The sequence below is a fragment of the Passer montanus genome, unplaced genomic scaffold (genome assembly GCF_014805655.1).
Source record: "Passer montanus isolate IOZ18808 unplaced genomic scaffold, ASM1480565v1 scaffold4, whole genome shotgun sequence".
NCBI lineage: Eukaryota > Metazoa > Chordata > Aves > Passeriformes > Passeridae > Passer > Passer montanus.
The window spans coordinates 13465546-13537634 of record NW_024368818.1 but is presented as its reverse complement, the minus strand read 5'-3'; positions in this window follow the sequence as shown (position 1 = coordinate 13537634).

Here is a 72089-nt window from a genome sequence, read left to right as displayed (position 1 = left end):
TCTTTTTTTAAGACTGATTTAAGAATCTGAAAAAAGATGTTTCAGGTCACCACTCTGTGACACCTATTTTTTTTTGTTCTTATATGTGCTTCTCTAAGTCACACTGGAGACAAATGCATAAAGAAAGTCAAAGATGGTTGTGATCATATTCAACAATGTATACATAATTTTAAAGAAAAAGCTAAAATAAATTTTAAGAGAAAGTGGTCGTAAGCCATGCATTCAGCTTTCATCATGTGCTTACAGCTCTTTCTTTTTGATTTCTCAAAAGAGTGAGTGGAGGATTGTCCCACTTCACAGATTGGTCTTGGCAATAAATGCATTAACGTGTAAGATGTGGATGAAGTAGCACAAGAGAAAACACTTCATACTTGCATACCTGAATTCTTGCATACTTCAGTTTGTAGACAAACAAAATAACAATTCCAAAATGCTTACTCTTTAATGTGACTAATTTGTTTTTTTTTGTTTTTTAATACCAATTTCATAGTTTTCTGAATCCTAGTTCATGAGATTTAAAAGTGATTGCTCTGCGGTTTGAAGGAATCTTCAGATATCCCCCACCAGTTCTTTACACCAGACAAGCCTCTAATGGAATCTTACCTCTGAACTTTCAAAGGATATTAAAATCTGCTTTTGTGTTCTTTCTCTTTTTTTTTTAAATAATTTTTTCTACCATTTGCCATTTACACATTTATGATTCCAAAAAGGCCTATTTGGTACATTCCCCTTAGAAGCTGTGGTTTTTTTGCCCTTCATAGATACTACTTGCAAAGCTTCTATTTGTCACTCTAACAAAGCAGAGCTGAAGGAGCTATTTAGTCTTATAATAAATGAATGAAGCAAGAGGACCAATTGAATTGGTGCTATTATTTCAACAAAATCCTTTCAGCAATTGTCTTTCTCTTCATAGACACCTTTGTGGCATTATTTCACTAAATGACACCATGAATGTAATTACTTTGATTCAGAGTGTTGGAATCACACAGGTAACAAATTACACTGCCCCCTGATGAGTAATAATTCAATTATTCAGTGGCCTTATAACAGCTTGAAATAGCCTATTCTCATTTCACAAACATCATATTTACTGCTGGAAATAAATGATTTCTCCAAAATGAAATATTAGATCTATATATCTTAGCACATGTAAGCTCCCAAATGGATCACTGAATAACTGCATATCTTCGGTGTTTTTAAAATTAAAGGGTCTGCAGAGAAGCTGAGCCTCTTGGGCTCCTGTGCCTCAGTAGATGTGTACATATATTTTTTCTATTTACTACCTGGTGAATCAAGAGTTGATTATATAAATATCGAGCAGAAATTGTGTACAGAGTGAGGTCTGGGAGATCTCAGTGACACCAGCACTGCTGGCATTCATCCCAAACTGAAAGCAGAAGCTAAATGTTCATGCAAAGAGACATTCCTTGGACATGACTCTTCCCTTCTGTGCTCCAGCTCAAATGAAGCATACAACACTGCTAACAACAGTATAAAACAGCAGTGAAGAGGGGATGAAACAACCCTGCTTGCTGAAAGGTCAGTTAAAAGTGGGACTTTTGGGATAAAATGTGTAAAGCCCAGTGAGATTTTCAGATACACTAAGTGCAAAACTCCTAGTTATGCAATCTCCAAATTGTATTTAGATATACAGGGACCTGTGAAGATCCCACAGACATGTCTATCTCCACCTTTATGTGCCTAGATACTTCTAAAAACTGTAGGTGTTTTCATCTACTGTGATGCGATTTATACAACTTGTATTCAGCTCAGCAGTGCAGCATTCCCTCAGGCTGTCTGCAGGAGGCATCAGTAAGGAATTTACAAACCGTAATTTCTGGGTTTGGTCCTAAAAAAAACCAGCAGCAGATGTGCAGCCCCTTTTTTATCTGATACTTGGCAGCTTGGGTTTTTTCTACAGGATATGGCAGATATATATTCCATTTCTGAATTTTCTTGGAGATGTCCAAACTTTTGGTTCCTTGGGGACTGCCTTGACATCCAGCTTATCAGCAAATTGGTGGGATAGTTTTCAGTCTTTCCCATGGAAGCTGTGCCATTATAGATGAAATATTTAGAGATGTGTTAATATTTAAGAGCAAGATGTGCTCTACAAATTCTCAGCTGAGAGACAGCGTACACCATTGAGAGTGGAGGGGGCAGAGGGCTGTCTGCCAGTCACTTCTATTAAATTACTTTTACAAGAAGGAGGTGATTTTCCTCTCAGGTGAGGACTTAGTCCCTAGACAATGGAATCATTCTGTCTCTGTCAAACAATTTTCTCAACCAGAACTAAAGTCTGGTATTGTAGTGTATTTTTTTCCAGCTTGGTTTCAAAGCAATGGCCATTTAGATGGCTTTGTAAAAGTCAGTGTCACAATGTGGGTGTAAAAACATCAGTTTACAACTTGCAGTAACTGAATTCTACTAAGGAAATCTACCAAAACTTTGAAATAAATTGCCACAAAGTTACAATAAGATGAGGGATGAATCCCTCAAGCGAAACTGGGAAAATGAAAACAGATGAAGAAGAAAATTAAGCTGATTTTCTACCAAGACTCAGTGCTGCTCACCAGTGCTCAAACACACATCTCTGTAAGTCTTAAAAAAATTCTTCAAGATTGTGAACATGCATAAGCAATATATCTGACTGTCTACATATAGAAATGCAAATCCATGTGCAAGGAAGGGTAATCAAAGACCCAAACTTTTTAATGTATTTTTCAGATGAAGAGAATTTCTGGTGGCCTCATGTTTCCAGTGCTAATGCCAATCATCTCTAAAAGTCTGGTCATGTACTTTAATATTTAAAAATCTGAAAACCCTTTCTTATGTGATGATTTTCAAGCCAAGATCTAAGTACAAGTTTATCCTGAAATGAAATTTATTACCCTGATAACACAGCTATGAAGTTCTTAAATTCAGTTCCCACTTTAAAAAGAGCAAACTGAATAATGGAGGTTTCAAGGCACCAGATTATTGCAATTAGCAGCATGGAAGAGAGTGGAAAACTCAGTCTAAAGTGAGCAGCACCTCTGTAATGCTTCACATTCTTATATTTAAGCATATTATATGTCTTTGTAGGATTAGAAACTAAACTTCAACTATGATCTACCATGCTTATGATCTATGTTTAGCACAAAGATTTTTAAGTAGTACCCCTTTTATTAGAGAGGTAGAAACTAAGTCACTTCTCTAAAAGTAAGCCCAAGGTTTAATCACTATTTTAAAGCCAATGACAAAACTGAGTTAGTGAAGCTGTGAATTCATAGAATCACAGAATATTCTGAGTTGGAAGGGCACCTACGATGTGCATCAAAATTCAACTCCTGGCCCTGCACGAGGCCATCCCCAAGGGTCACACATTTGAATAATGCCTGAGGGCATTATTCAAACGGAAGGGCACCTACGATGTGCATCAAAATTCAACTCCTGGCCCTGCACGAGGCCATCCCCAAAGGTCACACTACATGCCTGAGGGCATTATTCAAATACTTCTTGAGCTCTGTTAGGCTTGGTGCAGAGAGTCCTTCCCTTGGGAACCTGCCCCAGTGCCCAGCCACCCTTTGGGTGAAGAAAATTTTCCTAATATCCAACCTAAAACTGCAGTGACACAGCTCCAGGCCCGTTCCCTTGGGTCCTGCCACTGGTCACCAGAAGGAGAAGATCAGTACCTGCCCCTCCTCTTCCTCTCATGAGGAAGCTGCAGACTGCAGTGAGGTCTCCCCTCAGTCTTCTCCAGGATGAGCAGACGAAGTGCCCTCAGCCATTCCTCATGTGTCTTCCCCTCAAGGCCCCTCACCATCCTCATTGTCCTCCTTTGGATGCTCTGTAATGTTTAATGTCTTTCTTCTGTTGTGGCACCCAGAACTGCCCCAGCACTGTAGGTGAGGCTGCCCCAGCTCAGAGCAGAGCAGGACAATCCCCTCCCTTGCCCTGCTGGCCATGCTGTGCCTGATCCCCCCCGGGCACGCTTGGCCCTCCTGACTGCCAGGGCACTGCTGACTCGTGTCCAACTTGCCATTGACCAGGACCCCCAGGTCCGTTTCTGCAGCACTGCTTTCTAACCTCCTGCTCCCCAGTTTGTACATCCACCTATGGCTGCCCTGTCCCAGGTGCAGATTTGGGCATTTCCTCTTGCTAAACTTAGCACGGTTGGTGATTGCCCAGTCATCTAATATATCAAGGTCCCTTTGCAGGGCCTCCCTGCCTTCAAAGGAGTCAACAGCTTATCCTTTTGTGTCATCTGCAGACTTGATTAGTGTCCTGCATCCAAGTAATTAATGATGATGTTGAAGAGAACTGGTCCCATCTATGCCCTAAAAACAGTATAGACTTTTCCCAAACATGTAACATCTAGAACAATTATTTCAGCTCTCAAAAGCATAAACTGACTCATGTAAGAGAAACATTTCAATTGATCAGAAGCCAGAAAAGTCAAGATTGTGTGTCTGCTGTTATCTGTCCTGTCATGATTACGGGTTAAGGATGTGTCCATTCCTGAAGTAGGTTTGAAATAGAATTCAACCCCAAAAACTACTGCTATGTTGCCACCCATTTCTTAATGTGAGTAACCCCAGCATCTGTCTCAATTTTTTAACTTTGATGTACCTCAGAGAGTAGCAGGGCAGCTTGACCTCTCTGTCATGCTTAAGCTTGACTGTGATCCTCACACCAGATACTCCCTCACATGAGGGATTTTCTCAGGGACAGCAAGTCTAGCACACTTCTGTAAGGATAGTCCTCATTCATCGAGGAATGATGTTTGCTGTTGTCCTCTAAAAGTCAATTGAGAAAGAGTGTTTGATTGCTTTTAAACAAGAGCAATTTGAAGCATTATCTTCTTACTTGCCATTACTCGCCTATGCGAGTGTGCATAGGAGTTGGAGAGAAATCAGGAAGAGAATTAAATTGTTCTTCTCATTGCTATGCTGAAAAATTCAAGACTCGTTGCCTTGTGAAGCAAACAGTACTGAATATGTCTGTGTAGTTTATTAAGTAGGGCAGTTTTTCAGGGTAGGAGAAATGTGGAAACTCACCAATAATTATTCTAACATTTTCCCAAGTTTTTGTGCAGTGTTAAATTCCACTCTAGAGCCGAGCACATAAAATTGAAATGTCTGTACAGTCATTGACAAAATTTATTTTGAGAGCTAGCACTAAATACAATGTGTTTGAAACCTTGTTTTACCTAATTGAATATATTTATGCACAATAATGCATTTGAAAACACAGAGTTTTGTGGGAGGGAATTGTCCCACTGAACATCTTTTCCTGCTAGGTGAGACAGCCTGCCACCAATACTACTAGGCTTGCCAGGATGCGTTTGACAGTCTTCCTTATCAGCTTTTCTCCTGATCAAATAAAATCACCCCCTGACTGGAATGGCACTGGTGACCTAAATCCCAGTTCTAGTGAGAGCTGCTGAAACTGAGGGAAATGGATGAAGGAATGAGATTTAGGTGTTTGCAAAGAGACATGGCCTAGCAGCTCAATGTGCATTTTAAATAGTTCCCATATTTCTTTATGGGGAATCATTTGAAGGTTGCTCATCCATATTCCAAGTGTAAAATAAAATGACAATAAACAGGACTGTTATATAACAAAATAAAAAACAGTCTTGCTAGACTTTTTCAGAAACAGAAATCTCAGCTTTTTCTCATGCATTATGCACTTTTAGTATCTTTTAGATCAATATTTTATATGTAGCATAATAGCCCTCCTTTTTCTTTAAACAGAGTTGATTGGAGAAAGGAAGGCAGAAAGGTTTCACTGCTGTCTAACTGGTATTGATTTTGTAACTGCTGAATTTAGAGCAAAAGAGGCTCCAGTAAAGAAATGCATTTTTATTTCATGTGACATATATTCCCTAAGGAGAACACAGCAAAAAGAGGGCAAAGAAGGATTTGGGAAGCTAATTAACACAGATCATAAAAATCAAAGAAATCAAAGGGAAACAATTTAGGAAGGCTGGCATGGCCACTCCAGAGGAAGGATCAGCCATATCTTTCTTTCCTGACAGATGATTCTCTGAGCTGTTTTTGAAAATCTCCAGTGATAGAGAGACTAGAATCTCCCAAGGTGATCTGTCCTCATGTTCACATAACTTTATAGTAAAAAAGATTTCAGATTCATAGAATATTCTGAGTTGTGCCTGAGAGCATTGTCCAAACGCTTCTTGAACTCTGTCAGACTTGGTGTTGTGACCATTTCCCTGAGGAAATGGTCATAGTTTCAGTTCCCAAGCACCTTTTGGATGAAGAACCTTTTCCTGATATCCAGCCTAAACCTCCCCTGACACAGCTTCAGGCAGAGATGAGATCAGTGCCTGCCCCTCCTCTTCCCCTCACAAGAAAGTTGTAGAATATGATGAGAATTTACATCACTCTCCTTCCTCCAAGCTGAACAGATCAAATTACCTCAGCCACTCCTCATATGGCTTCTCCTTGAGTCCCCTCACCATCCGTGTTTCCTCCTGTAGCTATTCTCTAATGTCTTCTGTTGTGGCACTCAGAACTGCCCCAGCACTTGAGGTGAGCCCACTCCAGAGCAGAGCAGAGCAGAGCAGAGCAGAGCAGAGCAGGACAGTCCCCTCCCTTGCCTGGCTGGTGATGCTGGGCCTGATGCACCTCAGGCCACCATCAGCGCTCAATGACACCTAACCTAAATATCTGTGCCTTCAGTTCTTCTGCTGTAGACTCTGACTTATTTTCCGCAGTTATGAACAGGGTTTGCTATTTTTTCGAGGTCTATTGTCTGTATTCCTCTTCCTTTATTTCCTGAGACAAGAATGCCATCTTTCCCTTCCTCCAACTTTCACATGACCAATTTCCTGGTTTTGTAGTACACTGTAGAAGACTATTCCCTCAACTTCCTGTCTCTAGATTATTTTAAGAACTAGATAGTATTTGCTGTGCTGTATTAGTTGACATCTCCATTACTCCCAGCTTCTGATAATTGTTCTGTTTGCTCTAAGTAGACCTTTTTTCTTGATCTTTCTGTCTTGGTAGTCTGAAGTATATTGAAAGACTAAGACACTGTGGGATACATTCATACAATTAAATTTCTCTTATCATTATTCAGACCTTTTCAGTCAGTTTGTTCTCTTTATCTGCTGAATACAGAACAAGTACAAATATCTTTTATAAAGAAAAACTTTTCAGTTTTTTGTGGTTTATTCCTCTTGAGAGGTAATGTTCCATATTGATATTTTAGCTACATCAGTAATTCCACTATTTATAGCAGTTAAGTTGTAATTTTTATTATGATTTATGCTTTTATTCCATGTGGCTTATTCTCAATACATTTTCCATAGCAACATAGGCATAAAAAATATGGTCGTCAGATATGTAATTTTGAGCCCTTATTTTGCTGTTGACAATGGACTTGGACCTCAGTTCTTGGGTCAAATGTGCACATGTACCATGTAGGTACTTGGCAGGATAGTGAAATGTAGAGAGATGCATATCACCTGCTTCAGTTTCTGTGAAAAATCACCTTTTTAAAATGCAAATAGTGCTGTTAGACCATACTCAAACATCATAATAGCAATAGCAGCTATAATAATTTTAAATTTAATAAAGTTCATCATTTGTGGTTTAAAACAACCGATTAGCATATACTTCCACTTACTTACAGCTTAGGCTTGCTTAGAGATTTTTCATTTGAAAGTGTGGGTATTCAGCTCTAACTCAATTTCCCATAAAAAAGCAAACACTTACAATGAATCTTAAACACTTATATCAATGAATCTTAAACACCTGAGTTAGGAGGCCTACTGATCCACTGGCTGCAATGAATACAAGAGATATATTTACTTCTCAGAAAGGGAGAGCTCAGATGGACTGAATACCTCCCTGTAGTGCAGGGAAGTACTTGATAATACATACTCGGAATCTGTAGGCCCTTTGGATTTCAATGTGATTTAGGCAAGTAATTTACCCTTGAAAATCCCATTCTTAGTACATAAACAGCACCATTGACAATTTTCAGTACAAGATACCTTCTAAAAAGATGATATTGTGGTCGTGATGCATGAAAGATCCAGAATGATCTTTGTCTCAGTACACAGTACCAGAAATAGTTTTTCATGTTAGAAGACCAACCTTTTTATTTAAAAACTTTTGATAAATATTGTTTTATTTAAAAATAGATAAGGAAACCTAGAGAAACATTCCTGTTCCATATATTCCTCTGACAGGTTAGAAGTTCACTATGAACCAAGCCAAGATAATGAACAGATCTAATGGGGAATTTCATGTCATATCTAAACCAAAATGTTTCACATCCCTTCCATTCAGAGAGTTTCTTGTTGGTTTTAGTCAGTCTCTGAAATCACTGCCAATATATCTTTTCAAATTAATATGGGTTGAGAAAAATTGAAATGTCTTTGGAGGTTGCAGTTAATAGCTGCAGGAGTTTCATCTCCATGAAAGAATAATTATTTTTCCAAGGCAATTAGGTATCTGGGGAGAGTGGTATACTTTGAGACCAATACTAATAATATTATGAGAACATTTGGATTTACTTTACCTATTCTAACTGTTCAAGATTCAAACATTATTTGACAAACTAATAGAATGCTTAGTATGAGTTGAAAATAAAAATTCTGTCCCACAGTAATTTATGTGTCTTTTATGATTTTATTTCATCTCAAATTAAGGGCTGTTGGGTTTTTTTGTGCTTTTTTTTTCTTACAGATCATTTCAGAAGATATTTCATTGATACTCATCTACATTGTTTTAACTATTATCATATGCTCTGTAATAAATCTTCAATGTCAGAATAATACCACTCAAAACTTTTTAATTATACCAAAGTGTGAAAATTAGGAAAATTACTGTTTGATCTTTAAATGTTTTTATTGCATGGAGTCAGCATTTTCAGATGGAAAATCATGCCTTTGCAAGATGTTTTGATCATATTTTATTATTTTGACATGTTATGGGGAAATCTTTTCTCTTATGGTGTTATAAAAACATTTCTATGGTCAGAATGATAACTAATTAGAGACCCTAGTATACACACCAATATTCTGAAACTGCCTATTCTACTTATGAAGAGATATATAGTTTATATTCTTTAAACAATATTCACAGGGGATAGGAATCTGCAAATAAAAAAAAATATTGCCTCTTTCTGAGTTTTTTTTGGTCGCTTACTTGGCTTCTTCTGGTGTATTGCCTATTCTACTTATGAAGAGATATATAGTTTATATTCTTTAAACAATTTTCACAGGGAATAGGAATCTGCAAATAAAAAAAATATTGCCTCTTTCTGGGTTTTTCTGGGTTTTTTTTTGGTTGCTTACTTGGCTTCTTCTGGTGTGTGTGGTTTATTGTTTTCTTTTTTTTTTTTTTTTTTTGAGAGGTAGCTTTTACAGATCACCTTTGGTCCTAACAGTTGAGGTTCTTCTAGTGAGGAGTCAATCACAAAGAAAAAATATATCCATGATCATGTTAAGAAATTTTATATTGCTTTTTATCAGTTAATTTCAGAGCATGCTGCAGCAATTCTCCAGGAAGGTGGAATTAAGTCAAGGAGTATAATGCCGCTGAGCTTTGTGGAGCTGTGTGTCCTCATGCAGACCAGTACTCCTTTTATTATACACCCCATCATCATCACACAATGAAATTTTGGATTGTCACAGGAGGATATTTTGATGTTCTTGCCTTATCTATTGAAATGCCATTCAATCTTTATGGAAAAACACCCAAAAATGCAGGTGTTACCTCGTTATTCCATAGCAAAGATATCTTGATCAAGACAGATTTAGCCCAGACAGACCAGACAGATGCAGTGTGTTATTTCTCAAAATGCATCTCATTATAGCATAATCTGTGTAGACAATACAAGTGGGAATGGATGGTGTTTTAGGACTGTATGTCAAACCTGTGTATAATTATGCATGACTAATTGTGATATGTAAAACTATTAGAGCTGAAATGTCAGAAGCCTCCATTACTAGCACCTTGGGCAAGATAAAGGTAGATAATGATATCTTGCCCAAGTATGAAGTCCAAAGAGGACCTTCTTCAGCTCTGAATCTGATGTGCTTTCACCTTAGGAGCACAGTCATCCCCTCCCAGGTGTGCCTGTGTGGCTCTGTATTGCACCATTGCTACTTGGAGACGCAGCGTTCCTACAGAGTTTTCAAGTTCTCAGAGGGAGGTTTGTCAGGCTTCCTCTATGTGAACTCTCTTTGACCTGCCTGCATCTTTGTTTGACTTTATTTAGCCTTGACAATTCCTTTTAATGACCAGTTGTAAATGGCTAAGTTGCATCATTTCCTTATCTTTCTATGATATCCCCTGACTTTTAGGTAGATAGCAGAAATCAAATGTAAATGTTTCATGTAAAGTGAAATACATATGGCCTTAACACAAGGATGTTTTGTAGAGAAACACAAGTCCAGAGAAGTGGACACAATGTGTGTGGTGCAGAGAAGTACAGGCATGGGATTATTAGAGATGGGAACAGGCTGACCCTATAAACAACTCAGTAATGGTACTTAATGAAACTCAGACCTACATCTAAAAAAAGTAGACTTTAGGGATAAGAAAAAGTATAAAGAAATAGTATCTAACATGTAAAAGTGCAAAATTAAGTAAATTAAAGAATCACACAAGACCAGAATCATTTAGATTGGAAAAGACCCCTGAGATCATCAAGTACAACCTTTGACTGATCACCACATTATCAAAGATAACCTGGCACTGAGTGCCACATCCAGTCATTTCTTGAAGACCTCCATGGATGGTGACTCTACCACCTCCCTGGGCAGTCCATTCCAGTGCTTGACAACCCTTTCATGAATAAATTTTTCCTGATGTCCAACCTGAACCTTCCCTGGTGCAACTTCAGGCGGTGTCCTCTTGTCCTGTTACTAGCTTCTTAGGAGAAGAGGCAGGGAGAAAAAAATTTTTCTTCAGGGGAGAAAAAATTTAAGAGTGTTAATTACAGTTTAAATAGTAATATTGCCATTACTGAGGTTTCTAACTCAATTACTATGTGTTCTTTGTTTTTCTGTGTAAATTATATCTAAAGTAATAATGACACTTGAATTAGACTGTTAAGGCTTCATTTATATTAAGAATAAAATTTTGCCTTTAGGTGTGTTTCTCTTTGCCCATGAATAAGGTTTTGAGCATAGCAGGAGTTGTCTTTGGGGTCAGCATGTGTGTTAGATAATTATTTTTGCCATAGATTTCCAGGCTGTTTGCTTCTGATGGTTGGTGCATAAATCTGAGTTCACTGACACCCTGCAGCTCTGACTTGGTTTTTAGCTGTGATTTATCCCACTAATATACTGGTAGAAATACTCCTTTATTTTAGTTTATTTTTATAGACATTTTTATAACCAATTCCTTTAATAATTCAGATCAGTTGCTTATCCTATTTCTAGGATGTTGCCCAAATAAGAAAAAAAAATACTGTAAACATGATTGAAGACAGGAACAGATTGCTGGCAGATATTATAGAGTCACCCACCCCAGCAATATTCAAAAGCCAAATGGACATGGCCCTGCACAACTTGCTCTACTTGAACTTATTCTAGACAGGACGTGTTGGAGAAGGTGACCTTCAGAGGTGTGTTCTTACCTCAGTTCTCTATGATTTTTTTAAAATTTTGGCAGATGCTGCAAGGAATTCCACAGTAATCTGTCAGGATTCTGCTTCCTTGCTGGCTATTTACAGGCAATGTAAACACAGTCCTTGGCTGAGCCATGCCAAATGGTTTTATTTTATTTCCCTGGGAAACAAGTTTTGCAAAGTATAAGACTCCTAAGAGCCTCTGGCTTTGGTCAGAGTACAGATTACTCAGAACCTTGATGGTTACTCACAACTCAAATTGGCAGATGTCTGCATTTTTATTTTATTTGACATATGACCCTGGTCATATAAGACGTCTTTGTTCCTTTATATAGAATTATTCAGACTTATGCCATGAATTTTGTAGGAAAGAACTAGTAAAAGAGGCACAGGGAATATATTATTAGGGAATTTGAGGGGTTTTTATCAAGAGAAGTTACTAGGAATGGGTAACACAGGTGTATATAGTTCCGATGGAACTTGGGGCTTGACTAGGGAACCTGTACAGACCATTTCCTGCCTTTTTTGTAATTTGTCCACACAGGGAAGCTGAAGTGTAGCCTGAGGGCAAAATATCTCAATTCTGTACAAGCAGAGTTTTATTTTCCTGCAGGACTAGTCTCAGCTAGAATCGCTGTCATAAGTAACAGTCATTTGAATAAGTCTTCTCAGTTCTGCCATCAGGCATTACCGACCTAGTCCTAGCCTCGCTGACAGGGATATAAAAATGTAGCAAATCCAGTGTGCAAGCAGGATCATATTTTGAATTTTCTTATGTAGGAAAATGCTTAATTTTTTTCTTTTTGGAGGAATTTTGCACCTGTATAGCTGCTAGTGATTTAAGTAGGTGTTTGATTTCTGAAGATGGTTTTGTTCCTACATACTTACAAGAAGAAATAGAAAAAAATCTGAATTATAACGAGGCAGGTTTAGGCTTTTCAGTAGTAGAAAAGTGTTCTTATCTCTAGAAGACTGAGTAGTGTCAGTCTGATAGGCCATTAGTGGAAGGAGACTTGGATGGTCTCTTCCACACTATCAATAGTTATGAGCAGAAAAAGTAGCAAAGAACTTCTGATAGGTACCTTGGATTTAAACAGTGGAAACAAAACTTAGCAGCCCTTCATTTCTGTTTTATTCTATATAACAGAAATAAGGAATCATGGCAGCATTGATGATAGGGTACTGTTAGAACTGGTGATCAGGGACTTGGGTTGCCTGGAACTTCATTTCTTGTAACTGATGGCCATGTCTTTTTGATGGATATCATGAAGACATGCTAACATGGGACTTGTCAAAATGTTAGAGAGTTGTTTGGACTTCAGTAAATATATGAATTGCCAACTGTTTGAAGAAAAGTAGTGAAAGCACTTAGTTTGGCTGTGGAATACTCTATGCCAGGAGCTCAGTGAGCCAAAACTTGGAACTGGCTGTGGGAAACAGAGGAGTGGATTTATGGATGGTTGTAATATTTGCGTCCATGCTGAATACCCGGCAGCAAGCACATAAAAAGGCAGAGTATTAAAAAATCAACTTGCCTGAGTCCTAAAACTTACTAAGGGAGGCCATGCAAGGGTAAGTTATGGAGGCTGTTCTTTCACATCATCTTCAGGAGCTATGCCAGCTTCTCCAAGGCAAAGCTCACACTATTTTTAAATGCCATCTAACTTTCATGTAGTCTGTGAAGAGGAAGAAATCCATTTGAAGTGTTAGTTCGTAGAGGGGTTTCTATTAGTATTCTCTCTGGAGAGGGCAACAATGATCTTTAACAATGGGGGAATATAAAACTCAGCAAGACTGAACTGTTAAGTTAGAAACCCTGAAGGCAGACAGTGTGAAAGCCCCACATTCCTGCTCCTAGGAAATACATCATTACCTTTTGATTGCCGTTTCTATTGACTGCTAGTGTGATATATATATCTTCTGTAATGTTAACAATAAGAGAGCAGTAGCAGAAACAAACTATATATTTCACAGAGATACATCTCTGGCTCCTGGAATCTATCATCCCCTGCTGTGTTAGGGCTTTGTCTCAAAACCTTTGGAGCCAATGGACACACTCACGCTGTCTCCAGCAGGTTTCAGTCAGTCTTCTGAAATCCAGCACACCTTAGTATCTGTAAAAATAAGTACCTATTAAAAAGAGAAGTAATAAAGAAGCAGTTCTGTAGGAATCAGAGCTAATGAAGCTTGATTGCCCTTGAATTTGCTGTTTGTGAGTTGTGTCTGAAGCAACTCATAATTGTGGTATTTGGTTGTGTTTTCCCTTGTGTGTATCTTTTTATGTTTTGCAAAGATGTGAAACTTCCTTTCATCTGAGCACTTAAAAGTCAAAAAAGTACACTAATTTAGTTATTTTAAACACTCTTTGCCATATTTAAATAACGTATTGGAGTGTGACAAGAGAAGGACATGGCAATGAAAGAAAATTGTACTGTGATCATGAGACCCTCTTTTCTTAAAGAAACTGAGGTAAAGTTTTTTGTCTCCCTTCCTTGCAATGACACATGTAATGCACTGGGTAATGGCTGGGACAACAGAAGCTATCAAAATCAGCATGGATGCTTTTAATAGCCTGCAAATGTAAGGGAAGAAACGTGCTCTGTGAAATCTCTCCATGTGGGTCTGATGTATACTTTTTTCTTACCCAGCCATGCCAGTGTTCTGCTAAATGATGTTTCAAACTTGCTACAATTTTAAAAACATACTCTGCTGTTGCTGTTTTGATTACCTTTATAGGTATACCAATCTTGATATCTCCCAGTCTTTGTGTTCTTTGTGTTTTTTCTAGATGAAGATTCTTCCCCCACGGTTGCTACACACTTGTAATAGCTCAAAGTTTTGAATTCACTAGGTTAGTATAGCTCAAAACTTTGCAGGTGCCAACAATGACTATTTAGATTTAAACAATAAAAGCATCCTGGCAAAACCTCCAAGCTGCAATTCAACTTACAATAAGACCTTAATGACATTCCCATAGCAATAAATATTTATTTGCAGGTAATGTGTTAACTCAGCTATCCAGCAATGTGCAATAATCACATAAAGATAACACTTTAGTTAACCAGGCATTCATTTCAGCCTGTTGTCCATTTGTAGTATCCCTTCAGACCAGGTCAAATGAGTGGCTGACCACCCAGCATAGTGGTCATGGAATGATGTTTTATCACAAGGAGAAAAATGAGTTTGAGTAATTGGAATTCCTCTGTTCCCATTCCCCCTGCCCCACCCCCACCCTTTTTTATTTTCTAAGTAGATTCAACTTAAGCACATCCTAAAAAATATTCTTGTCTTATAGTTGCATGAATGTAATGAGTATTAAAAATACCTTTCTTAATTAGAAAAAAAAAAAATCAAACATAAAACATGAAAAAATAATTTCTATACTCAAGGTGAATATCTAAGCATCATTACACTGGCATGGTCTAGATGTTACCTAGGATTATAATATTTCAGATATTTTCTTGATACTTCATCTCCCCAACCCTAAAATATGAATGATCCATCAGGATCAAAAAGCACTGACCAACATCTTCTAGGAAAAAAGAAACCTTTCTTGAGTGATGTTTGATCAGGATCTAAAGACTCTTGCTTGGGGAGCATAAGTCTTTTTTAAACAGTAAATGTGAAATTTCTGTGGTTCTAAGTCTTCTTCCTAACAGCTCACCCTCCCCCAGAATCAGAAGGGAAATTCCTTTGCCTGCGCTGGTACTATGAAAAGGGAAAACATCCAGAGAGATTTCTTCTCTCAAAAGATATTTTGTGAGTTGAAGAAGGTCTTGGTGCTAAATATTGCTTCAAATTCAGAGATATGGAAGCTGATCCCATTTCTCTTATGAGTAATTTTGTTTTTTTCTGTTTCCTAGACATTTAGCACGTTACCTTGTGTAAATGAGATAGGTTCAGTTTGGAGCTGAGCTCCAAAGCCGGTAGATGCCTGCCTTTTGTGACAACAAATCAGCTGTGTTCTCCTAATGTCTTCAGTATTATATAAGGAAAAGTTTGTAATACCTTTGATCTCTTTGAATAAACTCTAGCAGAAACCCTCTTGCACCTTGATGTGCATCTTCCCTTAAATGTTTTTATACCTACATCTGCCACTACAGAAACACCCTCAAGCCCTCTGCTGCTGCCTATCTAGTATCTATATGTAAATTTTGTCATCTTTTATTTAGGTATCTCTTACTGGAATTACCTTGTGTGGTGAAAACTTCTTTGAAGCAGTTAGATCCAGCTGCTAGATAAAATTATACATAGGAAAATAATACATCATTATTCTTTTCCAGTAATAATAAAAAATGAATGCTTGAAACCAGAAAGGACTTCTCATGGTGTGTTTTTAGAAGATGGTGATGCAGAACCATAAGCCATATATTGTAGTGACAAGGATGCCCTCAAGGTTTACACTTTGTTTTTCAAAGAGGCAGCAGTTTACATCATGATTAAAATAGTCTGTTTGCCTGGAACATCCATTTAAGCAGGGCAATATCTATTTCTGTCTCCGAAAAGTGATTTCTAGCATGGGCCTTTTGTAATTTCTATTAATATTGCAGAGTGGAGAAGATTGATGCTGATTCACTCACTAGCTCAGTTAATTTTTCTTCAAGTATGGATTCCTATTAGGAATGTACCCATGTAATGTAATAAAACTTGCTCGTTCCATTTGCAATCAGGTCTCAGTGCATATATATTTTCCAGTGTCTCCCCTTTAATAATAATTGTCAGAAAAAATGGAGGACATAAATGAATACTGGTTGATTCACTTCCCCCCTGATAATTCTATCCATTGTGAATACAGAAAATACTGAAAGTTCAAGAATAATATTTACTGTAAGAGAAGAGTGCACTCATTGATATTGTAGGTTCCAGTTTTACTTTTTAATATGTAGAAAAGTATAAGTAAGAATGAAAAAGCTAGAAAAGGTTCTTCTATTGTCCTATAGTTTTACTCCTGCAAGCTTTCTCTTGCTTGCTATGCTGAATTCCATCTCTGTCCTCCAGTTGTTTAGATACTTTAATCTGATATTTTCTGTCATAAAGAATAGATATTATTTAGTACTTACATATATTTGTGTGTTACATACATATGTACATGCGATGCATACGTGTTATTTAAGATAATCCCTCCAAAATGTGCTGCTTTTCTCTTATCATGTCTCCCCTCTTGTAAAAATCATTGTTCCTGTGCTCTTCTCTGTTGTTTGTAGCAAAGACCAATGTAAAGTCAGTGTCTATAGACAACTCCATGGAGCAAAATGAAAACAGAGGGTCATGGCTGCTCCTTTGTTATTGACATGGCAAACATTGAGCTGTTGCCACTGTATCATTGTGCCCCTTTGGATTTGTTTTAATAACCACCTTATCTCTGCTGAAAGATTCATTCCAACATGTTTACAGCTACAGAAGCCAAATTTTCTGGTCTATTACTCTCATCTCTTCATACTTTAACATTGGCACCACACTTAGATTTCCTCTGGTCTTTTGGTGACATCTCTGATTTTAATGAGTTTTTGATCTATGCCAAGGAATATGTTGACTCCCAGTTTTGCATCCCATGGTGAATCCCATCAGGCCTGGCAGATGCTGATTTGATGTTTGCTTGTTCCACTAATAAGCCTTGTACTTTGGATGTGATCCTGGCCTTCTATTCCCAGAGCAGTAGTTGCCTTCTGCTCTGTCTGATCTGTTATGCTAATGTAGCTTGTGAGTAGCACAAACCAAAAGAGTGGTGATTTCCCCTTCAGGGGACGTAATAGATTCATCAAGCCACTGCTCTGTGCCTAGCAGTGTTTGATACAGATACATCTGTTCAATAAATCATATATCCAGGACTACCAGTAGGACAGAGACTTTTTTTTTCCCTGGAAGCATGAGATTTAATTACCTTAACATGTGTAATTCCAGTTTGTATTACCAGCATTAAAAAATTTATCACCTTAAAAACTGAATCTCAGTGCTCAACACTCTTACCACTGAAAAAATCAGACTTTTTCCTTGGATGTGATTTTGTTGAATACAGGAAAAATGCAAGAGCATAATAAAATTAACAAAAGAGTAGTTTGAGAGGACACCCTTCCCCAGCTGAAATGTGATAATCAGTCATGGGTGTGCAGTTGACCCGCCACAACATGCACCAGAGAGAGATTAACTTAAACCAGTGAATGTGGAAGGCTGATTTGCTGCTGTTAGAGGCATCTGTGAGAGCCCCAGGAGGTTTTTCCTTCACTGCTGTGCATCCCATAGCCTTTCCAGGTCAATAGAAAACCCTGGTGGGTATTCTGTCTATAAATGAATTAGCTCATAATGGTATCTGCAGAGCCATGATGGCATCCCAGGAACTTTCATATCCTTGTCTAATAGCTTAAACAAGTTTTATTTTCCTGCTGGGAAGAGTAGAGATTCCCTTCCTGCATCCTTGCAAATAATGCTGTTATCTCCATTGTAATTTTTGGCCACTATAGTCCTCAGGACAAGGATGAAACAACTGATGGAAAAATCACATCACTCTGGAAAACTTTCAAATAATAGGAAATGCATGGTGTGTGGTAAGCACTGGGAACTGGCCATTCCACCATGTGGTGTAAATGCAGACCATTAAATGTGGAGATTGGGAAATGGGAGCAGCTGCCCTTGTGCAACCATTCCTCTGCCACAGAAACTGGAATGAAAAGCCATGGGACCGACGCTTCTTCCCAGAGACAGTGTCCCATGGGAACAATTGGCTAAACAGCCCACTAGAGTTTCACTTGTTTGTTCCACACTGACAAATACAGCCCTGTTTTCTTGACTCCTCTCTAGCACTTCTTCTGTTGGCTAAATCGTTCAAATGATTTAACCTTTCAGTTTATGACCTTCTAGGAGGTATAAAAAAAAATCTTGTCTTTCCTTGTGATGTATTGGTCTTAAAAAAATTACTAGTAAAAATTACTAGTAAAATAGGATGAAAGACATCTATTTTTCACAGATTGATCCTCCCTGTAGGCTAGATTGTAACAAAAATTGTCCTAAATCATGAGAAGTAATATTCTCCCTTCTGTTCCTGCATGATCTATCTAGTCTTCAGTCAGATTGTGGGGAAATAAACTACACTAATAACCCAGTTTCTCAACCTGTAGCACACACAGTGACTATATGCCTCATTCTGTCTTTTGTATTCATTGGTCAGTGTAGTTTAGCTGTGTTCAGTGCAGTGTCAGGTATTTCTGCTCAAATGGGGCAAATAATCATTGTAATGGTAGCATGGCTGCTCTTTAGTTTATCAAAATCTCTGCCATAATAATACACAGGAGTCAGTTTAAGGTATCCGCTTACACAGTTCTCCACATTTAATGATATATCGTTTAGCTGTGCTCAGTGCAGTGTCAGGTATTTCTGCTCAAATGGGGCAAATAATCATTGTAATGGTAGCATGGCTGCTCTTTATCAAAATCTCTGCCATAGTAATACACAGGAGTCAGTGTAAGGCATCTGCTTATACAGTTTTCCACATTTAATGGTATATTCTTTTCTTTTAAACATATTTCTAAGAAAGGATCTTGTTGAAAATTGAGCTATCACAGACTTTCTGCAAAGCGTTGACTTGCTTTTTAGAGTGACCTATGGAGATGCTGCCTTGCAATGACCAAGAAATTTGTGCTTCTATGATCTTCAGATAAATGCTTTAATAACTATAGCAGGAAACTCATACAAAGGCTCATATCTGAAGCTCTCAGTTCTAGAATTTTGTCACTACTGCCTGTATCTTAGTTGGTTTCAGCATATACATATATAATTGATGTATTTATATTATGTTTTAATTTTAAATGTATACAGATATGCAAGTTTAAGAGAAACAATGTTCTAAAGTGGTGTTGAGGACAATTACTGATCAAATGGAGATGTGAGTGTAATCCAAGTGTTTTTACTTCTGAACTGCAACATGATGACCCTGATCAACAACTTCGACAGGCTGCTTGGAAAGAATTGCCTAAGTAATGAAGGGTGTGGAATCTCCCTTACAGCTCCCAAGGGATTCAGCAGCAATATTTCTAAATACAAAATTTCAAGTGACCACATGTGGATTTCATTCATTGCAAAATAGTGTTTGCCATGGAAAGCAAATGCAAATATTTTGCTTTCCTAAATATTAAGTGTCCTGTCAAAAAGAAATAATTTGGGAGGAAAATTTGTTACACAGTTTCAGGGCTTCTCTGGTAAACCAAATTGTCCAAAAAGTGTGAGTTGTTACTAATAGATGCCACATTAATTAAGTTAATTTAAATGCAGGATTTGATGTTGAGGAGTTTGTAAGGGAGGGCTTGTTATACCCTGACTCTGAACTTGGACTGGTTTTGTAAATGTGAATGGACTCAGTCTAATTTATTTCTGTTGCTTCTAAGAGTTCACCAATTTGGGCTGTGTCTGCCCATTCATTGCAGACTTCGCTAATTAGCTTGCAAGACATGATAGGTCAGGTCGTGCAGAAGACCTATAACTTCTCAGCTGGAGCTGAATTATATCTGATTGACTTAGAAAGTGAACCACAGAATGATGCAGTACATCTATTGTTGCGTGGAATGAATCAGGCAGACATTGTGTGAGTATCTTGTGTAAAATGGAAGAACAAAAAAGAGCTTTCAAAAATTATAAGAATGAGCATGGGCTTGTTTAAGTAAATTTAAGAGCTGTTTCTCTGGCTTCCTCAAATATTTGAATAAGAGGGCATCTAACAAAATTAAAATGGAGAACAGTCAAAACTGATAAAATAGAAAATTATCTACAATTATAATTATCTACAAAATGTACAATTAGCCTGAAGAACTCATTGCCACAGGAAATTACACATCTCCACTATAGAAGAAGGGGTGTACTAGGGCTGCAATAACATACAGAGTTCTTCTAATTAACAGTACAGTTAAAATAATTAACATTCCAGGTTACAAGGCTAAAGCCAGTTACTAATACAAGGGGAATATGGTATCTAACATGAAGGGTGCTTTATTCTGTGTGAAAGTTTAATTTTTGCTCATGTATCTGCTGCTGATGTAGAAGACATGATATTAGACAAATCTTACACCTGATTAAAAGGGCAAACCCCATGTTCATGTAATAAAATCTCTGAAAAGCAAGAAAAAACCCACTCAAGTTAATTTAGTTCTTGATGCCTCGTTCTCCATATTCAGTTAAACATCAAGGACAAAAACATATAATTTTTAGGATCAGTTGTCAAAATTGGAGAACCTTGTTACTCTTTTGAACATTTACTTGGAGCTTTTGGTCTTTTCCTGTCCTTTTAAAATTTATTTTTAAAACACACAAATACTAGCTAAAACCACCTTTAAATCTTGATACTGTCATCAAAGGAGTTATTGAACTACAGGTTTGTTTGGAATAGCTTTAAATAGTATTTTTAAGCTATTTAGTGAATAAAGTGTGAGATCTACTTATTTCTCTACTTTCCAAAGTAGTTATTGAAATACAGTTTGAGTATAGATCTGGAATAATACAGCTTTCATTTCCATCAGTGTTAATTTCAGTTAAACTGCACTCACCTCCTCTCTACTCTGTCTTCAAAAGGTTTACATGGTATTTGTCACCAGTCCTAAATTTAAGTATGGAATCAGTGCCCAGGCAAGGAAGATAGCTTCTGTAAACTGGAGATTTTTATCAAAGAATGACAGAATATTTTAGGTTGAAAGGGAAGCTCTGGATGACATCAAGTACAATCTCCTGTCCAAAGGAGGTCTAATTAGATGCGGGTGTCAGGGAATGTGCCCCATTGAGCTGGAATGCCACCAAGAATTCTGGTATTTGACCATTTTTATGAAAAATATTTTTCCTAGTATGCAACTGGAATCCTTCATGATTTCCTAAGCTGCCTTCTCTCCAGGCTGAGCAAGCGCATTTACCTTAGCTTAGTCCCTGTATGTTCTGTTCTCCAGACTCCTCCTGAGCTCGGTGGTGGGGGGTGACGGCTGCTATTTCTCCAGTATTACCAGTTTTTGTTGTACTTGGAAGTCCAGAACTAAGCACACTCTTTCAGATGCCCAGGTAAGGAATGCAGGATCACTCACCTGGTTTAGAGTCTATTGGCTTGCTCTGTACAATGGCGCACTGCTGGCCCCCATTCAGCCTGGTATCCACCAGGACCCCTACATGGAGAAGCTCTGTGGAGTTCCTTCCTAGAAGGCTGGATCCTAGCCTGTAATGTTGCATCCAGGAATGTATTCCTTCCTGGATTCAAGACCCTTCACTTTTATCTGTTTGAACCACATGAGATTCCTTCTATTCAATTTATCCAGGCTGTTCAGGTCCTTAGCGGTAGCAGCCTAGTCCTGTTGCTCTCCCCAGTTTGGTATCAAGCACAAATTTAGTAAGAATATATTTTCTCCCATCATCCAGGTCATTAATGAGGCATCAAACAGTGATGATTCCAGTACTGATCCCTAAGGAATACTGCTAGCTGCTCACTGACAGGTGAATGCAAAATGTAATACAAATCACAAAATTCAATTAATGCAGCTTCACTAATATTTACCATAAAATGGTGAAATTTAATGATTTGATTTGGTTGAGATGCTCCTTTTATTTTCTTTGGAAAATAAATGGAACATTATTTTCTACTTAAGAAGTCTAAGGCATCAAACAGTGATGATTCCAGTACTGATCCCTAAGGAATACTGCTAGCTGCTCACTGACAGGTGAATGCAAAATGTAATACAAATCACAAAATTCAATTAATGCAGCTTCACTAATATTTACCATAAAATGGTGAAATTTAATGATTTGATTTGGTTGAGATGCTCCTTTTAAATTTTCTTTGGAAAATAAAGGGAACATTATTTTCTACTTAAGAAGTTTTCCACAAGAAAATGGTTTTCTTGTAAGTCTTTTGCTGCTGTTAGTCATTTGCAGTGTTTCATTGCAACATGGGCATTTTGTGTGATCAAGGGTGTGGAGCTAAGGAAGAGGTTGAGTCACAAGTCACATGAGATCCCTGAAAACTTAAAAATTGGTGCAGAAGGGTGAATCATCAATGCACTTGCTGTGGTTTATCCTGGCAGGTAGCTAAACACCACACAGCTGCTTACTCACTTCCCCCAAGTGGAGTAGAGGAGAAAAGTGGAAGGAAAAAGAAGAGTAAAACTTTTTGAGATAAAGGCAGTTTATTGGACAGAAAAGGAAAACAACAGTGAGTAATAACAACAACAAAAAATTATGATTATAATAATAATAACATTAAAAATATACAAAGCAAATTATGTACAATGCAGTTGCTCACTACCTGCTGTGTGATGATGAACCAGCTCTTGAGCAGTTGCCCCCAGCAAGGTTTACCCCTGGTTTACAAACTGAGCATGACACTATATATTATAGCATATCCCTTTGGCCAGCTGGGGTCAGCTGTTCTGGCTGTGTCCCCTCAGCTTCTTGTGCCTCTCCAGTCTCCTCACTGGTACTTTGGGGTGAGAAGCTGAAAGGTCCTTGACTTAGAATAAGCATTTCTCAGAAACCACATTGGTGAGTTACCAACATTATTGCCATCCTAAATCTGAAACACACATAATTAACTGTATCCCAGTTGGAACCAGGACAGTGTTTTATTCCAAACTGATTGCTATTGCTACGAGAAAGAACTATAGTTTAAACTAATAGGAAATTTTGATGGTTGGTGATTTTATTTTGTAATATCATGAACTGAAATAATGCAGACTGTAGGTCATAGTTATAATGTGTATGTGTAATAGATAATTAACTGTATCCCAGTTGGAACCAGGACAGTGTTTTATTCCAAACTGATTGCTACTGCTATGAGAAAGAACTATGGTTTAAACTAATAGGAGATTTTGATGGTAGGTGATTTTATTTTGTAATATCATGAATTGAAATAATGCAGACTGTAGGTGTAGTTGTGATGTGTATGTGTAATAAAATGGGCCTAATATCTGATCAGCTGGGATAAGAGTGAGCATATTCAACCACTACAGAAGGATTGCTTTGCTGTTGGCATGCTTTAGGAGTGGGATAGAGATCACTTCTGTACACTTCAATTTTCTTTGAAGTGATTTGGAGTGTTTGATTACAAAATACAAACAAAATTCACTTACAGTACATTTAAACTAATTTTAAACAACAACAGAAAAAATATTGTATATAAACCTGGTAATATATTTGAGATGTTTAAGCTGAATTCTGTATTAAATTGTCAAAAGTGAGATGAGCAGCTTGGTAGGGTTTTTTAAAAATTCTTTCCCACACATGCCCAAATAGCATACTGAGAGAAATTCACATACCATACCAGGAGCCATGGAATGGACAAAATAGACTCAAAAGAACAATAATGTTTCCTGGCATAGCTGTGTATTACCTAAACAAACACAAAATGAGGATTTCAGGAATGGGTGCACAGTACACATTCCACATCAGACATTTGTCTGCTACAGTCCAGCTTAAAGCAGCAAATGTGATCACTGAAGAAAAGCTTTTGTCATACTTCTTGTTCTTCTTTCCCACTCAGAACACATTCAGTATACATCCCATCCTTTTATATCTTTACTATACTCCTGTGAGCAGTGATACTGATCATATGCATTCAATTACTAATTCAACAAAGCACTTTAAATCATGAAGACATGATTTACCTTGTTTAGTATGATCCTCAAACCTTATTTCTTTCTCCTTTTCCTGATTTGAAGTCTTCCTCACATGAGAAAAGCAGAGATCCTCAATAAATTGCTACAAATATAATGGGGGTAACAACTGCATTTACCATAAATTGTGTATTCCTATAACATAGGCTTGTAAAAGTAAATACAATTGAAAGTACTGAAATTTGAGACTTCTCCTCCAAAGGGTTGGTGCTGCAGTGGTGGTTGTGTTTTAACTAAGCTGGTGCTGCTGTTCAGCTGGGTGCCCTCTGAGCTGACGACCTCTGAGTTATGTGTCTTGGAGGGTCCTATTGCAATTTAGCAGAAAATTTGCTGGATTCCAAAAGGTTTGCTACAGTGATACTCCTGTTCAATTCCTTGTATGCAGATTTTTTTATCTGAATACAATACATTTTTGGGGGAGACTCACTTTGACTGCTGTGAACTGTAGGTTTTGCCATTTTCAAAATGGGTGACTTTTTGAGGGAGATTACCTCTCCTCATCTTGCTTTTCTCCTCTCCTACACTGACAAAACAGCTAACCATTGAAGTATTCTTGGCTGTGAACTGTGATCTCAGAAAACACATTTGATGTTCATAGATGGTCTCTTGGCTGCCTATACTTGAGCCCATCTGCTAGGATGGCACTATGCCGGCACACACAGGGGCACGCCAGTTTTTGGGGCAAGGAGCGCCAACCATGAACGGCTACGCACAGGCGAGATGCCGAGTGCTTCAAGCACTATTTCTTTTAGAAGAATCCTCTTAATTTTGTTATAGGATTTCCACACTGTTGCCATAGGACTCTTTAAATTGCTGATAGCTTTTTACAGCCATCAATGTACAAGACTGTCATGGAGGAACGAGGCTGAAGAATATCCAGTGTCTCTTGAAATGTTGTCTGATGCATGTGAAACACATTATTTGAAATAACATCTATGGATAAGTTAAACAGGAGCAGTGAGTGGTTCTGGTTCCATTTATCATCTTAAATGATGAAGACAGAAATCCTGGTCTTGTGTGGCACAAGAGAACTTGCCAATATGGGATGCATAGTGTGATCAATTAATCACAAAGCTTCAGAGTTTCCACAACAGTCAATGACCAATTAAGTAATTCTGAGAACAAAGTTGTCTCAATAAAAGGGAAGGCCATATCAGGACAGGAATGAGAGGTCAGATCATAAAGAGAAAGAAAATTTAAAACGGGATTTAAATTTGAAAAGTAACCAGTGACCTGGAGAAAAATAGCATGACTTTCCAAGAAGTGAAGCTTGGGACAAAATGAGAGGCTTGGTGCAATGATGATCAGATGCTTATGGATTGAGAATGTGATGCTGAGGGTATGAAGAAAAGAAAACAAAAAGACTACAGTTCAGGCTTAAATAATTTTATCACTTAAAGTGCAAAAAAAGCTTACAGGGGTTTGAGAAAGGGTCCACTTTACATATATTTTCCATGATTTCTAACTGGAGAAGAAGCAGAATTTCCCCTCTGCTTTAGAAATGTTTTGAAATATCAAAGCATACCTTGCTCTGTATTAGATGAGCGCCTCAAACCCTAGGCTAGCTTCTTATCAGGACTGGTAGAGCTGTCTTTCTCATTGTCAGCAGAAATTTCTTCTGTGTTAGTATATTTATTCCTGAAGAAACTTTCCTGGTTTTTGAACAAGAAGCTGTCCTTCAAAAACTGTACTGACAGAGAAAACATGAAATTGATAAATTGTCCAACAACAGTCACAATCAGAAGAGTGATGAAGTACTAGCAATACAGTAATCTTGTGCTGTTCCTCACCAAATATCTCACAGACTTTAGAAGTTTCTGATACATTGGAAACTTTTTTTCTGCACTTTGGTTCTCAAACCAAATTATTTCCTTCCCTCTGACTCCCATTAAAGCCCAGTGACCCAGTGTTTTGTTCATTCTGCTGTGGTGTGGAAGACTTCATGTCCTTCTTCACATCCTCTGCTCTGTATACATAGACAATTCACAGTTCTTTTAGCAAGAAATATCAAGGGACAGCCACTAGAGAATCTGTTATTTCTTAACAAAATCTCATAAGACTAATCTGGTTTTGAATTCTTCCTCCAACTGGGCACTAGTTAGACTTACATAAATGTAGAGGCCTTGATGATTATGTTGGACTTTTGATCTAAATTTGTATTTAAGTAGATCTGACTGAAAATAATTTAGCTATCTAATTCCCAGCAACTACAATGAGAGGTGAGTAGCACATAGTCTTTGTGGATTTGGGACATAAAGTCATAGCTAGTTCCCCTTCCTCATTCTAAATCTCCTTGCGACCTCCTAACCGGTCTTAACAATACCTAACCCCTACTGGCCACAGCAAAACGAATTAAGATGCAGCTTTAGAGGGAATAATGATGCTTGTTATAGCTCAAATTGTGTAATAGTTTCTATTGCAAAACTTTCTGAAACTGAAATTGCTGAGGCTTTGTCCAAGAACAGCCTTATTGCTGAAAATATACTCAATAATGGGTCAGCAATTTTACAATATGAGGAGAGAAACTACTTTACTATTATAAAAAATTAGATCTCATATCTTTTTAACAGTTATGCAGCCAAACTGTCCTGTTATAAAAGTTGAAAGTTGGCATGAAAGCCACCCTGTGAGAAGATAATTTGGATTAACTTTTCTGGCCTTGGTAACTTCTGCACCAATTTCTACCTCTGCAATGCTGAAAAAACTCACAGGTATTCAACTAGCTTTGAGCCTCAACTTGAAGTAAGAGTTAAACATGTTCCCTCATTAGTTTTATCAGTATTGGCATTATATTTATTTAATTGGCAAAACCATGAAATGAGAAGCTGCTCCTGTGCATCAAGATGAAGCATCAAACAAAATTTTTCCAAATAGAATTATCTTATTCAAGTGAACTGAGAACTTAATGAATTAACATGGTGAGACGAAATTAATTGTTAATGCTCTGGCAATAATTACTGTAAAAAATGCATTTTCAATACTGATTGTTGGTTTGCTTGGTCACAATCATCCCTTTAATGTGCTCAGTTACACTTGCAGTCTCCAAGACATATAAAAGATGGTGATGTTTTTTTGCTAAAATGAACCATATTTGCTTTCTACTGTTAGACTCACATAATTCCATCAAAGGTGATGGAAGTATATTTAATTAAACTGGGAAAATGGTTCTATCTGTGCAGCTATGCCATCAGTATATGCAGCATATTGCAGAACATTACTGTTTTCCCAAAATCTTACACCTGGCACCCTTCTTGCCTGCATTTACAATGATATTAATAGGAAAAGTCCCATGTATCAGACTAGGCTCTCTGACAGACTCTCTGAGCTATTTCTGAAATGTAGAATGGTTGTTGAGTGGACAAAATGAGAACAAAGTGTTCACAATGTGTTGATACACTTTACAGCTCCTGGAGCAAAATACTAAGTGCAGGAAAATTACATTGTTGGGAAGATTGAGGATGGTCACAACATGCTTCCAAAACTTTCTATCAGATAGCCTGAAAACTTTAGCACTAGTCCACTTTAACATGGGAACTCCTGTAATTATAGCAACAATCTAAAAGCCAATTTTTGTTGTCTCAAGCCAGCAACTCCTCAGGTAGATGTTGGCAAGCCTGCTGTCCAGTTATTGGTAGAAGGCATTTGCAATGTAACCTTTAAAGCTGATGTCCAGCTGTTTGCAGTGACTGACTTTGACTACATGCACTGAATGCCACAATCTTGAATAAGAGAGGACATACAGTAATTCCACAGAAAAATCTTTGCATCCTTTTCAAAGCACTGCAAAGATGGGCTTCTGACCATATGTCATATGGGGAAAGTGGATACTGGTATTTCTCCTAAAGAACTGTTTGTATGTCTATGTTTCAAATGTTTTCGTCATTACTGTGGATCACTGTTCTCTGAACAGCGTCCCGTTTGCCAGGTGTTCAAATTTAGAGAGGACAAAAGGAAGTGATGGTTTTGGAAACAAGTACAGTCAGGGACTGTAAAGCAGTGTCAAAGTTTCCTCTGCCTCTGACTCATTTTAAATACAGGTCAGAGATGCCCTATTCCTTCAAGAGGCCATACTATCACTTGATGAAAGAATGACTTGGACGATAACCCAGGCTGCCTTTGAATGCTTAGATTTAGATTTTTTGATATTTATTAATTCTTTATCTTCATTCTCCTTTTAAGGATGGATGTATCCACTGTACTATGCTGAGGAATCCTGGAAATGCATTCCAGGATTCCAGGGGTATTTTGAGTAGTGAATTTCAATTCAAACACATTAAGCCCCAAACTTTACATTCCTTCTTTGGCTTGCGAATTCATGAAAAAAAATTAAATTCATTTGGTAAAGCACCCTCAGAGCTGGTATTTCTAACTTGGTAAAAGGTGTGGGGTCCAAGTGTTGCGCAATGACATACAGCAGGTCAGAGAAACAAAAAGAGAGATGACAAAACTTTGCGGAAGGAAAAAATAATCTGTAACAGCATTTTTACAATGTGAACATAATATGCTTTTCTAGATATTTAGGTAATAATTACCTAATTATCATTCAACAATCTCTCCCTTATCCCTGCTTCTTTTGGTGCCTGACATTATTTTTGTAACTGCAATGCTGTGGAAGTTATGGACACACATTACTACAGCTTGAAACTCTATAATTAGTTGCCTGGAAAAGAAAGATAATGTCTTATTGTTTATCTGGGGTTAGTCAACTTATTCTGTGTTTGGAGATAATCACCTTCACTTTGGAGTGAGAAGATATTCTGCAATTAGCACAGAGCTAAAACTAGTCCTTTGATCCAGGGGAGGTGGTGATTCCTGAAGGCAGTAGCACATTCTAAGTCTCAGCTATCATTAGAGCCTGTTAGACGCTGCAAGACTCCATTTCATGAGGTTATTCTTTAGTGTATTTTTAGAACTGCCTTCTCCATTAATTGTTTCATATTGTAGTCTTAAAATTCCTCCTGTCTGCAGGATTCATTATCAGTGTCATTTTCCTGCACACACTTACGCAGGCTTTGTGTGTGGTCTAGGATGCACAGACCTCCTTCCTATCTAAGGATCTGGCATTCTCAGCCCATTAACTCAGCTTCCATACTATCCTGCTAAAATCTTGCACAATGTTGCAGAGCTGTCCACTGGGAAATGCTGAGCCCTTTCCTTATCTTCTTATCTTTAAAGATAAGTATTAGGTGGAAACATCACCATTCCTCTTTATCATCATCAGCTCCCTTAACCTGTTCCCACATCTATAGGTAGGACCCGAAGAGCTGGCTCTTAAGTGAATGAAATATTTCCAGCTATAGGTCTGAACAAGTCACTTAATGTGTTTCTTAGTGTATTTACTCCACCTCTGTTGGGGCTGCACAGCACTGTCTGTATCTTAGTAATCCTAGTAATTGGCATCTACTACTGCAGAGGAGATGCAATTACTCCTAATAAAAATGCATGTGACTAAACATTTATTTTTTTCTGACAATGCTTAAGTCTTATTTTTCAGTACCTTTTGTGTCTGTACATGGTTGTACTTTAGAAAGATAACTACTTCAAATGGGCTGCACCATCTTTTTCCATCCTATTGGTGGAATACAGTACCAAGTTGCATGTTGACATTTCACTTCACAGTATGGTTTAGTGGACATGGTTATATTTGGTCGATGGTTGGACTTGATGATCTTGGAAGTCTTTTCCAACCTTCAGGATTCTATGCTACTATAATAAGTGAGGTGCTGTTTACAATGAACATCTGAGGGCATGTTTTACCTCATGTCATGTCCTGATTCTATTCAAACAAAACCCTTTACAATGCACCAATTTAATCTCTAATACAGGTACCATTTACTTGAAACAGGTTGGCTAAAACACTCTTGGATTCTCATCCTTAGAGACTGTCAAAGCTCAGTGGGACAAGGCTCTGAGGAATGAAATCACTGATGGTCCTTGTTGGAGCCGGGGTCATACTATCAGACCTTTGCAGGACCTTTCTGTTCTAAATCATTTCGTGATTCAATTCATTAGCAATTATGACTGGAGTACAATTCTCACATGAAATCCTGAGTTCTACATTTAGAAAGTTTAGGAGCACCCAGGTGGACTAAGGAGGAAGAATATCACATGTCAGCAGAGCATTTTCTCATCTACACTCACCAGGTATTGGCTTTAGCCCTCATTACTAGCCAAAAGAGGTATAGGATTTGCTTTCAAAGTTTGTGGTTGACCCTGTATATACTCCTTAGGAAGAGATTTAATTTCTCCATAAATCAAGACAAAATGTCATTGGAGAGATGGAAAAACCTATGGATGAATCTTTGTAAAACTGTCTGCACAACTAAAGAAGTATTTTGAAGCAAAATAAGGTGAAAAATTGTTCTGCCAAGATCTGTTCCACTCCATGAAAATAGACAGGAGAATTTTTTTCCACAAGTGGAAAGTATTACCCTTTTGCTTTGGTATGTGTATATACAGTTGTAGATAGATAAATAGATTACAGTTAGGGATATACTGACTCCAATTTCCAGAGTTAATATGCATATATAACTTGGATAGATCTGGCAGTTCGCCACATGCTTTTTTCCCTGTATATAAAAGCCCTGAAAATGATAAAGGCATACAAAATTCAAAGTATTTGTTGTTTCTAACTAGAGATCTTAATAATTGCAGTCCAGTTTTACTGCTAGAATATTAACAGTATTAATAAATGTCATCTCAAATGACATTCATTTGAGATCTTGACCAGTATTAGAACATTCCACTGATTTTATTTTATTTAAGCACTCTTCATGTAGAAGAGGTTGAACACATTAACTGGAAAATTAATGATATTTTTACATTTCAACTTTCAATAGATGCCTGAAAACAGTACTGCAACTCTAGTAGGAAAAATGTTTATAGCTTCTGGAAATGGGCCATGGTGAGATACACTGCTACTTTACAGTTCAAGATAAGCAACCATATTTTAGTTAATAATCCTGGGAGCCAGCCAGCCTAATCCTTTTTTATTCATAAACTTGATTCTCTGTAAGCCATATATGTTGTTATCTCAGGACAGTTGGAGGGATTTTGGTTGTATATATAGCAAAAAATATTCAGTCTTGGGAGCAAAGATTTCTCTATCTTCTGAGAATATATATATAGTGTTTTGGGGCTCTGCCCAAAAGGAAAGACATCTTTGTGTTAAAATCAGCTCAAGGAATTGTGGTATAATTCTTGACTTTAACAATTGAGATAAACTGTAAAGTGAAAAATTTTAACACCTTAAGAATTCATGAGGGAATTCTGATTGCTGCTGTGAGCAGTGATTTTACAATAAATGTCTTTATGCAGCTCTGTCTCTGTTGAAAAGGCTTCCAGCATGTGCCTACTTGATTTAAAGTATTTATATATGCCAGGATTGCATGTAGCTTACTGTCCTGTCTCTGGTATTGGAATCATCCCGAATATGTTTGTGCAGTAGTCCTCCTCATCTAATTGCCCTGAAGGGATATCTAGAGTGATTAATCATAATGATGGTATTTTGATATGTGCATCTTAGATGCATTTTAATATGGCTTTTTAAAACTGAGTAGAGCCAGTGTGTTCCAAATGTCTGCAGGACACAAGGGTCTGTTGCATGGCAAATTCCTGTGTATAATGAATCTAGCTATTACACCAGAGGTTTAGAAAGTAGGGAATCTCCCAAAGACACAGGGAAAGCCAATTCACAAAGGATGCTCCTTTTGGTTGTGAGATGGGATGAGTATTTATAGTAATAGTGGGCTAGCTGGACCAAAGAAACCTCTGAAAGACAGAAGAAGGAAAATCAGATGACCTTGACCTAAGCCCAAAATTGAATTTGATAACAATTGTAAGTTTGACTGGTTTTGCCTTGTTCCTTGGATTTACTCTGCTAAATGAAAAGAAAATAGTATTTCAAAAAGCTCAGTTGAGTCATATCATGTTTGTCTTAAGATATGGACAGAAATTCTACTAATAGAGTTAAATATATTGCTGTCTCAAGTTGTCTCTCCTGTAGTTCCAAAGGTCAGCAGAATCTGACTTATGCCTATGTCCTTGTTGGTCCAACTTACCACCCCTGCAGCTGTCCCGTATCTCAAGCAAGGAATCAAAAAGAATGTTTCTAGGTTTGGAAACTGGCCTCTGTCAAGAAATCATCATCTCCTAGTATAGCCTGGAAAACCACACTCTCCATGGCTCATGCTTTGAGCAGGAAGAGCACTGCTGATGCCAGGGCTGTGTGTACCATAAACTCACCCATTGTCTAAACAGCTTTTTGTTATTTGCCTCTTCCTCTAAGCATCCTGCATTGGCCAGTGTCAGAGTTAGGATATTGGATAAGAAGAAAGGAGAAAGGTGAATCCATATCAAACATGGCTTGACTATGGCTGTACTCAAACATACTCTGATCACTACTGTCAGCTGAGCTCAAGGTCTTACTAGGGATGCTTAATAAGAGCCCTATTTAAACCAATAATTCCTCCATGCAGCTGTTATGTAAAACCAGCATAAATCTTCTTGGTGGTTTGCCTGAGGAATCAGCCATATAAAAGCTATTCCCCAGTTAGATTTAATTATTTGCTTAATATACACTTTTCTGTGTGCTTCAGTCAGCTTCCAACTCAACACTGAAGAACTGTGAAACCACTGAGACCAAATCCAAATAGCAAATACTTCTGTTGAGGTCAATCATTCCAGTGGTTAAAAAAAAAAAAAAAGAAGGATGTTCTTAAGCAGGCACTATTTGGCTCCCTGTGTAATATTTGCTTCGTTCAAGAGTCATAGCTTTTTTTTTTCAGGATAGATATCTGTCTCTTTGTCTGCTTCTTTCCTCTAATCTTTTATGTGGTGTTTATTACTGAGTTTAGTTATTACTGAGTTTACTGAGTTTTATTACAGGTTTAAATCATTCTTGAGTAATTTAATCTAGAGGTAAAGTCTTAACAATTAAAAACACCTACATATCGATCATGTACTAGAAACTGCTTGCCAGAAATATTAGAATATGGGTATTTTTCAAAGATGTTTATGTTCCATGGTTTGCACTTAAGTGACAGTAGACAAAACAGTGCTTATGTTTTGATGAATCATCTGTTAAAGTTTTTTCTTCTATGGATCAGGCAACAGTACTAACTTTTTTGGAGATGATTTTACTTAAGTTTGCTGCATCCTAAGAAAGCTCAGGTAACAGTTTGAAAATTATTGTCCTGAGGAGTCTATTGTGTTAGGCAAAGAAGGGACCATATTCCAATGTAATATTCCATTATATATAAAGGTGATCACAGCTACACCTAAACTGGGGGAGCTGGGAAATGGCTTTGATATTATTCAGCAGTTACCCTCTCCTTAAAGAAGAATTAGCAGCTCTTTGTTCCCTTTATTAAATTAAATTCTGTAAAAGTAAGCCTTTAAATATGCACAGGGTTAATGGCATGAAGGGCAGCACAACTCTGTAGGTATAGAAATAGGTATCTCAAGAGTCACACAAGTAAGGCTGATGAAGTTTTGTCAGCTGTCACTCTGCTGGATCCAGTCATGGTTAACCCCCCAGCCTAATTTTTGGGATAGCATGGACATTCAGCAGTAGCATATGATGAATGCTGGCCTCTCTTTTTCCTTCTCAGCCCCTCTAGCTCCACATCTGATGAAAGCAGACTATTTAATATTTCCACATATTGGATTCACTATTTCTATAGTTGGTTTTTTTATTATTTTTTTTTTTTTTTAATTCTTGGTTTTGTTTAAGTGAAAGCAAATTTTGTCAGCTTGTAGTGGAAAAAAGTTTACTATTATTTGAGGGAGCTTTGTTATCTGGCCAATGTTTTTCAAGGCAAAACTGCATTGAAAAAAATAAATTGTGTGCTGATATGTCTGAAAGAGTCCTGAGGTTACACACTCTAATGTGAGGGTCTCATGAAATGTATGAGAGGTCAGTTTTATCAAAGGCCCTGAGGGTATAATTGGAGTTCCTCCTCTGGTACCTCAGGCCATCTGCTATGGCATCTAATAACCTCATGAGAGCAATGAAGAGCTCAGACTGTGATTTAGGGCTGTGCTCTGGCTGCCTATTCTGGCTTCTCTATGAAATGGAACTCCAATTACAGTGTCTAAATTCAGAAGAGAAATAAGCAATTCAAACCTCTGGCTATTAAGGACTGGCATCCCTTACTGCCTGTGGAGCAAGGTAGGAGCAATATTTAGACCACCAGCAAGAGCTGCATAAGTTAACCATTGTGACTTTCTTTCCTGTGATGCTACAGGGAATTGGGGCCTGACAGTCCCAGCACAGCAAAAAATCTGAATTGCTTATTTTAGAATTTGGTACTGTGACCGTCCTTAGTCCATCTTAAGTGTTGTAACATGCAGGCTGCATACAGCCCTCCTCCTACTACTCTGTTGGAATTGTGTGAGGGGGAGGCAGGGAGTGAAAGGAAAGGCCATCTGTGCATCACATCAATGAAGCAGGGGAGAAAGATCCTGCTGCTTTCAGCTCTGTTTCCATCAATGCAGAAGTGCTGACAGAGGTAAGACCGAGAAAGAGTGATGGAGAGTGAAATTGGAAAGGAGAGAGCGAGATCCATGGACATTTTACCACCAACCATAATGATATTATGATTTAGGCCAGTCTGTGGAGATTTTAATGAGTCAAATAAAGACAGCTAAATAGTTTAAGCAAGCTATGTGCAGACTCCTTTTTCAGTACCCAGCATGCTAAGTAAAGCATACAAAATCACATTCAGTGTCCATTATCCAAAGGATATCATTTTCACCCAAGGAACACTTCTCCCCTGGCAGGGCTATGTGACAGGTTGATGCCCAAAGCACTCTGTAGCTCATGGCAGAGTGGAGGCTGTCATTTGACTGAAGTACAGGAACTCTTGCAATACACTTGAAAATTTGTATTAATATGTATGCAGATGTATTTGAACGGTACGAAAATCAGACTGTACTTTTCCAGTTTTATTACATGACCCCAGGTTTCCTTTCCCTTCTTCAGTGACTTGGTATTTGAGAGTTGTGCAAGCTGGGAATTCAGTCTTTTCAGTTTATCCTTGCACAGTCCTCCCTGTGCTCATTCTTGAGCACATTGACAATTGGCATAAACCTGTCACACAAACTGTTAAGTCAGTTTGTTCACCTGGGCCAATGTAGTTTGATGAAACATTGCTCTGGGCCTTGAATATATGAAGCAAGTGCTCTATCCCAGCACAAATCCTCTGAGCGGGACTGTGTACTGATCTCACCATCTGTCACACTATTGGGTGGTATCACCTGTGTTACATAAGTTAGAAAGTGAAAATAAATTGCTGTTCAATGACCTGCATGAAATCTTCAGTCCTGGGTTTTAGAAATCTTCAGTCCTCCTGAAATGTTCCCAAGATCCTGCTACAGCAACCTCTCAGTTCTAGCCATAGGAAGAGGTACCCAATTAATTTGGCTCAGTCATTCTGGTCCCTTCCTTATCTGTAAGGCACGCTCTCAAGTTCTCAGAGAATGCAGAAAGATCAAGGAAAAATAGGCATTTTTAAGGCAGCCTTATAAAGAGCACAAAGGATTCAGTAGTTTGAAAAAGCTTTACTGATCCCAAACATAGGGGACATTAGGCAGACATACTCAAGTAGTTAGACTTTTATGTTGGAGCTTATCACTAGCTTTGAATTCAATGAACAGAAATAGACAATTTCAGAGTATGATGGTTTTCTTCCTAAAATAAGTTTCAAATTTAATATAGATGAATTTTCCTCTGGAGCTGCCTGTGTCTCTGCCTTGACTATAAAGAGAATCCAGGACACCGATCTTATCAGCAAACATCTGACTTCGAAGTGCCTTAATTAGGTGAGACAAGAGGGGCCTATGACCTTGGCAGTCTCTTTCAGGAGGGCTGCCCAAAATGGAGGCATCATCTCTCCAAACTGATTGTTTCTGAAAATAGGAGCCACATGGGATTTTGTATGTGAGATATAATAATAAAGAGGAATAGGATAACAAAAATGAATGTACTTGCCAATGAAGTTTAACATTCCAGATTCTGTATTTATTCTGCAAAAACAGATATCACAGTCCCAGAGTTGGCAGTCTATTCTTTACCTTGCTGTATATAATTAGGAAGTGGGAAAAATTGATACATGATGTCAGACAACTCCTAAGGGCAAGAGGTTGGGAAGTATTCTACCTTCTCTACCACAGAGGCTTTGCACAGTCCTCAACTGTGCCCAGCATCCATTCCTGTACAACTACTGCAGCCCTCTTTTCCCCACTTAAAATCTGTTCAGATCTAGGAAATGGTGACTTGTGTGGGACATAAAGCCCATGTTTATATCCTGCCTTGGTGGAAGTCCTTCTCCCCTCACTTATTGCCTTCTCTTACCTTCATCTTAGCAAGACCAGGGAGATGATATGCAGTATCCCACAAAAAGGTTCATCCCGGTCATAAATATATTTTTAATAATATGGTTTAAATTGACAACAGCAGAACAACATCAGGCTCATGAATATAGCTGAAATACCTGACACATCACTCGGACAAGGAGAACACGAGAGCCATGAGGGTTGTTTTCTCCTTGATACTTCTGAGGAAGAGGAGTTTCTCTTGCCAGTTTTGGTTTTTTCTCTTGCAAGAGGAAAATCAGTGAAAGGAGCACCTGAAGAGCAGTTGACATCAAACATATTCACATTCACACTGCTGACCCTGGGTGTTGTCATCAGGAGCAGATGGGAAGGGGGGCTGCTAACAGGTACGTTCATACTCTGGCTCTTTGAGGAGGTTTTGTCTTTTAAAATGTGTACTTAGACTACTGATGACCCTAAAAGGAAATCTGTATCTGTCAGAAATGTAGAATTTAAATAAAAGTTTGTTTGGCAGTCTTTATCCGTCTTCTCTCTTGATATATGTTGTGCACATATTTACTAGGTAGTCCTTAAAATTCCTTTTCCTCTTTCAACACGCCTAATAAAAACAGTAGTCACAGTGGGTGGAGATTTAATTCCCTTTCCTTTTAAGAGGAAAGACAGCTTGGTAAAAAAATAAATGATGTTAATTAGTTGAATATAATTGCAAATTCCTTGGAGTTAAAATGTGCTGCATACCAGCAGAAAATGCTATTTGCCATATGGTATCAGAACACTCTGGAATGATGTCTTTTCCTCTGCTATTTTCTGCAGACTGAGCATGGACTTGGATTATTTGTAGCTTCCCAAGTATTTATGTTATGCCAGCCAGCTTGCTAAGTGTCCCAAAACAGCAGAGAACCATACTTGTTCAGTCCATATGTACTAAAAAAAAAAAACAAACAAAAAATCTTGGTTTTGCAAAGCTTTTAATGAAAGACTAAACTTTCATTTTTCAGTGGTTTGGATAAACTCTCAGAAACCTTTTCCTTTAAATGGTCAAGACCCTCTAACTCACTACTGAACAGTGTTATTAAGAGCAGTAAAAGAAACTTTAAGGAAGCTATCAAATACTAGTTGAAAATGTTATATACTTTGTATGAAATATTATATAAAAAGGGAAGATTAAAAAATAAGGAAAACATAGTTAAATCTTTATTTAGTATGGTTTTAAGATTAAAAAGAGAACAAAAAAAATAGGAGTTTGGAGCTATGCACCTTTAGTTAGTTAAACTTTATGATCAAAAATTTCAAGTTTGCCACCTTTGCTACAAAGTCCTTCGGAGTAGATTTGATAACATTCCTTAAAAGTGATTTTCCACCTTTCATTTTTAATATATACATCAACACTCACCTCCTCCCCCTCAAAAAAAGACACCAAAACTTTCAAAGAAATAGACATTCTGTTCACATAGATTTATATATCTGGGAAATTGCTCTCTGAGATCTCTTATTGTGAGAGATACATGGGGACTCACACAAGTCCTTATAAATTCTGACTTAGAAATTACAAAAAAGTTAATTTTGAAGCTGTAAATGTGTATTTGGATGTTACAACAACAACACTGCCTTAATTACACTTGTAGCTTGGTTTTTTAATATTTTCTTCAGTTTTATGTTCATGTCAATACTATTGGGTTGATAAAGCTAGCAGCTTTAACTGAAAAACTGGCAGTAAATTTTCAAGCATCATTGCTCAAATAGGATTGTTTTGCAATGTATATATTTTTCTCTTGAAAGTAAACACTGATATCACATGAACAAGTAGGCCATTGATTGAGCTGTTAGACCTGTCAAATGGACAAGTTGTTTTCTTTCCATACAATCTGTAAACTGAAGATGAATTTTGTATGAGGAAATTCAGGAGTACTAAATTTCTCAAAAAGCCCATCCCAAATCAAGACATAGAAGAATTCATGGAAGTGCTTCTAGTGTCTTCATAGAGTCATATAGTCACAGAACAGCTTGGTTTGGAAGTGGCCTTTAAAGGTCATGTAGTCCATCTGCCCCCTGCAGTGAGCAGGGACTTCTTCACCTACATCAGGTGGCTCTGAGCCATTTCCAACCTGACCTTGAGTGTTTCCAGGGATGGGCCATCCACCACATCCCGGGGCAACTTGTGCCAGTGGTTTCACCACTGTTAAAAATTTCTTCTTTGTAGCTATTCTAAATTGACCCTCTTTCACTTTACAACCATTACCCCTTATCCTTGGGTAACATGCCTTTGTTAAAAGTCCCTTTCCTCCTACAGGCCTCCTTTAAGTATTGAAAGGCCATTATAAGGTTTCCCTTGAGCCTTCTCTTCTCCAGACTCTTCAACCACAACTCTCTCAGCCTTTTTTCATGGGAGAGGTGCTCCACCCTTCTGATCATCTTTGTGGCTCTCTTCTGGAACTGCTCTAACAGATCCATGTCCTTGTGTTGGGGGTTCCAGAGCTGGATGCAGCCCTGCAGGTGGGGTCTCAGCAGAGCAGAGCAGAGGAGCAGAATCCTCTCCCTGGCCCTGCTGCCCACGCTGCTCTGGATACAGCCCAGTATGAGGTTGGATTTCTGGCTGTGAGTGCCACGGCTGGATAATGTTGAGTTTCTCATCCTTTAGAAACCCTAAGTCCTTCAGGGCAGGGCTGCTCTGATCTGCTCATCCCCCAGCCTGTGTTAATACCAGGATTGCCCCAGCCTCACAGGACCTTGCACCTGGGGTCAGTTCCCACTGTCAATCTGCTTCAGGGTGTTTGCGCTTCAAACCACCAATAATTTACAGTATACAGTATGATAAAAGATATAATTTACAAATTAGGGCTGGCCATGGAGATTGGCGTATGCTGTTTAAAAATTTTAAAGTTGTAACATCTTTCTACTGAGGTTTCCAATGATGTTCACAAAACCAGTACAGTTTTCCCCCACAGTTCTAACATGTAACCCTAACAACTTCAAGGCAAAATTGAACTGTATGAGAATAAAACCAGTTATGAACATTTAAAAAAATATCTTTTTCTCCTCCTGTTCCATTTTATGGGGCATATCAGTGGCAAGGTTCCTTTAAGTTAAATATTCAATGTGATTAAAGAAGCAAGAAAAAATATTTTCCCCTGGCTTTGTAATTTTGATTTCATTAAAGTAAAATTTTTCCTTATATTTAGAATGTGATTATATTTAGAATGAAAGTTCTGTCTTAGTGAACAAGTGGAATTATTTTTAGGACTTCTCTAAAATCTTAGAGAAGTGAGAAATTATTGGAAGGTAGAAGCTGTCAGAGAGGCTTTCCAGGCTTTAAAAATATTATCCTAATTTTCCATTAAAAAATATCACAGATTATCTCTTTCTGGCTTCCCCTTCAAGTCAGCAGCCTAAAGATTAAGCTCTTAGTTCTTGCTAAAGCAGACTTTTTCAAGAATCCTTAAAAATGTTTACATTTATTCCAAAGAGGATGAAATTAAACCACAGACAACACTCAGCACTGTACACAGGATAGAAATTTCCTGCTGGATTCATAGCTTACATAGATTCTCGCTTTGTTCCTTACAAATGATGTAAAACACCATCTTTTGATGTCTCCATGCCTTTTGATGCGACACTACAGAGAGGGATGTGCATTGTACCACAAAAATCTCAGTTTCTAGAAACACTGGCCAGGGACTAGTCTTAATGCAATTAGGTCTGCTTCTTAACTTTGCTAACGAGGCAATGTGCAGCCAAAATGTGTTTGCTAGGAGCTGGTGTCTGGGGCAGCTCCTTGGGGATCTTCTCACCGATTCATTTTGCAAAGTGCAGACATGCTCTTTGATTCTTTCCAGTCACACTCTGCTCACAATCCAGACACACTAGAGACCAACCTGCTGAAATATTTTAATACCATCAGCCTGGTTCTTTGTTACTTTGCACAGAAGTTGTCATTGCCTTGTCAGGTGTTGTTCTGACCTGCACAGAATGGGTGTCATTTACTATAAAACAGAGTGTTTAGTTGTCATTTCCAGCAATTTCTGTGTGAGGATCCAGATTGGATGCAAATGTATATTGAACTTATCTAAGACCCTTATCATAGCAGAGTACTGTGTTAGGTGTATGCCATTCTGTTCTTTGAACCATCTCAGGTAAGGATATATACTTTTCTTTTCTTTTAATTCCCAAGTTCAATGAAGGTCTGAGCAACCTGGTCTAGAGAAGAGTGTCCTACCTGTGGCATGGGGATTGGAACTAGATGATTTTTAAGTGCCATCCAACCTAAACCATTCCATGATTCTATGATTCTGTGACAAGGACACTCCAATCATATCTGTGTGAGAGAATTCTATACCAAACATTTTCAAAAGAAGAAAAAAATTATTTCTATGCTTCCTTAAGAAAATGAAAATGCTGTGCACTGGTGCACTGGATCTGCTGAAGGGCCCTGTTCAAGCATTGCAAATTCAGGAATTCACCAGTGCAACCTATTCCAATGGAAGCTGTTTAGCTGCTATTACTATTGCTATTATTACCTGACACTAAGGTAGAATACAATTTCCCATCCCTGCCTACAGGATACACATGAATTAATTCAATCACCATAATTCTATGATTAATTTACAGTTTCCTGAAGCCCCAGTTCAGACTGCTGAACTGTCACTGAACAAAGAGACAGTAAAAGACAAGTTTCTGAAAAACACTAATGTAGTTTAAGGTGAAGGCAGGTAAAGGGAGATGAGCATCATTTTGCATTATGCAGAATTTATCCACTTGTCTCAGATCAACCTTGAATACAAAACAGGAGATTTTACTTGATTATAGCCTTATCAACCCAAAAAGTTGGGAGAAAAGCATTTATCATAATTTACCAGATGGCGAATAGTGGCACAAAACATTAGGATCAGATTTTAAAAGCCATTTGGAAGCCTAAGGAGGCAGATGAAGATGAAATGTTATTTTTGAGGTTAAATTTAGTGTCTGTGTGCATCACAAAGTGTTGCTACACTTAGGAATACATACTCAAGAAATTTACCCAAGGTCACTGAAGTCATCTCAGTCTCAGGGTATGTGGTAGGATTAGTTTGCACACATGACCTGTGAGCACAACAGTATCTTTCCTGCCTTGAAAACCAAAATACCTATTCATTCTTCATAAGTTCAGTAGTGGCTTTCCATGCTCACTGCAGCACTGCAGAAATGCCTTGAGAGACTTGATACTGTCTCCCTGCCCTGGGGAATGTCTTCCATTGTGCACATATAGCAAGAAGATGAGTTGCTACAAATAAGATATGCTTTTAAAGACCCAATTACTGTTTAATAAAAATTTAAAAAATCAAATACTATTTGATTAGATGTCTGTCTACCAGTGGTGGCAATGAAATTTCTCTTTAAGTTTTGTTTCAGCAATTAATAGAGTTGTAGCAGTGATGAAATATGTAAAATCCACAAGCAAGTAGACTATTGGGGAAAAAGCCCAAAAATCCCTCAGTATTGGTTAAGCACTTCAACACCTACAAATCTTGTTGTAGTGGGATCATGAAAGGAGACAAGCTAGACAATAATTTCACTACTATTTTGTGTGTTTCTGCTCATAAAGACACTAGAAATATTTTCAAAGAGGCTTAAATATTCCTGACACTGCAGACCATCATCCATGTGACTGAGATAGGTAACCAGATAACCCAGTGATCACAAGCAGTGGGGATCATTTCCCTTAGGTTTTCTTCAGTGAAAACTGAGTCAGATAAAAGAATATGAGCAGACTTTGGGGTTAAGACTAGCGCGGCAAGTTGGATAGCTCTGCACAGGTGAAGCATCTCTTCCAGCTTTACTCTGTCCTTCATTAGCAGATTCCTCTGTTGCTGTGTCAGACCAGTGCACCAGAACAGATCAGGCCCTGTTGCTCCCACAGCAGAATTGCCCTTTCAGCAGTCCCAGGGCTCTGTGGTTCAGATCAGCAACATAAACCAGCTCTGCACAGCCCTGTCACACTCCTGACAGCTGGAAAGTGGTCTCACTATCGAGGCAGGCAGCCCCCTCTCTGCTGGGCTGACCTTGGCTGGCTCCCATACCTCCACTCACCCGGCCTTTCGCTCCTCCTCCACAACAGAGCAGAAGCAGGAAATAAGATGAAAAAGCTCATGGGCTGAGATAAAGACAGGAACATCTCTTGGCGATTACCATCAAAGGCAAAGCAGACTAGACTTAAGGAAAAATACTTTAATTTATTGCAAACTTAAATAGTCTAGGGTAGTGAGAAACAAAGACAAAACTGAAAACATTGTCTCCCACATTGCATTGTATGTTTCCAGCTTAACTTCTCCCAGTTCCTCTATACCACAAAGCTGCCATCTGCAACACAGGAGCACTCTTGGAATCAGGCAATACACTCTAAAGTATGCTAGACAACTAACTTTAGGCACTTGAATTATTCTGCACTGAGATTGTTCATTTTTTAACAGAAACACAGCCAGTGCCATTTGGAAGCTTCTGCAATATCCAAGATTTCTAGGCAGAGCAAACCAGTACAGGGCAGTGTTTGTGTAAGTCCTGTCCTTCTCTGAGGTACAAACTACAGGACAGGTGAGACTTCTCACAACACATAAAGTGGCACAAATTGTTGTATTCCTATTGCACCATTGAATTAAGTCACATACTGAAACCTCTTATTGTCATAAATTGGAAATTTTAGTTTCTTTCCAATCCTAAATTCTTGAAACATGTATTCTTCTCTCCCAGCTGAAGGGACAGGGATTATTTGCTTCTTCTTTATCAAAGTGGTGATGGTCCTGGGATGCCACTAATACAGCAGGGGGAAAATGACTCATCTGTTGCCGTTGATAAATTCCTAAATTAAAGGCTGCAGGTAACATGCAAAGTCTTTTATTAATTTGTGGTCTCAAACCCTCCTAAGTCAAGTTACAAATGCTCTGAGACTCAGCAACACAGTTTGTTTCTTTTTACTTTGTATTCAGTTAAAAATTAAAAATTATCCAAGTCTCCATACTTCAAAGAATATGTTCTGTATGTACATATGTATGTATGTACAGAGTCTTAAAGAGTGTCTCAACAAATTTAAACACTTTCTAAATGATCAGTGTTATTCTGTGATTAATGGCAGAGACTGACATTTACTTATCAATATTTCAGTTGGCAGCTCAAGGAAATAATGAGGTACCTTAGACTGTATTCCTGAGGCTGTCTCAGAAAGTTAGCTAAGTAACGGAGGAAATCCAATTCCTGCACCTGAACCAGGCGGTGCCAGCTTCCTCAGAGATGGCTGAAGAGGGAAAACTTAATTGTCCAAGACAGAGAATACCACTGTTTTGAATTCTTCCTACAGCTGGAAATCCTTACTTTGAGTTTAATGCTTGTTAAATGATGAGTTTTTGACTAGAAATTCAATATATGTTCTCCCCTGAAAGCTTTTAAGATTTCACTCACTCACACACTGACCTCCCTCTTCTACTTTTCATGTAGGGTCACAGCAGAAAGTTCTTTGTATATCCCCAACTTTGAGAAAGATTGGCTCAGAGGCAAAGCTGAGAGCCTTACAACCTTTTTTTGTGCTCAGGTTAGCAAAGTTAGAAAATCTGAGACAGTAATTACAATCTGGTTCAAGGTATTCCAACTCACTTGTAACCTCCCTCCTCTTGCTGATTTTTATTTTGGTTTGTTTTTTGGGTTGGTGTTTTTGGGGTTTTTTTTTGTTGTCTTGTTTTGCTCTTTTGCTTTATTTTGTGTTGTTTCCCCCCCTCCTCTAGCATTAATTGATTCAACATTGTGAAAACATGTGGATGATTGTAGGGAGCAAAACAAATTATTTACATATTAAAAGCTGAAGAAACTACCATGTGGGGTCAGTCTGTCATCAGCTCTGCTGGGTTTGAATTAAGGTATTGACATATTAATGAAGGAAGGGAGTGGAAGTGAGTGAGGGAAGCCCAGACACTCCTGTGTTTCTGTGTACAGGAAATGCCTTTGATTTAACTTGTTCTTTCCAAGCTTCTAATTTCACAGGCATCAAATCACAGATTTGTTTGGTAACTTCTGAACTTTACTTGATTGTATTGACTTTTGATTTATAAAGCTCAGTTTCATTTGTGTCCTAAATAATAAGAATTGAAGCATGAAAGTTAAATGAAATTTCCAAGAAATCAATTTGTTGTTTAAATGAGCAACAGAATAACAAGTTCTGCTTGAATTGGAATAAGCTTTAGATCAAGTGGAGTTGAGCATCTTTCCAGAGATGCAGTATACCAAGAGATATTTTGATGGAGTTCAGTAATAGAAAGACCAAAGGTTCAGTAGGCTTAGTGAGCTCAATCACACATAGACACATCAGATTATAAATAGGGAGAAAGTGGCAGTAATCTTGTATTTAAGAGCTTAATGTTTGAATCCAGACACAGAGATAAAGCAAATACAGAGAGTGAAAATCAAGAAAGTCCAAGGCATTCCTCTTTCCAAGATTTATAGAAAAGGTAAGTTGAAAAATACCTATTCTGCCAAGAGGTTAAAAACGGTGGCTTGGTTATGCATTTTTGTCAGAAATGTAAAATCAAAAATTACATGCACTCAAGTCACTTGAAAACACTATACCAGTTTTTTATCTGATGTAAATCATTGGAATAATACTGGAAATAATGAATTTGGCTTATAACTTAAATGAGACACTTTTCAAAATGACTGTGTCACCCACATTTTTATGATTCTGAATTAAAATTAAAACCATGCTATGACGAACTACATCCCAAGGTATTTAAACTCTGTTGTTCAAGTTAAGCTCAATTTTGGAGTGTAATACCAGAAAAATTCCACTGGGAGTTATTTAATTTTTTTATTCAGGTTCAACATGCATGAGAACACTTATACAGCCATTTAAAATCAATCAAGTGAATACAGTGCTCATCAGAGGTGAGCAATTTGCATTCCACATGTCTGAGGTTTCACTTAGCTTCATGCCTTTCACACAACTGACTCTGTGGTTATGTTTCGGGTGTACACTGGGATACATCACTGCTATAGTTGAGTGAATAGTTCATCACTTCCATCAGGGGCATTCAATCCTGTTCTGAAAAGTTACATATCCCATTTGAGAGTTTAACATATCCCCTGGTAGTGGAAATTCTATATCTTAGTGATCCTCAGTCCTTTTTCACATGAGAGCCAAACATCACCTTTGTTTCTGCATCTTGTCTGTTTCATTTTCATGAGGCAGGATGTGGGATAGAGGCTGTGGCAGGAAATCTGGCATGATAAAAAAAACTGGCAAGAGAGATTCATATCTCAGGTCAGATACTGAGTGAAGTGCATACTTGCTGGAGAGGTAGGAAAATGAGAATTAGGCTTTGTTTCAGCATTACTCATAAGTAAATGGGCTGTAGAGTTGCTAAGCAAGTGGTGTTTGTCATTCTGTGTGCTTCAAGTACCATCAGCTCAACTCTGCTGTCAGTTCCAACAACAGACTCTGGGGATGTTACTGTAATGGTGAGGCAGTGCAATTATATTTCCCAGTCACAGATGGATTTCAGCTCCCCCCCCAAACTAAAATATTTGTTTTATTCCTTTCCAGACTATGAAAATATAGAACAATTCAAAATGTGAAAATTGAGCTTCTAAAAACTCTGTTCCCAGTATTTGGGCTATGACTTTGAAATTAAAAAAATAAATGACAGCTGTCTTCACTCTGCACATGTGTTTACTCATACATTAGTTTGCACATTTGAATAATTACAGTAGTTAAGGGGAGTATATGCATATTGTTAAATCTGTTAATTCTTGCATGAGAATTAACATGGTAGATACCATGTGTTTGTATCATCAGTAAAAGAGGATAAGTTTTCTTAGGTTAAAGCTTCCAGTACATATTCAGAGTGTCTGATATACCCACAAGGGTCAAAACTGAATGGTGTTTTGAGTTCTGCAGAAAATCTCTCACTTCAAGTTTTACATTAATGTGGAAGCTGCATATATGGGAATGTGAAGAAATGAATCCTAATGCAGAATGCAGTAATTGAAAAACAATTATTTTTTCAGTCAAACAGATGAAAATATTTTCTGACCAGAAAGTTAACTTCTGAGTAGCTCTCATTACTTCTTTACTTGCAAAATATGTTTGTTTATATGTCTAGTTCCTTGGACTGTTTTTAGGTTACTGCTGATGGACTCTAGGTGCCTTTGAGATTTTATTGCTCTTTACCTTATGAAGAATGCTCAAGCAATTTTAGCATCAAACTAAAGTCACAACTCACCGCAGTGAATTTTTTTCCTTTGTCTTCACACATATTTTGTCCATTTTTACTTCATTTTGATGATAGCAATTACATCCATTTAATTCCCATATGTAAAACCAGAGAATTTTCAGCATGTATTTTTTTGGGTTTTTTTTCCCCCCTGTAATATTGGAGTTCCCAAGGTGAGGTCATAACTGGTATAGTTTGCACATATGGGTTTTACACTTCCACTTGCATCTCAGGGCTTGTCCTCCCTGCCTTTTGAGGTCTGTTACTGCTTCTATGGCAGCTTTGGCCATGGTGTAAAATAAAAGGTAGGAAAAGGCAAGAAAATTGAGACAAAAAGTAGTTTCCATGTGAGATGATCTCTGCCTTTTGCTGCAGGTCACAAAGAACAAGATGGTACAGACAGCTCAAGTCTGTCTTGCAAGCCATTGGAACATTGTGTGGTGTGCTTTTCCTCCTCATTCTAAAAGGAGATAGGAAAGAGCTCAGAAAAAAGATAACAAGGGTTAAGAGCTATTGAAGTTTTTCTACAGGAAGCAGCTGAGTAGGTGAAGATTTTTTTTGTCCTCAAAGCAAAAGATTTCAGAGGAGATATTATAAGATTCTATAAAGTTATGAGTGGCATGGAAGGTATAGGTAGGACTCAATTATTTATCATTCTTTTTAAGACAAGAACTATTGATTGCAAATAATGAGATTACAAGTCATTTTCATATAAGCAACAAAAGCAGTGGTCTTACATGTGCTATCATTGTGGGCTTTCCTGCAAAAGAATGCTGTGTACAGCCAAATTTGACATCGGTTGAAGATCTCACTAGACAAGCGCATGACACTGAAAGTCTCAAAAGATTCTAAAATGCAGGATAACAGCCAGTTTAGAAACTCCCCTTAGCTGAAAATAGTTGGAAGATGTAATAGTATTAGAGAAGCAATCAGCTACACACTGTTTTCTTGCAGATCTCTATGCACTGATTTATGGTCATGGCTCCATCTGGTTAATTTCCTCTGGAAAGGCATCAGCTCCTGCCTAAAAAAAAACAAACAACAAAAAGAAAGGGTCTACTTAAAAGAATCTGAGCAAAACAAAATTATTTTGAGGATCTGTGAATGATGGCGGGGAAGATCATAGGCTCAAAAGAAGATCATAGGCTCAAAACCCCCCATAGTTTGTGAAGACAAAGTTACCAGGTGTCAGTCAACCTGACATCATCTCCATGTTCCAAGGGCATTCAAGAAGCTGGTAGAAGTTCCCTGGACATGTTCTGCCTGGCAATATGTCAAGACACAAGAGAAGAAATGCACCACATGCCTGTCTTCCTTTTCCTGGTGCAATAGGTGTCTGGCTTGAGTAAGGTCAAGAAGGGAGGGCTGAGGAATGCCAGAGGTTAAACACAGCTTTGTATGAAAGGTGAAGGGCAGTGTACAGTAAGAACATAAAGAGATTTTGGAGAAGCATTAGATTGTAGCCTAAAAATCTCACTGTTTATGTGTGTAAAACAGATGTAAGGCAATCCCATTGTAATCCCATGGCCCACTCCACTATCACTCCTCTACACACTGATTTATGGAGACAGTTATCCTTTATGGGCATATATCCTTGATATGAGCCAGTACAAATGCCTTTACAGTGTAAATGGGAAAATATTCAATAAGTGAGATAATGTTCAGAAATGCACAGGCAATAATTTAAAAATTAGCAAGTGATTCTTTAAGTTATCTTTGCATGTCTTTATTTTGAGTTATTGGCCCCTTGCAGAACTGAATTTTCTATAAGGATGCAACATGAGTGATCTTTGAATATATGAAACCTTACCCTGGCATGTGACTGGATATACAAAATTTCTTCTGTCAGAGATCTGAATATAAATGCAGGATATACACAGGCTGCAGCAGAGTACATCAACCTTTCAGTCATTCAATGGAAATGAGCTTGAGACATGCCACCTTCAGTTCTTCCACAAGAGTTTTTTCTTTGAATCCAGCTGAAATACAGTGGTGTGGGATATGATAAATATTAGAATTTTTGTAACAACCAATGCATGACAATGTCAGATTACTTTTACTTTCTGAACATATCAGTTTCTTGTTTTCTCCTTGTCTCCACTGTGATTAGTGGTGCTGGTATGCTTTGTGATTTTTCTTTGCAACATACTTCAGCTTAAAGATATAGAAAATGGATAGGGGAATTAAAATATCCCTGGAAGTAAAAGAAATTCCTGCTGTGGCTTAAAAAAAGAACTAGCAGCTATTGCAATGTAAAGAATATGCTGATAGTTTTGGATGGCCTGATATACATAACCTTGAGGATACACTGAGCATGGTCTAGGTTTCAGACTGAGAGGAACCAACCTGATTTCAGATGATTTCTTCAAAAAATATTCAAAGACTATTGCAGCCAATTCTGCTCAGCAGTAAGTCTCATTGAGCTGGACTTTTTAACATTCAGAACACTGCAATTAACTCAGAAAATGAACAGGTTCCCTGTGGCAATTCAAAATACAACTTTCAAACAAAGGAATATTTGCCTTTTGTGGATAAAGCTTTACCACTATGCCAATTTCCCCATTCACCATATAGCTGTGGCTTAAAACTTCAGTGAAGCATGCTCCTAGCATTAGACTGTTTCAGAATCTGTTGGACCTCAGCATATTAGATTTCTGATCTGTCAGATAATGTCAAGGGCTGTGAAATTAGTTTCACCTATGCAAATACATTCATCTTCAATTTTTGTTCCCAAATCCTAAGAAAAAAGCCCTTATTCCAGGTTTATTTTTTGCTTGGGTATGGGTATTTTTAACCTATATTCTGAATGCAATAGAGTCAACCCTTCATTATTTCTTCTTTAAAGTCTTACTCAAACACTGACCTTTAAAAGTTCTAACTACAGCTACTTTTGCAAGGCCTGCACTTTCATGAAACAAAGCTCACTCTGTTCTCTGCTGGAAATATCGGATTCAGGCCTAAATTGGCAACCCAGTTCCTTTTCTTATAAGATTTAACTCTACTATTAACCACAGACAGGTGTCCAATACCTATTAAAAAAGCTTGTATAAATTATGGACCTCAGCAGAAATCAATCTGCAGTCTCGTCTGGTGGCCTGCACAGTAGCCAAGAAAAACAACAAACCCAGAACTTGTTGGCAAGTAAACTCTTCCTTATGTTTAATACCACTTACAGGTGACTATAAAATCAATACCAAATATTTGGAGTTATTATGAGCTGGATTTATGATGGCACTTCAGAAGTGACCAGAAAGTGATACTGATTTTCCTATCTCTAATTCTAAATCTCAAAGTTGTTGGTTGTCAAAGGGATATTATGCAGACACAGATTGTTGACTCTTGGAAAAAACAGCCCCCATCCTTGCCTCCTGAGCTATACAAGAGACAGCTATACGTTGAGTTTCTCAATAAACTAACTTGCCTACCCTTGCCTTGTAACTTTTCAAGAACTGACAGCCTCCGGTCTCCTACCTGTCCCACTGCGCACATATGTTCAGAGAAATTTTGTCAGTGATGGTCCTTCAGTTCTGACATGTCAAGCTCTAACCCTTACCTGTTATTCAAACCATTCCATCAGATGTGGAGTTAGATGAAATAGCATTACTTCACAGGAATATGTGACTACTACAGGGCAGAAAAAAAAAATCCCTGAAGCCTTGCAAGGGCAGTATGGATATCCCAGTTTCTGCCACTCCCACCTTGTACCCAGAAAAACGCATCAGCTTTTAATTTGATCCTTGGCCTGTGCTAAACTCATAACAGGTTGGATTTGCCAATTCCTCCAAACTATGCACATACTTAGCCATGGTTAATAATTGTCCTTGAGACAGTAACAGCATTAGTTATCCAGTTTGGTTGTGCCTGAACCATAGTATCTGCAAGTAACTTCCTGCAATCTAAATAATCCTACAAAGAGATAACTGGCAATTTATTGTGTTGTGTCTTTCACCATCTACTGCTTCTCTGGCTGTGAAGGAATCACAGAGGTAGTCCAGGATCAGAATAGGTAGGTTTACAAAAATATGTGGTCCCCATTCCATAATTATCGTCTAAATGACATAGTTCTTTTCCCAATGCTTATTCCTCTCACAATATCCAAACATTATGCTCCAGAGTGCTAAATATATGTAAAGGCATTCATTTTTTAAGTAAAGTTATGTTTGGCTTCTATTTGCTTTTATGGAAGTCTTGAGTTATTATGTTACTGTTTAAAAAAAAAAAAAAAGAAAAAAGAAAAAAAGGGAGGATTTAGAATAGTTTACCTCAGCAAGAGGCTGAAATCAATATTGTTTATATGGGCATGAATGTTATTGACTGTGTATTTACAATAACCTCCAGAAAGTAACTCTTCAACTATTAAACCTCCTTGCAAAGTATACAATTTCATAAATCTGACTAAACATTTTGCAATAATAATTAAATTAATTACTAGGAGAAAGCAACATATTTGATGGTTTTTATTCTTAGGAAAATATTAGACATTCCACCACTAACTTGATTCAAAGAGCCTGTTTTCTCCAGCCGGGTATTTGCAACTGGAGCAATACCTTTTTATTACTGGAAGAAAATACTCCACAGTGAAACATAACCCAAACAGGATTAAGCTGAAGACAATTGGTTTAACTTGCACAGAATATTGTTTACAACGTCATTGATAGAGGCCAGCTCAGAAAAATGCACCCAGATGTCACTGTTTGGATATAGAACATTTATATGTGACTAAGAAATTAATTACTCTATCCCCCTTAATCCAAGATTCACAGGGAAATGTGGGCTGAAAATGAGAGTTCAAGAGCTCCCAGGAACAAGACGTATGAGGAACACTTTTCATTATTTCTTTATATTACACAGAGGTGCCCACTAGAGAGCTTTGTCTACATTCATAAGGCATTTTCAGTAGGTCACTGTTACAAACAGCCTTCACACAGTATATAGAGAAGACAAACTAATAAAAATGAAAGCAAGGTTCATAGATGTGAGGTGATGAAGATTCACAGTTTAATAGGGGCAGAACTAGGGACCAGGGCTTAGGTCTGATGAGTTGTCCCATGTCTTAAAGAGGAGAATATGTGATGTACCATTACATTTTTGTGAAAGCTATTTCAGGAAAAAATTGTCATTGGGAAAGGTCTAAATCTGTGAGAAGTGTCTATTGAGTTCTTTTGAATTTGGGTTATTCATTAAATATTAAAGACTTCAGTGATTTCATGGCTATCTAAGAATTGAGAAGATTTATTATGTGCCACTTTTCATTTAACCACGATTCCCATAATTTTCCTGGATGTGATCCTGGTCAGGCCCACCTGCTGTCATTCAAAGAACCTATGGATTTGCATGATCCAAGATCTCTGAAAACTAAAGGCAATCATGGAGCCTCTTGGGAAACCAACTTTGTTGATGAGTAGCTTTCTTCCTCTTTCCACTTTTTTCCCCTCAACCATTTCTACAACCAACAATGTATATTAAAAAAAAATCAGTAATATTTTGGACCTAATAGCAGTAAACCTTAGGTTTAAACCTAAGGCACAAGCAGAATTTTGGTATGAATAGTAGAGAAAAAAAATCAAGGTTTTGGGAAATATAAAATAGATTATTGCAGACAGTTTTATCTTTGGTTAGCAGGGCAAGAGAGTAAGGTTGTGGCTGAACCCTGATCTCATTCAGTACTTAATCAACATAATTTTTTTTCCCTTATGTCTTACCAGTCTTTCTCATTTTTTTCTTTCTGGGTAGGTTATTCTTATTTCCCAGCAGACCCATCACCTGCAGCTGTACCTTTACCTTTCCTCCTTCATCTCTTTAACTATTTTTACTTGGCCTTAAAATGAGAAAAAGGCTGTAATTCAGATTCATAAGTTAAAACTGTTAGGGAGACCAGAGAATAACTTAAGGCAATAAAAAGTTCCTGGCATTCATGCTCTCTACAGACACAGACATCAGACTTCTTGTCTGCTGTTGCATGAGAGAGAACAAAAGTATTCCATAGTGTTAAGCATTAAGAAGAAGTGACTCAGTTGCAGGAATCCTGGAATTAAGATTGGATGAATATCGACCAAGGAGAATACAAACATGACAGAGCAGCACTATCTTGAAAACAATATCATTTGAGTAAGTGGAAAACAGAAAATGATTCAATTTCCAAGTAATATCAGAGACCAGGTTTTTAATTAGCAAGATTATGAATAGATGAGAAATAAATAATTTATCCATAGGTTCATCTGATGCAGTTTTGATCCCAAGAGTTTTTGTTGGTATAAGTCCTACTCTTGCACTGTCAAAAAGCTGTGCATCCTCTACACTTTCTATTATCAATTTATTGTCCTGCTGAATCCCAATGTTCACCTTCATATTCTTGGCAGGCTTTTATGTGTTTGCTTACATTATAATTAAATGTTCTGTATTCAATACTTTCCAGTTCTGACTTACAATTACTCTCTTCAGTGTAATTACTCCGCCATGTGCATTATTCTGTGCATGTCCAAATTTTATTAAACAAGGGTAAGTGTGTGGTCAATTACACCACTACACATGCAGTTGCATCTCTGCCTAAAAGAAACTCTTGAGCCTCTAGTGGACTTTCAGTGGCATGAATTACAGACGTATAAATCTCCTTTCATACTCTTTTCTATCAGTTCTTATAGTCTGCCTGTCATTAGCAGCAAATTAAATATAGGGAAAACAAGCAAGTGTATAAACAAACAAGCTTTGGGTTAAGTCAATGACTTCAGATGGTGATAAAGTTAATAGACAGAGGGTTCTTAGTCTTCCTGAAGCTCCTAGATGCCAATGTTAATTATCCAACACAACCTCACTTTCTCATTATTCTTTTTTGTAGTATTCCAGCAAAACAAAACTAAAGAGAAAGTTTGGGTGAATCCCCCAGTGTCTAGTTATTAGAAATATTTTGGTTGGGAGCTGTTATCCTGTACATCCCCTATTTTAATCCTATTGAAAATCCTCTTTTCAAAATCAAGCTCCAGAGAGCAAAACCAAATTAACTGTAACACTAACATAGACATCTTGAGAGTCCTTTAAAAGACCCTTTAATTTGATTTCTGCTGTCTGATCTTTGCAATCACTTGCATTTCACTTAAAGTAGAGTTCATTTTGTTTTTTCTTGCATATGAATTTTGTGTTTCTGATGTAATCTACAACTGCTGCATAGTGGAAGTTCAGGAAAAAAATATTAGCAGTTGGATTAATCTCACTTGAATTTATTCAACTCTAATTCAGCTGTATAGGCAAACAGTAGAGACAAACAGGCACTTCTACAAGCCAATACAGCCCCTGCTAAAAACCCAACACAATTATGGCACGATTAGCCAGCACCTCTAGGAATACCAGTCCGTCTCTCTCTATAAAAGTAAGGGAATCTAAACCTTGGCTGTATAGATCTTACAGTCCTGGTCTAAAGCTTGATACACTGTATACAACCTGCAAACAAGCTTATTCAGAATTAGAGTGATTTAATGAAAGATTTTATGCTGAATAGATTGGAATAATTTTGCATTTAACATCATATTCTCAGAGAATGGGTGAGCATTTTTGCCACTTCTTGGTTTTTCCTAAAATTTGCAGAGAATCCTTTTCCAGACTGCGACAGTATAGAGACATGACATTAGTTTTCATATTAGAGGGAAATTTTCTAAAATAAGCAATAAAACACAAAGAGATAAAACCTAATTTATATATAGTCTATATCAGGTTGAAATAACATCTAATGAATTTCATCCTGAAGTAAATTCATATTGTCAGGTTTAACAGTCTTTCATAAACTGGATTTATGCTCAGTGGGCTAAATTCTCCTTTCAATTAATTTTCATGAATGGTGTTTGCCGTGATGTAAATGAGAAGAGAATCTGTCTTCAAATGCCTAGAGGCCTTTATTGGGTGTTTGCTGATGGTGCATACAAGGATACTAAAACAATGTTATCTTCATCTAAGCACAGCCTTAAAATTAGATAGCAGTTAAGATATGTCCTCTTTTATTCTGCTGATTTAGAAAGTGGAATACATTTATTGGAAGAAAAAATGCAGATTAAAATTCAATGAGATTTTATTGCATCATGGATAATTATTTTCCATTGTTTTACCATTATTTCTTCATTTAAGAAAAGACAATATTCAAATAATTTGATCAGCTCAGTGGCTTTATATTCCATATATAAGGCAAGAAATTTGAGTAAATACAAAATTTTCAATCATGAACCTTTCACTTCCAAGTTAATTTTCTTTAAAAAATGATTCTATGTACATACACAGTATGTACTTTTATCTTTATGATTATACATATATGTATTTCAACATAAATATGCCATTAGTAAACATAATCGTTGGTATCCTGGCAGTAGATGAAAGCTGTTTGAAAGCCATGTAGATTAAAAGTTGTTGAACACTTTGAAAATGTCTTCTTTTTTTTTTTTTTTAGCATCCAAGAAGGAGTATATGTAATATAGAATATAAGGGAAATAAAGTAATAGCCAAGAAAAGACTAGTTAAAAAGATCGAATGAAATCTAATAAGTCATGTAAATCCATAAGGTTTCTCTGGTAATTGTGGGATAAATGTGTAAAGTGATACAATTTAAAAATTATAGCTACCAGAAATTACTTTGGGGTTAGGAAGAAACTTCCCATGTATGGGTCTAATTTATCTTCATATTCAAGGTACATGAACTAGACATTGGCTCAGGATAAAATATGGGAAATAAGTGTTAATGTTAATCACAATGTCATTTCCTATGTGTTAGGAAGACCCCAAATTTCATTCCACCCAGAGGCTTTTAGTCATCTAGAAGTGATTATGAAAAGCTTTAATGATATTAATAAATATTTCCTTATACCATCCCAAGCTCCCTTAAGCTTCTGACTGGAAAAAAATCCAATCTATATTTCTCTAATTAAGCTACATCCATTGTGACTCATATTATAATTGTTCTTCTCCAGAAGTACAAGCAATATTTTATAATATACAAATCAGTCCACATCAATCTGAAAGAAAATCCATGACTTGTGACTGTCCCAGTTTTCCACACTCATTTATTTCAAAAGATTTTTCTCATCATAATCTTTCTTGCCCTCTCCATCTTCATATTCATGTCTGTAGCAAATGACCATCCATGTCTATATAAATTTATTTTTTGTGGTGCCAGAAGGAAGACTTTATATAAAATGAAACTGCTAGACAAGCTCTATTTTGCACTATTTATCTCTTCTGTAGAATAGAAAAGTCTTCCAAAAACTTAGTAAGTCAGTTAAGCATTATACATTTTGAATGTAAAAAAAGAATGTAGAATATATTATAATTAGTTTTCATTTTCACAGTTTTATTTAACTTCTAATGTTCTTCACTACAAAATAATACTTTTGGAGTAGGAGAACATAATACCACAGCTACAATGATAATGAAAATTATATATTAATTGAAGAAGAAAGTATCTTCTTTTTTATTTTTTTTTTTTTTTAGGGATTCTGTTAAATGCATTAGTTTTTGAGTTTTGTTGCAGCTTCAACATGGAGCATGACTTACAAAAATGCTTACAGGCATTTTTTTCCAAATAGCCTTACAAATGAGACTACTTTTCTTAAGCAACAATTTCCAGTTAAAAGATCAAAATGTGTACAGTCCATTTCATCTTAGCAACACAGCCCCAATAACATGCCATTTCATACCACTCGATTTTCCTTGCTTCACAACTTGAGTGTTTCTTTCCTCAAAATAACTTTTCAGTATTACAGTTTTGGGCACAAAATGCTCAAAATACAGGAAAATTATTTCTGCAGTGGCAACGTATATGGGGTCAGGAACTGTATCTACCAGCTCCTGTTCTAGGACATCTGATTAATGTTTCTTCTCAGCCTTTTTGTTTCCCAACATAATGTGCATGTGAAAAACTGATAACACAGTGAAATGAAAAAAAACCCAAACATGATTCTGTTGCTTTTGAACAAGATCCATGCAACCACTAGCACTCATGACTAGTACTGTCGTGTGCTAGTGAAATACTGGGGGATTTGGCTAACCTTGATCCAGCTTTCTTTGTGTTAGCTATGACTCAGGGTAAGTTGGATTCAGAGCCTGTGGAGAGTGGCAAATCCTTCCAGTGGATAATTCATCCTAGCTGAGATAAGTACTTAAAGACACTGACTTCACAGGGAGTTGAACTTGTTTTAACAGCTAATCTTAATTCCTCCCCAACCAAAACATCTCAGTAGCAGATCCAGTACTTGCCATTCATTTTCAATTTGGTGAAAAAAAATAATAATCCTTTTAAGTACAAAAACACTGGAGGAAAAAGGCACAAATACATTCCTGGGATGGGAATAAAAAGCAATGGGAACTTTACCTCCCATGAAGAAAGCTGAGAGAGTTGTGGCTGTTCACCCTTGGGAAGATTCCAGGAGACCTTATAACACCTTTAGTTGTTACAAGGGGATTATGGGTGAGCTGGAGAGGACTTTTTTGAAGGAAGTGTGGTGATCAGAGAAGAGGGAATGGCTTTAAGCTGAAAGAGGGCAGGTTTAGATTGGATATTAGGAAGAAATTCTTCACTGTGATGGTGGTGAGACACTGGAATTGGTTGTTAAGAGAAGTTGTGGATGCTCTGTCCATGGAAGTGTTCAAGGCCAGGCTGGATGGGGTTTTGAGCAACTTGCTCTGGTGGAAACTGTCCCTGCCCATGTCAGGGGTTCAGAACTAGCTCTTCTTTTAAGTCCCTTCCAACTCAAACTCTTCAATGATTATTCTATGATGCTCTGTATTTTCTGCAGAAATGGGCTGCTCATCACATCTCATACAATCGTGCCCTTATATGTAAAGCCCTAAAATATCAAAATGTATCTCTTACTTCGCAGTTAATGAAGCTTAAGTATGTATTTCAGGACACCACATCTGGAGGATGGGAATTACCAGAAATTATTCCTATCTCAGGTGTTTACTTCACAGTGCAGCACACATCAGGTGAGCTGCTGAGTGGAGCTCGATGCTAGCATCCTGCCAGACACGTTAAATGTCCATTCATCAGAGCAATAAGAGGAGCTTCTCAGAAGTGCATTCCCAGTAAGTTCACAGACAACACTGAGCTAGGCTGGAATGTTGATCTGCTGGAGGGCTGGAAGGCTCTGCAGGGGGATCTGGACAGGCTGGATTGATGGGCTGAGGCCAGTTGTAAGAATTTCACCCTTTTTTTTTTCATTAGAAAGATAAAGAGAAATTTATATTTATATTATAATTATAGTTTAAACAATTATAATTATAATTTTTTAATTATTATTATTATAATCAACAATTATAATTAACAATTTAAAAAAATAAAGCAATAATTTTACAGTTTTGTAGCATTTGATATGATGTTTGCTTTTGGTGGTAGGCAGCAAAGATAAAATGAGCATTTAATTGTAATAAACAGGTTATGTGGGTCCATATTGCAGATCTTAAGCAAATTTAAAGCATAAGCTCCTTTTGATAAGAATGATGAAAAGGTTAGAGGGTTTTAGGATAAAAGTTCTAGCTGACAAGATCTTTTCAGGGGTGGTGCTGAAGGTGGTGGGGAAGTGGTGTTCTGTGGGGTTCTGTGCTGTGCTGGCACGGTCCATTTTCATCTCAGGGCTGTCAGTGCTCTTGCTGAATGCTGGGCCCCACAGAGGGAACCTTATTGCTCTCTATTGCCTGAAAGGAGGTTGTAGCCAGATGGGGGTCGATCTCTTTTCTAAGTAACAAGTGATAGAATAAGTGAAACTAGATTCAGGTTGTGCCAGAGGAGCTTTATATTGTATAAAGGGGAAAAAAAATGCACAAAAACAATGTCAATATGTCCACTGTCAAGTAGTGGAGCAAGCTCCCTAGGAAAGTGGTTGGGTTGCCATCCATGTAGGTATCTACAGTATGTAGATATAGTGTTTACAGATGGTTGAGTGATGGCTTTGGCAGGGCCAGTATAACAGTTGGACATGATGATCTCAAAGGCTTTTTTTAACCTATATTATCCTACAAGTGGGTCTTAGTAGGTTCTGAAGTCTGCCTTTGAAAACCACCAATGCTATTTATGAGAAAGACATAATCAGGACAAGCCTTTGAGCAGTGAAACTCTTGTCAGGGAAGAGCTTTAACATGCTGGACAAGTTTTTGTTCATACAATTATGGCATATCTTGAATGGGGAGGCCTGAATACCCTACAGCTTTGCTCACAAACATGAAATCAAAATTCAGTTTTCCTTAAGAGAAGCACTTGACATACAAAACTCATCAGGAGCTGGGTAAGCGAAATCTATGACAGGATATCATCACTTATCTCAAGTGTTGCTAATGCTACAAATTCTAGACCTTGCAGGAAAGAAAAGGATTCTGTCAATGCAGTCTGCTCTAACATTCTCTTAAAAATATGTTTTGATGTGCAGAGTACTGCAGGATAGCCTCAAATTATGCTACTATGCAACTTAGAAGTCGTGTTCTGAAAGATGGCCTGGAGCCATTAGAGCATTCTCAGCTGTGAGATTTGTGCTACACCTCTAAGACATATAAATTGTGATATTTGAGAAAAAGCTAATAGAAAAGGAAAAGTTTTTTTTCGTGTTAGACCTCTTCTGCAACAAACTAGGCAATAATACAGAGCCAATGTGTCATCTCTCATCAGCCTCAGTTTGGTCCACAAATCACTCACACGTATCGTGTCATATGCTAGGGGTGCCCTGGCTCAGATATGCATTCCATTATATGAAAAATTAATCACTTTTTTTTTCCCTCCCAAAACCCATTGCAGATAATGCTGAGTTTCTTTGCGTTGCAGCACCTAGACTATTTTTACCACATTATTATTCATGAAAAATGTGAAATAAATAACTACTACTGTTCCCTGTTTCACAGAGCTGCTGTGTTATGCCTGACTATGATTTCATGTCAGATAATTTGAACCAGAGGTAACTATTGAGAAGGCCATGGTGTTTAAAGCTACATTTACCAAAGTGTAGATTACAAACCAAGATATAATTCTATTGATTTAGGTTTGTAAAATAATCTCAAGTGGAGAGTTCTGTGCAAAATTATGTCCTGTTTAGGCCTTACATATTATATCTTACCTGCTCACCTACACACTTAATTTCCCCCTCTCCTTCTTTTGGAGCTTTTTGCACTGTGGAGGTCTACTGTGCAAAGGGACTGGACTGCATTTGCTCTAGCTATACTACTGCTGGTACTACTACTACCAAAAAAAGGTGGAAGTGAGACAAAAGTCCAGGTGGGTAAGAGGACACAGGGATTTATGCATACAAACACAGTAGTCTTGTTTCTGACACCCTGCACACCTGGTCAAAACTGAGGCAACTTCATTATCTTACAGGAGTTACTCTAAATTTGCATTTGAATGAGTATGTAGATAAGTGGGCCTGGTAAATCAGTCTGACTCATTGTAATCCAGGAGATGCTGGCTTTTAATCATCTGTTGAAGCCCACCAGTATATACCAACTCACCGTCCAGCTTTTTTAAAAAAACCCAAACCATCAAAAGAAGCAGTATTAAGATTTTAAAAAATCTGATATCCAAATATAGATATTGCTATATATTTTTAGAATATAAACAAATGCTAGTTCACACTTCTGTACAGAAAAGGTCTTAAAAGTTAAGCTGCTTTTAAATAAACTACATGAATAATTGACCATATATATCAGCAGATATTTGCACTGCAGTGTTTTAGAGCATAGCTTCAGATGGTTTAATAGTTTGGCTGTATTTATCAACTACTACTTTGTTGTGCAAGTCTGCATTTTAAGCCCCGGTGATCAGGGGTATCATCATAAGTTTTATGTCTCTCTCTACTTACTATCATAAGATGAACTGTGGATGGCTAATAGAGATTACACAGTATGTTTTGCCATCAGTGTTTGTGCTTTCCAGGGTCATCCTTATAATTCTAAAGAGATATCACAATGGAAAATGCAGCACTATATCAACAGGAAAGAATGCGAATCTCAGTTGATCAATGGATCACTTTAATTGTTTGGAGATTGATGTCAGCTCCAGCAATTCAGAAGCTTCGCAAGTATATCCATAAGGTCAAAATACAATTTAAGACTTGTTTTCTTGCAGTGGTGCTAGTGGAAAATGCCATTTCTACCACTCTGATTTACTTCTTTAGTGGGCATGTTTTAATAGAAAAATATTGTTAATGTTGTTTCTGAAGCTTCTGCTAAAGCTTCCCTATAAAATGCACTTAATCTGAAAGCTGCAGTATTTCATCTGCTTTCAGCCTTTAATATAGTGGAGGAATTCATTAAGTCATCTGAAAGCAATTTTCAATTATGAAAATACAATTTAAATAAGGGGATGAGGAGTCTTTGAAGATGACAAAAGTGGGAAGTGATTGACACACTCTGTTGTCAGCTGGAATCAATTTCACACTTGGGGAAAAATACCTTCTCTAGGGTCGCAAGGGAAAGATCATCCATCAGCAGGGGGGAAACTGCAGGAAAGGAGAGAGAAAGTAAATCCCTTCTTAAGCAAAATATTCAGCAGGCTGAGCACCCTTCACCTTGACAAAATGAAGCATCTTTAATATAAGTACTGAACCTCATAGCATGGGGCACTCAAGGCAAAAGTGAAGGAATTACAGGAATATAAGTATCTGTCCAAATTTGGGTCTTATTCAGGCACAATGACATTTGACTTCACAAACAGCCTTGTCTCAGCAAGCACAGCAAGGTATCCCCAAAAGTTGTTACAGCTGCTGAATAACATAACAATAACATAAGTAGTGTTAATAGTTAAACATGCAGAGTCTCAAGCCAAGCTTTGCACTCTGGTATGGGTCTGAGAGCCAGCTATTCTTTCCCCACAGAGTCAGAGGTTCCCATGGTGCCAGTTCTTCCTATGTTCTAGTCAAGATAAAAACACGATTAGAAATACTTTGACTCCCTGGTATGCCGTGCATCCTTTGCACAGTTGCCAAACTGCTATGGGCCTACTACTAAGCAGGAAATATCTCTTATGAAAATACTTAGGAGAAGCTGTGATGATAAGTTTGTGCCACATCAAATGAGGCACTTGTTTCTAGTAGACAACATAAGCATAAGCATGTCTGAAAATAAGCATAAATCGAAAAAAAAATTAAAAAAAATCCCTGAAGTCAGTTTGCAGAGGAGCAGTGACTGACAATAACTGGTTCAAAAAGCAGGATTTCATTCCAAGTAAATACCGTGGAGTGGTGCATAGGAAAAATGAGTGATAGTTAGAGCAAGCAGATTACACACCTGGGTAGAGGGGGAGCATTCCCCTGATGGCACCGCTAACAAATTGTTCCCTCCTCTGTGTTGCCTCTTTCAAGCAGAGGCTGTTGTAAGTGGCAAACCTGCTCACACGAATGTTCATGCATCAAGGCAGGATAATAATTTTGAAGAATCCTTTCAATGATTTTTACTACCTTAATGTAGTGAAACCAGAACTGTTAAAACCACAATTGTACCGATTATAGCCACTATTTAAGAGCACTGAGACATGCATGGGTACATGGGAGACTCAGGTACTAAGAAGAATTAATACATTAAAAGCCATGTACCTTTGAAAGTATATAAATGTAATAGAGAGAACTTAACAGTGGAGTTAACGGGAAATCAAAATAGTTGGAACAATCCTTCTCTTCTCTTTGCTATCTCTTCCTGAAAGAGCCCAGGCTTCATCTCTGGTGCCTAGTGCTTGGCTTTATATATGTTGTGTGTTGTTTTCATTGTAGACTGGGAATATGGTCTGGTTCTTACTTATCTTAGTCTTCCTATTTATTTACCTCAGTCATCACAAATGAAAGCTGTACTTAAACCCGGTAATATGAAGTTGCCATGCCAGTGAAGGATTTAGCCTGAGGGAAACCATTACAAGAACTAGGTTTTCCTCTGGTCCCCACAGGTCATTTTTGGGCCACATGCAGTTCTGCACTTGAAGTTTCTTTTGAAGGCTGGTGTTTTTGTATTTGCCCACATACTGAGAATGCTACCTAAAAAAACACTTCCTTTATTTTCTTCCTGTGATGGCCTTGTGAATACACACCACATGCAGAAGGGCCTGAAATAAGAGAGATACAGCCTGTTCTGCTTTTGTTTCCCACTGCTGTGGCCTCCAAACAACAAAAAACCTCCTGGTTTTGCAGGGAAGATCTCTCATTTTCCCAGTGCAGAAAGAAAAGACCATGGCCTACAACAGGAAACTCCTGGCTCCTATGAAATCAGGGACATTTAGGTCCTCAAATAAGTTTTAAAAAATCTCACCTAAATTGTCCTCAAAAAAAAGAATTGGGATGTTTTTGAAGAACTGTCATGAGAAGCTTAAAATCCCATTTCAGTTTCTGTAGCAGTTAAGGAATGATTTATACAAGAAATGTCACTGCTGTAGGGAGTATTTTTAAGTAAAGAGGCTGCCTACTATAATAGACTTTTGCAAAGATGAACTTCAAATATAAATCCTTATAATAGAGAGGATAAGTATTTATATAAATTCTTTCTCAGACGCCTAGGTGGTTAATAAATCTGACTCTGTGGTATTAACATCAGAGGATATTGATCCTTCTACTTTGGAAGCTATACATTTGCATTGATTTTCCTTTTTGCCCTTTTTGTTTGTGCACTTGTGACTCTTGCTAGGTGGATCTGTTTGACTATCATTTAACAGTTTTAAAATAAAAATTTGAATCCAGGGTCTATCCAAGACACACTTTTTTCTTGCAGTCAAGGGGATTACCTTGCATAAATTTATTAGTAAATTGTATTATTTTTTAACTTCTCTGTTGTAAACAACTGTGCAAAATTTTATTATAGCATCTGGTCTACTAAAAGGTAGGAAAATAATAATTTAATCGGTATACCATACCTTTCAGTCCTTTCTAACATTTAGATAAACATGTGCTGCATAATGATAAGACATTTTGGGAAGTAATTGATCAATTAGACCTTTTTTTTCCCCCCTGATTGAAACATGTTTATATGTATGATAGAGGCTCTAGGAATGATTATCACAGCAGTGAAAGTTATGCCACTTATGCAGATGATGTACTGCTGCAATCCTAAGCATTGCCATTGTGTCATTTAGCCCCAGGCTCTTATAAATGACTTTGAAATGATAAAATCACTGTTCTGGTGTATTACAGGAACTAAAATGAGACCCCAGTGGTTTCCATGCAAATCATCTCTTGTGAAAAATTTGTCAGTGTCAAAGTTAAATCTGTTGAATTCAATGTCCTCCAAATGAAAGTTTCATTAAATGCTTTTTATTACACATAATGGCCTATTTTACAAGTGTCTAATCTAAAGATATAAGGAGCACTAAGGTACAAGAAAATATTTCTGGTCATAAACAGCCTGCTGATAACCACATTTTGTAATATATTCATTTATTAGGAAATCTCGAATAAAAGTTCTGTTCCCTTGCCACACAATGGATTGCATCTCTAATAGTCTGTCATTTTTACAAGCAGAGACCTGCCATTGCCTCGAAAGGAATTCTTTTCACCCTGCACAAGCAAGGAGGATTTTGAAGATTCAACAGGCAGACAGGGACAAAAATTTACATTTATGTAGATCTTTTGTTAAGAAGTGTGGTTGAGAGTTCTCCAGGTTAGGAAAGTGAGATTTATGGATTGAGATCACAGATGTTTCCCCCATCTCCACTGGCAATCAGATATACCCTATTCTGAAACATCTTTAACATCAAACTGTACAAACTGGCTAATTTATGTTGGGTTTATGCAGGTGGATTACAGTTAACTACAGGTAACATGAACTGTGACTAACATTTATGATATATAATTAAGGAACACATTGAAGAATTACCTTGGGTTGTTAAGAGGTTGCGTGTTGTCTCACTCAACCTTCCCTCTCACATTAAACAATGAATTCCTGCATTGTTTCTCTATGCTATTTCCCTTTGGGGTGTGATTAACTTCCACAGGATAATATTCAAAATCTTCGACTATATGTCACCTTCAGACAGCCCTCTTGACTTAAAGGCATTACATGTCCACAAAAATTTTCATCTAGTCTCAAAGGTTTTCCAGGCTTTTTAGGGTCCCTCCACCCTATTAGCTGCCACTCAGATTCAGTATACCTTATTGTCACCCTGTATGAAGTTTCTTATCTTTTTTTCTTTTCCGTATCTTTCAGTTCAGGGAAACCCCCAGCATACCCCTTTTCTTTCTATTTCCTAGAGTCTGCTCTGAGTGGATGATCCAAGAAGGTCCATTGCAAATGCCTTTCAGGATGATTTTGGGTTGTTCTGATCCCCAGGTTGTTCTGATTCCCATGTGGTGTTGTTTAATTTGTTTGCTTTAGAGGAAGTTGTCCCTCACATCTATTAGATGATTTGCAGCTCTCTTACAGGACCAATTGACTCCGTAGGAGAAAATTACTGATCTTGTGACAGATAGAGGGAATGGAGAAAATAAGATCAATAAAAATACATCAACACAAATTTTAAAACCAGTGCTAAGTGTTTCAAATGCTATTGATATTGGCTGGATTTTGGACTGATATGCAAAATTAACTTATTGGATTCAGTAAAGGAGAACAGATTGAAATTATGTGTCCTTTGATATCCTGAAGGCCAAACAGATGATATAACAATTCAGTCAGAAATAAAAATATGTATAAGGAGATATTTGACTTGGTAAAACAGTTTGTAGTCTCCATATGATGCTATAAATATATATATATATATATACACACACACATATTTATATATATAATCATATATCTGTACCATCATGACTTTTATTTGCATTTTACATATTATATACCCCAAGTTTCACCTCAAAGAACAAGCTGAAAGTAATATGTCAACCCACTTGTTCTCCTGGTTGCTGTAGCTTATATTGCAGCTCTTCACTGGTGCCCACATCAGTAACTGAGATGATAAAACATATCTCAGTTCCTTGGGACACAGAGGGCTCCAAGACAGACAACAAGATAGACAAGGCAACAAGGCAACAAGGCACTATTTATATGTCTGGTGACATCCATTTATTTTAACAGCTTTACCTATTGCTCACTGGAATTAAGTAAATTACTTTAAAAAAAAAAAAAAAACCAAAATGAGAAATCAGTGGCAATTTCTGCCTCAGTTAGATTTTTTAAAGAACATGAACATGATAGAGCATGAACATGATAAGAACATGATAGGAATTAACTGTGTAGTTCATTCTCTGGTCCCAACACAGCTCAAAACCAAGAACCTCTCTGATTTCCAACAGTGTACAGCACAGCTATTCCTTGTTCCATAAATTCTAGAGGAGTACTAACGTAAAACTTTACTGTGATCATAATTAATTGCCCTTCTTATTTCACCCTCTCATTCAATCAATTATTTTATTATAGTAATGTGAGCATTATCTTTTATGAGTGGTATTTATTAAATACAAATTAAGGTAGCACAGTAAATCTTACCTGCTCACCTTTCCTACGCTTACTTTTATGGTGATGTGTGAAAATGTTGAAAGATGTTTTGTATCAGCATTTTGTCTTTTGACTGATGTGAAAATAACTTTTTGAAGCCATATTTTTAAGAGGGAACACATGCACAAAACCAGATTGTTGTAGAGAAATCAGACACTACAGACAAACCCACCTGGCAGGCAGAAAAAAGCTGGCTGAACAAACATATTGGATCATATGAGTTTGCAGAGCAGTTAACATGCACCAAGTGCTTTTTGGAATCTGTACATATACACAGTGTCATCCTGCCACTGGCTGCTACACAGCTGAGCTTAAGCCCATTGTCTTTTCTAAATCCCATCTTCTAATTCACCCTTTGTGTCCCTATACCTACTAATGAGATAACGCTAGGTCTGCCTGAATAATGGTCTGGGGGTGTGTGTACCATCCACACACCTTTCCTTAAATCAACACATGAGGACAGCAATATTTAAAATAGAACTTTTTTATTCAGCTTGGCATTACATGCTGCTCAGCTCTTAGAATGTAAGTGCAAAAATGGTGCTATGGGATTATACATTTATCATCTCTCGATGTCTTCATGTCTAATGAGATCAGATGGTCATCATAAATGTCAATTCTGCAAACTCCACCTGAGAACCAAAAGTCAAGCACCTTTATTTCTGGCCCATGCATTATGACCTAAGATACAGATTAGGACAGAGTTTTCTTAGCAATTCTCTCAAAGGTAAGAACAAAGAACTTGAAGGGATGTCCATAACTGCTGAGCTTGTTCTCTGATGTTGACTGGATGGGGTATCATGCGATGCTTTCCAAAAATGGATTTTCCAGAATCCCACTGCGATCATGAGGAGAAGTATTTCAGAAAAAATTCCAGCCAAAATGTATTTATGACCAGGTTAAAGTAATTTGTTCTTGTGTTAACCTTGTCTTCTCTTTCATATAAGCATTTCATTTTCCAGGTGCTGAGCAGAGCATGACTTCCTTGTATCATAGGCCAAGATCCAAACCAAGGCTTTGGCTCTTTGACCCTTCTTACCAATGCTTTTTGGGTCCAATTAGCACACAGTCAAGCACAGGCCCAGTTGGGAGGCAACAGCTAACAGATGAGAAACAATAAGGAACAGATTTTTAAATTACCACATGGAAATAATTTACCTCCTCCCTGCTGAGATCAGCATCTGATTCAATGAGCAGTTCCCTCTTACTGTTATGGCCTAAATTAACTCTAGTGGCTTTGTCCTGAAACAAAAATAAAATGCCCATGTTATGAGCTAGTATTAGCCAGAAGGAAGCAAAGCACAGCTCCACCCATACAGAATCCCACTGTAACAACCTTCATAGTAAGCAAATGAGGAATAAGGACATAGCCATGTATGTAGTGAAACAAACAAAGAAAAAAATCATCCCAGAAGGCTCTGCAATGCTCATATTGTCATCTGCAGCTTTCTGTGCTCACCTTTCTTGTCCCTGTGAATGTTGAACACAGGGAACTACCATCCAGCCACAGTCACCTTAATCCCTGGCAAGGTGTGGGAGCACCATCTCTATCCACATCTGGAGTGCTTTGTCCCATTCTGGGCTCCTCAGGATGAGACAGACAAGGAGTTCCTGGATAGGTTTAGCAGAGAGCAACAAAGATGATTAAGGGACTGGAGTGTCTCCCTTACAAGGACAGGCTGAGAGAGCTGGGCCTGTTCAGCCTCAAGAAAATATGACTGAGAGAGTGATTGATGACTGACCTCATCAATGCCCATCAGTATCTGAAGGGAGGGTGCCAAGGGGATGGAGCCAGGCTCTGCTCAGTGGTGCCAAGCAATAGGACAAGAGACAATGAGCAGAAACTGACACCCAAGAAGTTCCACTTGAATATCAGGAAGAACTTTGCTGTGCAGTGACCAAGCAGTGGAATAGGCTGCCCAGAGAGGCTGTCGAGTCTCCCTCACCGAAGATAATTAAAAACCATCTGGGTGCAATCCTGTGCCATGTGCTCTGGGATGGCCCTGTTTGTGAAGGAAGGTTGGACCAGATGACCCACTGTGGTCCCTTCCCACCTAACTTATTCTGTGATTCTGCTAAAATATAAAAAAATAGTCTTACTACAGCATTCCACAATAGTATAGCTGTGTTTGAAATTAGGAGAGTGTTTTCCTCAGTGTATTACATTTGTGGATCACTTTCATCCTGGAATTAGGTAATGTACCCAGCTTTTCCTATCTTATATTTCTTCCTGATACAATGAACTTCTGGCAAAATGTTATTTTTCTAGACTTCGGGGTCCTTGTGCCCTGCCAGTTTACTCTAGTCTACAGGTCTTCTTCCTCTTTATGTCCTGCATCTTGGTTATTCTTTGGGGTATGAAATCATAACCCTTTGTGGACTTGATCTAACCACAGTCTCTAACCCAACAATGGGAGCTACATCCTTTGCAAACATCTTGGGGTTCTGCTTATGTGTGAGAGTCTCTCCTTTCCTCATTTAGTAAATCAAGCCTAAAGATATTTGGTTATATAGCTTTGGATCAGAGGTGGCTTATATCCCATCACCCTGGACTGAGGACAGGGCAAACTCTCCTTTTGCTGTAAAAAGCTGATTCAGAGTGACTCTGTGGTGACTAGGTTTGTAGTATCAGCAAATTTCACCTGTGCAATTGATTCCAGAAGCAATGTCTGTGAGAATCCACGGGTAGCTTTTCTGCAGACTGGTAATTCCCTCTTGAAAAAAACAATTCACTTGTCTTCTTTATTCTAGCTATACCTCCTCTTCTACTTGAATCTTGTACTTCCACTGTGAATCTTGTACTGATCCACATTTTACCTAGCCTAACTAATAATGTTCCATGTGGGACTTTATTAAATGATTTACTGAATTCCAGGTAGATTAGACCTTTTGTTTATAAGATCAATTAGCTTATCAGGAAGAGCTATCATACTTGTGAGGCGCAGACAAGATTTGCTAAACTGTCCCATTTTCCTTATTTATCACTTTTCTTCATTTTACTGTTTTTTGTTTGCTGGTATTTAAGAGTGTTGTAGCCCTTAGCTCAGCAGTTCAGCATTTATCCACGTGGTATATGAGCTATACCTGTTTTGTTCCAGTCATAAAAATGTTCTTTAGATTTCACAAGTCTAGTTAAAACTCCCTGCTGCTAGATTTGTAACACTGGACCAGATGTTGGTTATCTGCTCCTTCAAGATTGTGGTAGCATTGCACTTTTTAAGTGTTTCTTCTACACAGTTATTTATCATTTCCATAGCATCACTGGTGATCCTGCCTTAGTTCTCTGCATTAAAGACCATTATTGTTCCATTATCTTTATTGAAAATTGAAGCAATTCAGTTTTGGTGCCATCACAAAATTGTCTGAATCTCTACCAATACACATTGCAGATGGCTGCAACCTTTTAGTACTGCTGTCCTTTTATTCATGTGGCAGTAAAAAATTTTTCCTCATTTGTTCCAGTTTCATTACAGATAAGTGAATCCAGATCTGCAAAGCAAGCAGGAGTTCACAGGGCTGAGGATGATATTCTTGTGAGTTAAAAAAATCTGAAACCTTGATAACTGCAGGGTGAAGACTCCTCACAGAAATTGTGCTGCTTTTGCTGTCACATCTCATTATTACATTCAAGCTGATGTCTTTGAGCTGCAAACAGATACAGAGTCAGCTGTATATCAGAGACACATACAGAGTCAGCGGCAGAGTGATGTTGATTAGAACATGATAAAACATCAGGGAAAAGGCATTGGAGAGAAAAGCAGCAAGCAAAATTTGGATAAGAAACCATTTATTTAATTCTGTATATGACATAAAGCAGGTCCATGGCAGAACCATCAACAGAGGTGGGGGTGCCATCACAATTTCATGTTCACCATTTCACAGGACTGCTTCTTTTGAGTCTGTTACATCAGTCTTGGTTAAAACTTATAATGGGCAGGACAGCAGGGTATGTATAAAAGTGGGGCTGTCAGAGCAGCTGTCCTGATTTGTACACCTTGCAATGATATGTCCTGAGGGCTGTGCACAAGTCTATGTCAGTGGTCACAGTGGCAAGAGGGAGTGATACTTTCCTGGACAGAGCAGAACAGATAAAAAGCTTTCCCTCCTTAGTCACTGACACTCACCCTACTGCCCCCATGCTCTTCCCTTCTGGAGCCCAGACCACAAAGCCATGATTATTTGGTTCATGCACATCTTATGTTCAGACCTTCCTAGTTTCTCTGCACCCTTACCAAAGCTAAATGAAAGCACCTCCCTAAGCTTCAGGCTTTTGTTGTGGCCTTTGGATAGAATTTGAAGATGTGAGGGGTTTTGTTTGTTTGTTCCCTATAAAGCTAATTCTGCCTGTGCTGTTGCTGCTGACCCAAGCCCCTCCGTACTGCGGGAATCCCTAAGTGGCTCAGCGCTCTCTGATCTTTCTCTCAGGGCTTGTATTTCTCCCATGGAATGATGCTCTTACTAATAAACATGAGACTTAATTTGAACTTCAAATACTAGGAAAAGAAACCATTCCCAGACTGTAAAAGCAAGAAAGGATTAAACAGGACAGTATCCTAATGGAGCAAAAGCAGGACTCAGTAATTAGAGAGATGCAAGGCCTCGGGTGTCACAGCACAACAGAACAGCATCTCCAGAGGTTGCTTCCCCATACAAAATAGGATGAAATGTTAATAAAAAATGTGAGGCTTAATTAGGATCACAAACACTGGGAAAAGAAATCAACTCCCAGGCTGTATAATTATAAAAACATTAGAAGCTCAAATACTTAAAAAGTAACAGAAATGGTGGGGTGTTTTTTTTCTGGACTTGCATGGACACAACATACTGTCCATAAGCACAGGAGTCCAAATGATTTTTGGTTTATTTGACACTGTCTTGGCTGGGGCTAAATGAAGAGCTTTTAATAATGATCGTGTTTCTCTTCAACTCAAAGGACAGATCCAGGCTCCTGTAGCCCACTCATCAGCATGTGTGTGTCACTGGGGAGCACTAACCTTTACAGGAAAGTCAGTCTTTCTGAAAAGTGGAAAATAAGGTATCTAAAAACCAAACCCTGCATAAGCCTCAGGTTTTTATTGTAAAATATCTTCTCATGTTTTCACCAATTTCTGGCAGTCTGGGAGCAATTCAAAACAAATTTGCAGAGGTTTTTTTTAGCCTGAAAAACTTCAAAGAGAAGAGTACATAGGAATTCTAGAAAAGACGAGCCTGTGAGGTCAAATTCAAGGCTGATACTTGCAGTGAGGAAATGAACATTATAAATAATGCAGGCATTGATCTACATGTCACTAACAGTTAAGCTTGTTTCTCAAAAAGGACTTGTGTTTCTACCTCACAAGTGTATTCAAAGCAGTTTTAAAGCTATTTTGTTGCTTTTCTCCATCTGCATCTGAGAAGCCATGGGATATTAAGGAATCCTTTTGTAAGAAGAAATAGCAAAAGCTTCATGTGCCATAAGCATACAAAGTAGTCATATTGGGTCAGAACAAAGACTCATCTGGATTTTATATTTTTTTCTGATAATAGGTCTATTAAGAGTGTCTCAATGTGGATACAATAGGGAAAAATACAAAAACATAGCAGGTAGGGTATGATCCCTCTCCAGTAAATTCTACCAGTTCTGATAAGGGCTCGTTATTTAACCTTTAAAAATACCATGCTTGAACCTCTTTTATGATAAATTGTCAATTAATTTTGTTTTGGCTTTCATAATATCCCATGGCAGTGATATTGATATTTTAATTGCACTTTATGAGGAAAAAAAAATCACATTTTGTTTAAACATGTTGTCTCACCACTTCTTTGGATGGTTCTCTTCTTGTACTCAAGGAAATAAACAATAACCAGTCCCTAGTTACCTTCACAATTCTATTCTAATTAAAGACTA